This window comes from Ochotona princeps, chromosome 1, assembly GCF_030435755.1.
Source record: "Ochotona princeps isolate mOchPri1 chromosome 1, mOchPri1.hap1, whole genome shotgun sequence".
NCBI lineage: Eukaryota > Metazoa > Chordata > Mammalia > Lagomorpha > Ochotonidae > Ochotona > Ochotona princeps.
In genome coordinates this window covers 171,112,512-171,184,600 of record NC_080832.1, presented here as the reverse complement: position 1 = coordinate 171,184,600, position 72,089 = coordinate 171,112,512, and the positions used below count along the sequence as shown (strand labels likewise).

At 41.6% G+C, this 72,089-nt stretch overlaps 1 protein-coding gene across 1 annotated transcript; it reads right to left on the bottom strand.

The window, feature by feature from the left end:
• Window positions 1-42,774: 42,774 nt before the first annotated feature.
• On the bottom strand, window positions 42,775-60,644 carry LOC105942622 (zinc finger protein 33B-like). Its single transcript, XM_058668840.1, has 5 exons — window positions 60,512-60,644; window positions 57,466-57,520; window positions 49,576-49,702; window positions 49,237-49,329; window positions 42,775-45,814 (listed from the first exon to the last, which is right to left on the bottom strand). Exons 2-5 carry the CDS (start codon window positions 57,478-57,480, stop codon window positions 43,995-43,997), a joined length of 2,055 nt encoding a protein of 684 aa, XP_058524823.1. The 5' UTR covers window positions 57,481-57,520; window positions 60,512-60,644; the 3' UTR covers window positions 42,775-43,994.
• Window positions 60,645-72,089: the final 11,445 nt, after the last annotated feature.

Sequence of the window (72,089 nt, the reverse complement as noted above, 5' to 3'; positions counted from 1 at the left end):
TGTGGGTATGGACGAGCCATGGCTGGGCTGAAACATCCAACAACAAGAACCAGAATGGGGTGAAAGCCAGCCAGGAAAAGCCACTGTTCCTGGTAGGACAGGAGGTGAACTGAGTTGGGTTGGCTCAAGGACCCCCTGGCATGCGCAAAATCTGGCATTGGGAGGGGTTCTGATGGAGGAGCCTGGGCAACTCCTCTGGCAGGACACAGTCCCTGCAGGTAAGCACAAGAAGCACGACAGGAAACAGTCCAGAATAGGCCATGGAAAGTTTCCCACTGGCACACATTCAGCATGGGTCAGGAGCAGACCAGGCTGAATCAGTTCATGTCACCCACTGGCAAATCCGATCACCAGATCAGAGTGTGGGATGAGCCGGGTTTGGTCGCGACAAAACCAGTACACATTATGGAATGCCAGGGCGTGGTTGCCTGTACTGGATATGAATGCAGCACCCAACCAGCACACGTGAGATCCAGGATGGAAGGGAGGGGCAGAACTGGCGGGGGGATTAAGGGGCTGGTTCCCTTGCCGGACAGCTACTCCCAATGGAGAACGTGGGCTGGGATAGAGACAGACTAGACTATGCAAGGCTGCAACACCTGTGCGCTGCATGTGGACTAGATCAGGGAAAAGCCAGGCTGGGCTGATTATTGCTGCTGGTGCAAGCATAAATTAGAGTGGGTGAGGGATGTTTGGGCATAGCAGCAGCATCAGCTGGCACTGGGGACTAATTCTGTCACGTCAAACCACAGAACCACCTAAAGAGTGCATAGACCGGGACAGAGAGACCTGGGAGGGAAAAAGTGGGTTCCCCCTTCTTGGGTCACTATTCCCGTGGGAGGGCATGAAAACTAGGACGGGGGCTGGGATGGCTAGATAGAGAGGCACTCAACAACACCCGTGAGGGCTGGATGGTTGAGTTGGTTAGATAGAACTAAGCTTTAATACCCATTGACAAGTGCCAGAGCCAAATGGGCTGGGGGACAGACTGGTCTACTGCTACACATACTGGCAAACCAGGGTAGGGGGCGGGCCTGGTGGGGGTTATTGTGGGTCGCCCCAGCTAGGCTGCAGCTCCCACTGGTTTGTGTGAGGGCCGAGTACGTGCTGGGCAGAACCAGACTGGACTGCAACACCCATTGGTTCCAGTGCAACTCAGGACCGAAAACAGAACCAACCCAGCAATTGAAACCACCAGCTGATCGGGGTGATGGACTGTGCTGGGCCCTGTGCTTGCTAGAACATACAAGAAACTAGTCTGGGAATACTTCAAAGTTTCTTTGGAGATCTCCCCAATCGAACTGCTGGACTCAGAACTCTAATCAAGAAAAGAGAGAAGACAGAGCAGATCAATCATTCATCTCAGCTATATGTTGGCGGCGAAATATGGGGCAAATGGAGACTTTATAATGGACCATATCAATCAGTGGACGACCTCATCGAGCGAAACTGGCAGCGATTCATAACTGGAGAACTATTAACACCACTTGAGCACATATCTCAGAGCATGCCCCACATCCGGGACTCGGGGTGGGCGGGAAACCGGGTGGGGCTTCTCCCTCAATATCCCCCTTTACCTCAGATACATGATGGAAACAATATGGACATAATAGTATTACCCACTTCCCTATCCCCCTGAACCTTTTTTTTTCTTTTTCTTTCTTTAACTGTAATTAACTATGTAAAGATTGTCAACAACAACACAATAAAATAGATTAAAAAAAATAAAAAAAAATAAAATCTGGAATGTCAAAAAAAAAAGAGACAATCAACACAATGGGAGAAAATCTTTGCACACATAACAGATATGTGACTAATATTCAGGATTTACAAAGATCGCAGAAACACATTGACAAAACCAATAAACCAGTTAAGAAACGGACAAAGGAAATGAGCATTTTTCAAAGAAACAAATTCATATACTAACAGATATTAAAAAAAAAATTCAGGCTCCCTAGCAATAAGGGAAATATAAATTAAAAACTACATTGAGGTTTGTCTTAATTCTAGCAAGAACTGCCTACATACAGAAATCTTCTGATAATGCCTCCTGTCAAGGATGTGGGAAAAAGGGGACTCCACTTCTGCTGGGATTGTAGACTTGAGCAGCCACTATGTAAGTCAAAATGGAAAGTGCTCAGAAAACTGAAAATTATTTTACCACATGACTCAGCAATTCCATTCCTGGAAATAAATACAAAAGAAGTGACACCGCATATGTGAAAGCAGCCTGCATCCCTTCATTCATGCCAGCATAATCCACAATAGCAAACATATGGAAAGAACCTAGATATCCATCAAAAGAGGATTAGAAAAGAAAAAAATGGTATATCTACTCCATGGAGTATTACTGAACCATTAAAAAGAATGAAATTCCACTATTTGCAACAAAGTGGTCACAACTAGAGATCATCATGCTCAGTGAACTAAGTCAATCTCAAAACAACAAATGTCATATGTTCTCTCTGATGTACGACAATGTTTGTCCAAAATACAAAATGAAAATTTATATAGGTAAACAATTGTACACGTATAATCTCATGAATGAATGGCTTAATGGATACTGAAATATCAGGAAATTAAGAACTACAGTATGCATCTCTACTGCCAAGACTCCCCTAAAACAATTAGATATTTTTGACAGCAAGATACTATACTCTACCAATACTTATACCTACAATGTAATGACACACGTAGACTACATCTGAAGGATTATATTATTATAAAATACAGGAAATGATGGAGAGGGGAGAAGAAGGAGGCAGGAAAGGTAAGGGAAGGGGGAAAGCCCTATACCTACAAAAGTGTATAGATAAAAGTAAGAATTAAAAAATGGGTAGTAAACTTAAGAGTGAATTTGGGGCATGTGGTTGTCACACTGGTTAAGATGCCAGAAGACAGCTGAATCACATAGGCCTGCCTGAACTCTCAGGTTGAGTGAAGGCTCCAGATTTGATGCTGGTCTAACCCAGTTGTTGCTATCATTCGGGGAATGAAACAGCCAATGAATGATCTCTCTCCTTCTGTATCTATGACTTTCAAATAAAATGGAAAGGAATAAATGAAATAAATTTAAAATATGTTAAAACCCAGTACAAAATTCTTTCTCCATGTTCTTTCAGTTCTAGGGTTTTTCTGGCAAAGACTTACTTATACATTATTTAAAAGCCAGTTTTAATCTCCAAATTTAAGAATAATTCGCACCTATATTGCTATTGTAATTGAGTTAAGAAAATAATTGTAGTGTCTGGTGCAGTAGCCTAGTGGCTAAAGTCCTCATCTTACATGCGTGGGGATCCCATATGGGCATCATTCTAATCCTCTTAGCCCCACTTTCTATCCAGCTGTCTACCTGTGGCCTGGGAAAGCAGTGGAGGATGGCCCAAAGCCTTGGGACCCTGCACCTGCCTGGGAGATCCAGAAGAGGCTCCTGGCTTGGCTTCAGATTGGCACAGCTCCGGTTGTTGTGGCCACTTTGGGAGTGAATCAACAGGTGGAAGATCTCCTCCGTCTCTCCTCCTCTCTGTACATCTGCCTTTCCAATAAAAATAAAATAAATCTTTAAAAAAGGAAAATAATTGTAACAGAATCAGCCTCCTGAATAGTCTAGCCAAGTAAATATAACACCTGTTTGTCTTAAATAGAAATATGAGAGAGAACAAGAAAGAGAATATCTATTCGCTGGCTCACCTTTTTAATATCCTTAATGACTGAGGCCAGGCAAAGCTGCAATCCAGTCATGGTCTCCCACACAGGATACAGTAACCCAAGTACTTGTACCATCTCCTGCCATAGTAGGATAACTAGATTTGAGAGAGGTGTTGAACCTTGAATCCAGGTACTCTAAAGTGAAATGAAAGCATTCCAACCAGTGTCTAAAGCACACAATCTTAATATACATTTTATGTGAACTTTTCTAAAGATTCCTTGTGTATATGAGTCTCAAAACAGAGTTTTACCTCACAGCTGGCAGTTTTGTGCATCCAGGAATTCCAGGAGACCCTTGGGTATAATAATACAGATATCATAGGGTGTGAAGCTACACAGTAATTTATCAGAGCGCAATTTGAGGGTTTAATGTTGTAGAAGAGAGGCTGGCCAAGAAGATGAAGTGACTTAATTTCCTTAGTGATAGATTCTAAAAGAATTGGTAACTCTGGTGACCAGGCATGTACACTCAAGAGATACCTTACCCAGCTCAATTAGCCAATAGCAGAAAATAAGCTGTTCGTGCTGAGCCTCTTCCAGAAGAGATGGTCACAGGAGACCATCTGGTGATATCTTTCTGCAATACTTAATTCTTGGTTTAGGCTTCAATCCCATTTCCCTAGGTCATTTTCCAGAGGGCAACAAAAGAGTGGCCCATGACAGGTCTGTTAACAACATTCCACCACTGTGGACATACCTGGGCAGCCCACTGCCTTTTTCTGATTGTGAGGTGCTTGAGGATATGAGGAGAGGGCCCACTGCAAAAATGAAAAGACTGATGGGTGCTTGTAAACTCATGATCCTGTTGTGTTCACAACCAATGTCATGGTTGGCAGGGTAGAAAAGAACTTCTGAGGCACTTCCTATCTGCAAAGACGTTAATACAAGCCATTTTGTCAATACAAGACACTTAGGCTGTAACGAGCTTTCCATCAGAGCAGCTGGTGGTGACACAAGGGTTCAAGTACAGTGTTGGAATAGAAGGTCACTGAGACATGAACAACCCAAATACTGGCCAGGAAAGAAACGATGATTCCTGTCAGCTGTTTTACCATGTAAAAACCGTGTATCAAATGGCCTGGTAGTCCGTCTACATCTTTTCACATACTTTCATGCATAGTAAAACTTCATTTACTGAAAAAGAATCGGAGCATTAATTTTATACCCAGTTCTCTGAATCTTGCCATTTTTGGAACATATCACAGAGCCACCAATGGGAATGGAAACAAGGCAACACTGGGTTTCATAATGTTCCAGGAAATAGTTACCACAGTGACTTACTCTTTCTCTGCTTTAAAAGCTCCATTATACTAAGAAGCACTGCAAGACATATCCCAGGTGTTCTAATGCAGATCTTTCCCTCTCCTTCATGGACTCTAATTTTCTCCTGTAGAATGGAATGAATCTTAGTGGGACAGGAACAATCATTATAACACAGGGTGGTACCATTATTACTCATCTGACAAACTGATCTTAAGATGTTAGTATTGTTTAATATTTCCTTCTGAGGTCTACTTTGAACACTGAGCATTTTTTAATGGGAAAACGTCATGTACCGTGGAGGCTTTCACTAACAAGATATGTCAGGACCGACGTTGTAACATATTTAAGTAAAACAACTCTCTAACATGCCAACATCTCCAGTGGGTACTGGTGTGTTCCAGTCACACTATTTCCAACCAAGCTCCCTGCTAATGCTCAGGGAAAGCAGTACAAGACTGTCCAGATGTTTGGGACCTTGTTCTCCGTGTGGGAGACCTAGATGAAACTCCTGGCTCCTAGCTTTTGCCTGGTCTGGTGCTGGCTGTTATGGTCTCATTTCCTAAAGCCAATGAGCCTTGAGTTTTCCAGAGAGCACTTCCTATGGAGATGCCATTCTGCAGGGCCTGGAACCTGCTCTGAGGATGATCGCCTGGTAAGGGGTTTGCACAGATGTGCCTCACTTACATCCTCCTGATGACCTGCTCCCCTGCAGTTGGGAATGCACTGGCCTTAAGGCCATGGCTTGAGACAACACTGAACCAGGCAGTGCAACCCTTTAGGTTGACTTGCTAGATGACAGTAGATCAAGTTATTGTGGCCATCAGTGACAGCTGGATGCCTCAAGTGTCACCAGTAGGACAGGAGTACTTCCACAGTCGTCTTCATTTGGCAACTAAATAAATGCACTATGATCTGTCAAAACATACTTGAGTTTTGAAATTGAAAGACATTTTGTGATGTTTAATTATAAAATTAAAATGAGTAAACGATTTTATCCTAAAGACGTACATTAGCCAACATGGGTTTATCTGTGCAGGGAAGCACGGTTCAAGAATAGTTTTGCTTAACATTTTAAATGGCCTTAGATGCTAAATTATCGTTCTCACAAATGCATTCAACAATGCTCTGTAATTTACCCAAATGATCTTTGAATGTATTTTAAAATTTTAAAATACTCGATCATGATTCAATGTTTTTTTTTTTTTAAGGTTTATTTGTTACAAAAGAACAGTAATAATTTACAAATGCCCTCAACATTCAGGGTTGAACAGCTCAGTCTTCCACATGGATGGCCAGGACCCAGTACTTTAGCTGTTGTGTGCTGCTTTCCCAAGTACATTAGCTGATCTAAAGTGGAGCAGCTGGGACTCAGCCGGCACTCTAGCATGAAATGTTAGCAATGACAGGCTGCGATTTAATCACATGCGCCACAGTGCCAATCCCTTATCTTAAAGAAACATGTATAAAATAATTTATGTCCATGACGATGTTCGCAATAATTTCAGATTCTGAATCAAGAAGCAAAGATGAAGAGTCATGTAGTAACATCAGATATTTTGTGGCTACCAGCGACAAAGCTCTCAGTGTGATTCCCAACACAACTGTCACATACAATGTAAGAACTTGATAAAAATAAGACACGCATGTTTCCACCACGCTGGCTCCTCACAGCGCCCAGGCTTCAGAGCCGACTCATCGTGGCCCAGTGGCATGCGAACTGCAGGATGCCCACAGACCTCCTCAGTATGTCTCCTGGACTTAGCAGGAGCTGACCGCTTTCTGCCCCGCCCCCCCCAGCCCCTCCCAGCTTGCCCCCTTTCCTTCCCCATCCCGACTGTGGCCTGGCGCAACCTGCTATGACAGAACTCTGAGCAAGCTGGGCAGAGAGAAGGTGGCCAGCCACCTGGACCTGCAGAAGATGGCGCCGCCGCGCATCTCGCGGCGGCCCCCGGGGCAGAGCTTGTCCTGGCCCCACCTGGCCCCACTGTAGTTTCACTGCAGCCTCCCAAGGGTGCCTCTGGAGAAACCCTTGGCGGACCGCAGCGCAGGGAGTCGAATTCTTCCAGAAAATCCCGGAATGACTCCCGGAGTGACAGACAGCAGCAGCGAGGTGTGTGAGGTGGCTGTCAGTTTCCCAGCACCACCCTGACGATTGACCTGGAAAACAGTCACAGCTGGCAAGCAAGAACCTGCTTCAGTTGTAGCTGAACAAACCGTGGGGCACTGAAATACTGTGTGAGTATTCTGACATTAATTGTTGGTTTATAGATTATATCGCGTTATCTTATTGCATTGGATACAGGTTGTTAGAGATTGCACTAATATTACAATATACAGGTACTATCTCCCATGTTGTCATCTTTTCATCTCAGATTAAGGCAAACATGTGGTATTTAACCTTTTGGGATTGGTTCATTTCTCTTAGCATTATGGATTCCAGTCAGGCCCATTTGTCCACAAAGAACTGCATTTCGTTTTTTTTTAATAGCTGAGTAGTATTCCATAGAGTAGATGAACCATAGCTTTCTTATCCAGTCTTCTATTGATGGGCATTTTGGCTGCTTCCAGGTTTTTGTGATTGTAGATTGTGCTGCTATGAGCATAGACATGCATGTTGGTTTCTTGTGTAGGAGATGTTTTGGATATATCCCTAGGAGTGCTATTGCTGGGTCATATGGTATGTTGATTTTCAGTTGTTTGAGTATTCGCCAAACTGATTCCCATAGAGGCTGTACAAGTCTGCAATCCCACCAACAGTGGAGAACAGTTCCCTTTTCCCCACATCCTCGCCAGCAAGTGTTGGTGGTATTATGTATGTGTGCCATCCTTACTGGAGTTAGGTGGTACCTCATTGTTGTCTTCATTTGGATTTCCCTTATTGCCAGGGAACTTGAGCATTTTTTCATATGCTTGTTTGCCATTTTGGTTTGTTCTTTTGTGAAATGTCTGCCCATTTCCAGTGCCCATTTCTTGAGCAGTTTGTTTTGGTGTTTTGGTTTCTCCGGAGATCTTTGTATATTCTGGAGATCAGCCCTCTATCTCCTATGTAGTGTGCAAAGATCTTCTCCCATTCTGTAGGTTGTTTTTTACTTTGTTGATTGTTTCTCTAGCTGTACAGAAGCTTCTTAGTTTGATGAGGTCCCAATTGTTTATTTTGGTCTCGATTTCTACTGCTTTTGGAGTCTTTTTTAGGAAGTGAGGGCCTACCCCTAAGTGTTGCAGTTTGTTTCAACATTTTCTTCCAAAAGTTCGAAGGTTTCTGGATGTAGGTTTAGGTGTTTTATCCATTTAGATTCGATCTTGGTGTATGGTGAGAGATGTGGATCTATCTTTTTGTTTCTGCAGGCTATCAACCAGTTGTCCCAACAGCATTTATTGAACAGACCTTTCCATTTGCTTGGGTTGTTGTCTGTCTTTTTGTCAAAGACTAATTGACTGTATCTGTGTGGGTTTCCATCTGTTGTTTCTATTCTGTTCCACTAATTTTCCTCTCTATCTTTGTGCCAGTACCAGGCTGTTTTGATGACCACTGCCCTATAGTATGTCCATAGATCCGGTACTGTGATTCCCCCTGTTAAGTTCCTGTTCTTCAGAGTGGTTCTGGCTATTCGTGGTTTTTTGTGTTTCCAGATGAATCTGTGTATCATTTTTTCCAGTTCAATGAAGAATGCTGTGGGTAATTTGATTGGGATTGCATTGAATGTATATATTGCTTTTGGTAGTATAGACATTTTGATGATATTAATTTTGCCTATCCAGGAGCATGGGATGTTGTTCCATCTTTCGAGGTCTTGTTCTATTTATTTTTTGAGTGTTTTGTAATTTTCTTCATAAAGGTCTTCTACGCTTTTGGTTAAATTTATTCCCAGATATTTCATGCTTTTCTCTGTTATTTTGAATGGTAGCTTGTTGGTTAGATCGTCTTCCATCTTGCGGCCATTTGCATACACTATGGCTGTTGATTTTTGTTCATTTATCTTCTATCCTGCTACTCTGCCAAATTCTCGTATGAGTTCTAGGAGTCTTTGTATTGAGTTTTTTGGTTCTTCTATGTAAAGAATCATGTCGTCTGTGAATAGTGAAAGCTTGACTTCTTCATTTCCAATTTGGATTCCTTTGATTTCTTTGTCTTGTCTTATGGCTTCCGCAAGTACCTCTAGGACTATATTGAATAGCAGTGGTGATCTACATTGAAAAACTGTAAAACCTAGTATACCCTCAATACGCTATGTTAACCTGTAATGGGGAGGGAGTGCAGGGAAATCTTTCAGGACCATAAGAAGAGTGAGGAAAAAGTACAATATAGCTTATCAAGATCAAATCTGATAATTCATAGACAACAGACTCAAAGCGGCTCTAAACAACAATAAAACTACTATACCAATGCATGAGGGGGGAATCGGGTGCGATTCTGACAACCTCTTAACAGGAGGTCATGTGCGTGGAGCAGGGGGACACTCCAGAGTGGAGCAGGTGGTAAGGAGGAAGCTTGGATCCCAACCATGAAGACTCTCAGACCTTCATCACAAACTATTCATACGAGCAACAAGGACTATATCCCAACTGCCAAGGAGGCCATAGGGAATTGGATGCCCTCGGAGGCCGAGTACTCTGAGGTCACCCACCCCCAACCGGAGCTTCCCCAGTGGATGGAAGAAGTCCAAACACCACTGCGCAGAAACTAAAGTCATCAGAAAGAAAACCAGAAGCCCTGAGTGGTCCGCAGAAACAGAAGAACAATAAATGTCCTTCGGGACCAGGGAGGAGAGCTTTCTCTGGTCCGAGCCTGGCTCCACCTTGGGACCCCCGCCCTCCCTCGCAATGACCATCGGGATTGCTTCAAAAACCCCTCATAGCTAACAAACAATCATACAAACTAAAAAAAAAACCTAAAATAAATAGACAAACAACAAAGAGTAGAGTTTGGAATCTGACAGGAAAGAGCTGGCGTGGATTGGCTCATGCCTCGCTGGGTGGGACACAAAGATTAGTTACTCCTCACCATGGTGTTGAGGATTTTCCTGCACACCCCCCCAAAAAAAACAAACAAAAAAAATGTGTTCTGCACCTTAAATGTCAACAAATATCTTGTTAGAGTTACAAACCAGTCTAGATTATCCCAAAATCTGCCAAGATCAGCAAAATTATACTTCAACACAACAAATGGCTAAATACTAAAATGAAATAGACACGAGACAGCTGAATGGTACCCTATAGCCATTTTAAGGTATATAGCAGCCGGTCCGGTCCTGCATATAAACTAAAATTGAAATGTCAATGAGCTAATCAGAGGTTGTGGTTAGGACTTGCTTTTTTTTTTTTAACATACTGGTTACTCAAAACCATGTCAATTCCATACTATTGCAAATTGCTGTTGATGTTATATTGGGACTCTTAATTGACTGGGATGATATTCTACCAGCTCTAACTTCGGACCAGAAATGGTCTCCCCAAGAAACTGTTCAACCCATCTGGACAATAAGTAGCTGGACTCTATGCTTGGTCTTTGTTTGCAAGGAAAGAATCTTGATTGAATTTGAACTGTAATACTGCACCAAGGTGGAGGAATCCACCAGGGAGGAGCGGCGTGGGGAGGGGTGGGGAGATTCCCAGAGCCTATGAAACTGTCACATAATGCAAAATAATTAATAATAATAAAAAAATACTGTGTGAGGACCCACGCTCCAGAATGCCCCATGCAAATAACCCTGTGATTCATTTTGTAATACAGTCAAATATGTTAATGAATTTCATAGTATGGCTTATCAGATATAATTCTAACCCTTTGCTTTTAAAAATTATTATTTAATAGTTTACAGTTATTCAAATATCTGTCCAACAATCATAAATCTAGGTTTCCGATTTCTGTTTTCGTGAAAACTTTATCGTATATTCAGATCAAAAGTACACATGCCTAATCAAAATGAGCAAGATGATCCTAATCAAAATGATCCTGGTTTTATGGATATCTTATAAAATAAAAGTCCTAAGGGTTTTAATGTCAAAAGGATCTATAATAATAGGAGCTATTTCTTCTCTACCTAGTTGCTGTAGGCATTTTTCACTGAAGTCAATTTTGGTAAACTGCTTTGTAGTAAGCAATCCATATATTGAATTTTTAAGCATCTTTGTAGAAGATTGGTTAAGTAGTTTTTTATAAGCAGCTTTTTTCTTTCTTTCTATGTAAACATGTACCTTACAATTTCTAATATTAAGTATTAGCAACTTCTCTTTCTTCCTAAAAGTTAGATTGGCTGGGCTTTTTAAAAAATTCATTTTAGATTCACTTAGGATTCTTACATTTTCCTGATATTTACTAAAATTTTCATTTGTCAATTGCTTCTCTGTATTTTCTAGTATTTAATTTTATTGTTTTTTGTTACATTTAAGAATTATATCTCCTTAATAAAAGCATGCTCAGGATTGTGTATCTAAAAATGGTTAAATTTTTAAAATTAAGCTTATTCAAAATTAACCACTTCTTTGACTCAATATTATTAACATATTTATTATCATTATAACATTACTGATGATTTTTCTAGCTTATAAGTATCATAGTTGAAAGACATGCTTTATTTTGTTTTTTTAAAAAGACTTATAGGGCCCGGCAGCGTGGCCTAGCAGCTAAAGTCCTTGCCTTCAAAGCCCCGGGATCCCATATGGGCACCGGTTCTAATCCCGGCAGCTCCACTTCCCATCCAGCTCCCTGCTTGTGGCCTGGGAAAGCAGTCGAGGACGGCCCAATGCTTTGGGACACTGCACCCGCGTGGGAGACCCGGAAGAGGTTCCAGGTTCCCAGGATCAGATCGGCGCTGCATCGGCCCGTTGCGGCTCACTTGGGGAGTGAATCATCGGACGGAAGATCTTCCTCTCTGTCTCTCCTCCTCTGTGTATATCTGGCTGTAATAAAAAATGAATAAATCTTTTAAAAAAATAAAAATAAAATAAAAAGACTTATATTTATTGAAAGGCAAATATATAGAGAGAAGAAGAGACAGAGAAAGATCCTTTGATTGATTCACTCCCCAACTAGCCACAACAGCTGGAAATGGATGAGGGACAATGCCATAGGGAGTGTGTTGGCACTCTGTACAGTGCAAAGAAGAGTGGAGTGGACGGGAACAGACATAAACTGGCACCCACATGGGATCTCCGCACATGCAAGGCAAGGTGAGGGATTTAGCCACTAGACCACCAAGCAAGGCCCAAGATACACTCTAACATTTTTAGGCCTGGCACAATGGCCTAGTGGCTAAATTCTGGCCTTGTACACCCGGATCCCATATGCTACTCCACTTCTCATCCAGCTCCCTGTTTGTGGCCTGGAAAAGCAATAAGGCATGGCCCAAAGCTTTGGGACCCTGCACCCGCATGGGAGACCCATAGGAAGCTCCTGGTTCCTGGTTTTGGATCAGCTCAGCTCTGGCCATTGAGGCCACTTGGGGAGTAAATCAGTAGGTGGAAGATTTTCCTATCTTTCCTCTCTGTAAATCTACCTTTCCAACAAAAATAAATGTTTTTTATTACAAAAAAAACAGCTTTAAACTGGTATTGACTGGCAGGATAGGCTCCAAAGAGTGATTGGGGGAGGTCAATTTAGGTTTGAATAACTCCTGAGGATTATATACGGGAGACTTACCTCTTGTGACAAGTTTGATACTGAAACTTCTCTTGGAGTTCTTGCTATTGTTATGGATATACATAGTTCCAAATTCTAAGTGGATTTTGCAGTATATTACTTTTAAACTTGCAATTAGGTACTCCGTTACAGGCCAGGTCAAAATCAGGAGCTAGGGGCTCATCTGCATATGCCACATGGTGGAATGGGCCAAAGACTTGGGCTATCTTCACTGCTGTAACGGAGCAGCTGCAACTCAACTGGGAGGTGGCTTAAGATGCTGTGCCATACTTTGACAGAGCAGGGGACGGCATACCTAGAGACATATGGATGATATGTCAGATCATTGGAGCCTACAGAAGACACCTAGTACCATAGCAGAGGAAAGAGGGCAGAACAAATTGATCAACTACCCCAGTGAAACATGACAGCAAATACCTGAGCAAATGAAGACTCAGAGCTGGACTGTGTCAACCAATGGTCCTTGGAAAGACAGCCTTATCCTTGCAACTGCAAGATCAACAGCATTTCTGAACTATTGAAACCACTTGAGCAGAACCATTGGAATTTGCTCCACATCAGGGACCTTGGGATGACATCAGGTTGTCATTCCTCATCCCCAGCTGCTGAGGCAGTTGAGAGGCTGGGTGTGGCTTTTCTCCTTATTTGTCCCTTTCTCCCAAATACAGAAAAAAAGAAAAGAAAATATGGGCATATGGACATGAAGGTCTCACCCATTTTCTCTGGCTCCTGGACCATTCCTACCCTAATTAACTATGTAAACATCATCAAAAATAAAAATTTAAAAAAAAAGGAGCTGTGCCACAGCTTTGGCTCTCTCTGTTAATCTCTACCCTCACTGGAATTACTGGGGAGGAAGAAAATGATCATTGCCCTGGGAGCCTCTTTGGGATGAACTGGTTTTGAAAGCACTAATTAATTTTATACTATTAACATAATATCAAAAATTCTTGGCATACTTATTCACTATTTATTTCAATCTATATTGATTTCTTATTACATTGGGAAGCATATTGTAACGCTGTTACTATTTCCTTTATCTGACAGTAGACTAACAAAAAAAATTGATCTTGAATAAATATAATCACTGTATTTTTCAGACTGTCAAACTCTTATGACACTTTTTTGGATTATCAGGTGTTTTCATGTCTGATAGTTCTGTAAAGCAAATATACTTGTCAAGACACAGCAAAGCGTAGGCTACCATTAAAGAATAAAGCATTAGAATTATTTGTACATTGTGATTAAAATATGTTAATTTATAATGCTGTAGGTTTTATGAGGAGAAGTCACTGTGAGACAATTTGGAAGGCCCTGGGAAAGCAGGCAGGAGTCAAGGTTTAGATTCTCTGAATCAAGTTTAGGAACTTTGGAATGTTATAAGACAGTGAGTGAATTAAAAGGTAGGGCAGGGCAGACTAGGAAGAACTTTAATGTTAGCAGTCATTGATTCTTTCATCATATTACTAAAAAGAACTAGCAAATGTTTTAACTTAAGGAAATGCATACTGCCCTTCCCCTCCTACACAGAATGTTCCTGAGTCTTTACTTTTCTCTTCCCTATCTTTTTTATTATTATTTATTATTATTATTTATTATTGTATTATGTGACACAGTTTCATAAGTACTTAGGTTCTCCCCACCCCTCCCCAAACCCTCCCACCATGGTGGATTCCTCCACCTTGTTGCATAACCACAGCTCAAGTTCAGTTGAGATTCCCCCATTGCAAGCGTATACCAAACATAAGAGTCCAGCATCAGGTTTTCTCACTTGGATTTTCCTACCTGTTCTCTAGGCTCAGAGGTTGCTGGTCTGTTTCTTCCCATCCTAAGTGTCAAAGATGTTTCCAAAATGTTATTGAAGTATTTCATGATTGCAAACATTTTCTATTTCTATTTCTTGTAAAGTTCACATGTAAAATGTTGTTTATTAAATTGTTCCATTGTTTACAAGTGCTTTCTTTGTCTCCGGAGTCTTTGAGAAGTTGTGCTGATATTGTCTGCCTCTGCCCATTACTCTCCTCAGACAGGGTTTCAACTAATCCTGTTTCCCACTGTTTCACATAAATGCCCTTTCCCAGACTCCTCTTCCAATTTTCATGTCCTAAGCCTCACAGTATATTGGTTATTTTTATGGATTTTATGTCATTATTTTATTAAAATCAATTTGTAAATGAAGTACAAATACTTGGCAGGGTATTTGTACAAAACTGCCCACCACTCGAACATTCCTTTCCTAATTTTATACCCAGCTTCTTCCACACTCAATTTTGTATCTGATGAAACTATTTACAACTGTTTGTGCACCATTCTTATTGATTTCTTTTTAAAAATTAGCTTTCATTTTAGTTTATTTTAAGGACAAAGCATCTCTGACAGAGATTGTATATTTCAAAAACAAAACATCTTATATTTCTAGTTCACATCATAATAACTTAAAAGAATTAACTCAATGTTAGGCCAAAGTCAGAAGCTAAGAATTTAATCCGGCTTTTCCATGTTAGTGCAAAGATCCGACTAAACCCGCACCTGATATGTCTTATGGAGTGTAACAACAGAAACTTCAATGAGCAGTGAAACTAGAACTCAGACCTAGGCACTCTGGTATGTGATTCAGAGATTCCAGTCTTTCTTTTTTTTAAGATTTATTTTATTTTCATTACAAAATCAGATATACAAGAGGAGGAGAGACAGAGAAGAAGATCTTCCCAAGTGAGCGCAACAGCCAACGCTGTGCCGATCCGAAGCCAGGAGCCAGGAACTTCCTCCAGGTCTCCCATGCGGATGCAGGGTCCCAAAGCTTTGAGCCATCCTCGACTGCTTTCCCAGGCCACAGGCAGACAGCTGGATAGGAAGTGGAACCGCCGTGATTAGAACCGGCTCCCATATGGGATCCCAGCACGTTCAAGGCGAGGATTTTAACTGGTACACTATCACGCCTGGCCCTAGTTTGACACATTCTTAAACACTTCTTCTGCAACTTACTCAAATAAATTATTGGAGAAACTGACCAAGAACATATACCTAGCTACCTACTTACTCTCATTAAAGGATCACTTACTGAGGGATCAATAGCACCAAAAGGACAAATCCTATCATCTCTGCCAGGAGCTCCCTGGAGGTCTTTCTGTGAGCTTGGACCAGAGAGATCACTATTATGAGGTAAGGCTAGAGAGTTTGAGTAATTTAATATATTTATATTCCAGTGCTGGTGCCATGGCTCAACAGGATAATCCTCTATAATGTGGCACCAAGCATTCCATATTGATGCAGGTTTCTGTCCAGGCTGCTTCACTTCCAAAACAGTTCTTTGCTTATAGCTTGGGAAAGCAGTGGAGGATAGCCCAAGTTCTTGGGACCCTGCACCCACATTAGAGATCTGGTGGAAACCCCTTGCTCCTGGCTTCAGATCAGCTTACCTCTGGCCATTACAACCATTTGAGGAGATCTCCCTGTCTCTACTTCTGTCTAAAAATCTGCCTTTCAAATAAAAATGAATAAACAATAATACATATATATATATGTATGTATGTATTTGTTTCTCCAATAGAAAATCTATAGCTAAACTCTACCCAGAAACAACAATATTCCCTGCTTCTCCAGGTTGTTCAGGGTCATGCCAGAGACTAAGTTGAAACTACCCTAAAATTCAATCAGTTTGGTGAAATCAGAGCTATTCAAAATGAGAAGCAAGCACTACACTCTGTACTCTGGGGCCTGGGAGACTAATGCTGCCTGGATGCTCTTTGATTCCTGCGGAGACTCTGATTTCTGGGGAGATCTGAGTGCCATTATCTCTTGGAGCATCTTTGTAGAATTCACAAGAGTCATTGCATTGCACATGAATTCTAACATCACTCCACCCAAGTTCTCTCACTTACTTTTACTAATTATAATAAAAGTTATGAAAATGCTATATTCTCCTATATGTTACATTTAAATATTGCAGTTTTTTATTGCAGTTTTTTTTAAAGATTTATTTATTTTTATTACAAAGTCAGATATACAGAGAGGAGGAGAGACAGAGAGGAAGATCTTCCATCCGATGTTTCGCTCCCCAAGTGAGCCGCAAGGGGTCGGTACGCGCCAGGCCACAAGCAGGGAGCTGGATGGGAAGTGGAGCTGCCGGGATTAGAACCGGCGCCCATATGGGATCCCAGGGCTTTCAAGGCGAGGACTTTAGCCGCTAGGCCACGCCGCCGGGCCCAAATATTGCAGTTTTTAAGAAAAAATGAAAATATTTTGAATATTTAGAGCAGATGTTTTATTTTATTTTATTTTGACATACTAGCAGGAAAATTCTTCATTTACTCACTTTTGTACCAAAAATTGTTCAATACTCCTATTTCACAAAACAGTATAAGAGCAGAGCTCTGAATATACAGAATGTCACAACTCATACACACTATTTTTGGTACATGCAAACTTGGAAGGCTATTAAGATAGTAAAATAATAATAGACAAATTTCATCAGTATTGAAAAACATTGTTTTCCCACTTGAGCAAGATCCTTAGAGCATGCCCCACATCAGCGACCTGGGGTGCGTGGGAAACTGGGTGGGGCTTCTCCCTTAATATCCCCCTTTACCCAAGAGACATGAAGGAAACAATATGGAAATAATAGTCTTACCCACTTTCCTGTAGCCCTTGAACCTTTTTGCCCTAATTAACTATGTAAAGATTGTCAAAAATAAAATAAAAATGAGAAAAAGGAGAAACATTGTTTTCATTGATATCATTGAATCATTTCAATGTCAAAATCAGGTGATGATCTATAGAAATGTGAGATGACCATTGTCCCTTTCCAGCCTGTTTTATTACACTCTAGTCATGGTCACCATTTATTGTCTTGAAAATTACCAAGGTTTCTTTCTGTCAACTTGGTTCTGTATTTGACTTTTTTCTGAGTTGTCTTGCATCCTCATCTTCAAATCTCAACTAGAATTTAGTCCTCTCAGAAGGCCCCTTGTAATATAACAGTATACTACATAATAATCTAACAATTTGCCATGTGTAGAGAGCAAATGTTGCTGTGGTGCAGCAGGCAAACTACTGTCTGTAATACCAGCAGCCCATATGTCTGGCAGTTCCCTTACCAATCCACCTGTTAGCTTCCTGGGGAGAGTAGCAGAAGGTGTTCCAAGCGTTTGAAGTTTTCTCATCAACATGCGAGATTTAGAAATAGCTCCTAGCTCCTGGCTTTGGCCTGATCCAGGCTGGCCACTGAAGCCATCTGAAAGGTGGAACGATCTCTCTCTCATTCTCTCTCTCTCTCTCTCTCTGTATGTGTGTGTAACTCTTGCAAATAAATCTTTTTTAAAAAATAAAAGAATTCATGGAGAATGATGATGCAGCTGTCTCTTTTTCTTTCTTTCTTTCTTTCTTTCTTTCTTTCTTTCTTTCTTTCTTTCTTTCTTTCTTTCTTTCTTTCTTTCTTTCTTTCTTTCTTTCTTTTTTGAAACCAAGCAGGACCATTAAAAGCACTTGAGAATATTTCTGTTAACTGCTTCTGGCTTCCTTACTATAACAAAACTTACTCTTGAATTGTCCTTAAACTGTCAGAGTGCATTGGCTTATTCAAATTTACCATACTTTCATTGGGTCTACTGCCAACATGGGAGACCTGGATGAAACTCCTGACTCCAGATTTCAGCATTGTTCAGCCTTTTGGCATAATGGCTATCTGGAAAATGAACCATTAATAGAAGATCTCTCTGTCTCTCCCTCTTTCTCTCTCTGTAAATCAAACTTTGATACAAATGAATTTCTTTAAAATGGCAAAGAAGGAACTCAATGACACAATGGCTCAATTGGCTAATCCTCCACTTTCAAGCATGGCAGCTTACTTTAACACCAGTTAATGTCCTGGCTGCTCCACTTCCAATCAAGCTCCCTTCTTGTGGCCTGGGAAAGCACTGGAGAATGTCCCAAGGTCTTGGAACCCTGTACCCATGTTGAAAACCCAGAGGGGGTTCCTGGCTCCTGGGTTGGGATCAGTTCAGCTCCAGCTATTGTGGCTATACAGAGAGTGAACCAGTTGATAGAAGACCTTTCTCTCTGCAAATTTGCATTTCCAACAAAGTGAATATTCTTTTTTAATTTTAACAATTAAAAAGAAAATATCAGAAGGTGAATCACAAAGAGTAAATCTGGTACCTAAGAAGAAATAGTTGTTTCAAGATGCCAAGAATAGTATTATACACAGCTGAGTCTACAAGACAGAAAGTAATTATGGTAGCTTGCTGTGAAATTTCATACTGTAATAATATTTCAAATAATGACTTTGATGTTCAGGGTTTGTTACATTTTGTAGCACTTGCACTTTCTTATAACATTCAAGTTACGTGGGAATTCTAATCACCATGGTGTGAAAAAATCAGTGAGCTTCTAGTTCTTCTTTCCTAACAAGAGATTAGAAATCCTGAAACAACATTGTGATTAAAATAAATAGATTTTTTTAAAAAGCAAGCATAAAGTAGGTCAGTCAGTGGGCTATGTACCATGTAGATGGAGGAAATTTGTGGCACTTTTTTCCCACAGGCAGCCTGAGAAACAGAAAAGTTGCAGTAGTAAGTGTTGCCTTGTCATTAAATACAGTGATGAAAGACAGGTCCATTAAACAAGACCTAAGAAAGTTTAGCTGCTATTCAAATTGGGAAAATTAATTGATAAACAAATAGAAATTAGGAAGATAAATAAAACAGCATTGTTTATCTTAACTCTGTCATACACTAACCTAGTTTGTCCACAGAAAAGCCATCTATCAGCAGCAGGTCAGAATGTCTTCATTTTGCTGTTTGTTACTAGTATCTCATCTTTCCAGAGGAAATAGGTGTGTGGTAGGGTGACATCTGTGACACATTTCTGCCGAGACCTCTCTGTAGTCTTGAACTGTGTGGGGACAGATTCTGCTTTCGGAAGCATTGTCAAAAGCAGAATGAAGCACGCACTTGAGGTTTTCTCCAGGGAAATCACACCACTAGAGTTGTATGCAGGAGTTGAGTCTCCTGTTGGCACAGAGCAAGGGTCTCTCCCTGGAAATACCTTGCTCGCTTGCATTTACGGGTCTGTTCCCGTGAGCATGTGGATTCATCGCCAAAACAGGAAGTGGGCAGATGCAGTTTCATTGTTTAAAAAAATAATGTTTATTTTGAAAGAGCCACGGACAACAGAGAAATAAAGTTCTTCCTTCCACTGGTTCAATCTCCAGATGGCCACAAAGAAAGCAGAAACTTCATCGAAGTCTCCCACATGTGTGGCAGGGGCCCAAACACTTGGGCCATGCCAGGCTTCTTTTCTCAGGCTATTGGCAAACAGCCAAATCCAAAGTGGAGCAGCTGGACAGACAAGGATGTTCATATGGAATGCCAGCTTTGCAGGCAGTGGCTTAACTCACAACACCACAATACTGGCCTCAAAATTTTAAAGCAATTCTCTGAGGAAATTAGGGATCCCAGACCTTTCTGATACTTCAGGATGTGGACAGGGTTGTGCTTGTTTAGGGATTGAAAGCACAAACGGCTGAGATTAAACTTAAGCCATACAGAGCTCTGTTGCCTTTTCCAGTCATCTTCTGTTCACCCACACTTTAAAGACCATCCTTCTCAGTGTTTCACAGCTCCATTTACTGAGCCTTTCCTTTGCTTGCCTACAGTCATGTTTCCCATGGCATGCACTTTGGATGTTTTTCATGCACTAGGTTACTCACTCTCCATTTCCCATTTAACGGTATTTCCTCTTCTGGGTTGCTGGAGATGTGACACTTCTTGAACACTAGCTTTTTGCTGCCTCACCTTCCTTAAGATGGAGTCCTATTTGGCCTCTGTAAATCTGACATACTCGGCCCTGTGCTAGTCCACCAGGGCAAGCCTCTCTTTCTTGGGGCCTCAGAAGGCTCGCCACATGGCATGGATGTTTGGAACAAGCCCTGCAAGATTTTGTTCCAATCCTCCAAACTGTTTGGCAGCCTGACAGTTGTGCAGATCTCTGCGTGTTCCACCCCCTCATTGTACCAGTTGTATGGTATGCTGGCGTTGTGCTTCCCAGCTATGTCACCAGCTAAGAGGCTGTACTCTGGGACACCCAGCCACACAGGAAAGGCTACTCCTTGCTGTATTTGAGGCACTCTGTGTGGTCCAGAGGCAGACAGAGGCCCAAACTGTCAAGGCACTGGGGATGAGGATACTGAGTGGTGGAATTCAGCAGGTTTGCCAAGACTGGATGCCTAGATGCCTCATTTTCTTTTTCTTTCTTTCTATTTTTTAAGATATATTTTTAGATGGCTCATTTTCCATATGCCTTCTGAGTAGATTCATGCTTCTGTGGGATCATCATTCAGGTTTCAGTCCTGACTCTCTTTCCTCTGGCCCAGAGTTAAATTGAGAGGGTAGATTGTGGATTCCATCTCATGGGCCAAGTTGTGGGTCAGCAGGCTTCATCATCAGAAGGGATTCTAGGACTGCAGCCCAAATGGGCACAACATTATACTTTCCCTCTCTCTAGTGTACATGAATGAATGTGGATTTTTATTAAATTTACTCTAACTTTGTGAAAGTCTATATTTTGCACACGTCATTAGCAGATTGATTTTTTTTGTTTTTTTTTTCAATTTTTTAAAAATTAATTACAGCAGATTGATTTTTAAAGTCATTTGGTTGAGGCTGGTACGGTGGCTCCTCACGCAGTGCTGGTATCCCTTATGGGTGCTGGTTCCTGTCCTGATGCTCCACTTCAGATCCAGCTGTCTGCTTATGGATTGGGAAATCAGCAGAGGATGTTGCAACTACAGCCATTTGGCCAAAATGGGGAGTGTTTTCAAGATCTCTCTCTCCTTTCCTTCCTCCTTCTCTCTCTAAATCTGCCTTTCAAACAAAAATATTTTTGAAAACAAATCATTTTGTCATATATGTGTGAATAACTAGAATTTTCAGCTATTATTTAAATTTGATTGTTAATGTTAGAACTAACAGTGACAACTTCTGCAGATAAATCTTGGAATTAGCTAGATGACAAGTAAAAATGAAAAAAGTTCATTAGACAAAATTATGATTCTAAAAGAAGAAATTATAACTCCTAGCACAGGAAAATAGATAAAAGAAATGGATAAATTCTTTTACACATGCAACCTTTAGACTTAAATCATGACAATACGAAAATCTGAACAGACATATAACAAGCAATGAGATTGAATAAGTAATCAAAATTCTCCCATCAAAGACAAATCTAGAAACTGTTGACTTTGTTACTAAATTCTACTGAACATGTTCAAAGGAACTAACTCAAGTATTTTTCAAACATTATAAAATATTTAACAGGATACAAGTCTGTCAAACACTTTTTACTAGCCCAGAATCACCATGATTCCAAAACCAAATGACACAACACAACACACAGACACACACACACACGAAAACAAACTACAGATCAATATCCTTGAAGAAGACAGATGTAATTCTCAACTAGCTACTCAAACACTGAATTTAATACTACATCATAAGGCTCAAATATCATAATTCCATGGGATTCATCCCATAGATGCAAGGGTTCAACATTCACAAATCAATGGATGTCACAAATCATATCATCAGAATGAAAAAAAAACTATAATTATCTCAATTGATCCAAAGGAACAATTTGACAAGGTCAACTCCCTTCATGATAAAGCCCTCCACATATCAAATGTATAAGGAATACATCTCAAATCTTATAAAGGCTATACAAAACACTAACAGGCAACATCATACTGACTGGAGAAAAACTGAAAGCTTTTTCTCAGATTTGTAAGACCAGGTTATTCACATCCACCACTCTTAATACAGTTTTATAAGAATTAGCAAGAACCATTAGATAGGAGAAACAAATAAAGGACATCAAATTATAAAGAAAGAGGTCAAAATATCCATGTTCACAGACAATGTGATGGAGTAGCTGAAAAAACCTAAACATTACACTAAAAAACCTAAAACTGATAATTAATTGAGTAAACTTGCTGATTACCAAATTATCATACAAAAAGAGGCTCTTTATACATAAGTAATGTTTCTTTTTTAAAAAGAAAATATTTATTCATTTATTTATTTATTTATTTATTTATTTATTTATTTATTTGAAAGGCAAAGTTACAGAGAGAAAGAGGAAAAAACAAAAGCTGATTTTATATTTACTGATTCACTACCCAGATGGCCACAATGGCTAGTGCTGGGCCGATGGAAGCAGGAGCTTCTTCTGAGTCTGCCATGTGAGTGCAGGTTCCAAAGACTTAGGCCTCCTCCACTGCTTCCTCAGATACATTTCAGGGAGCAAAATTAGAAGTGGAGCAACCCAGACTTGTCTAAAGCCTGTACAGGATGCCGGCACCACAGGCTGCTGCTTTATTTTATATCCACAGCGGCAGTCCCATGAACTTTCCAAAAGAGAAATCAAGAAAGAAATTTCATTCAGAGTAGTCCCAAAATACCAGATATTTAGATGAAGATTTATTAAGGAAGTGAAAGATTTCTCTAGTAAATCTTCATTTTCTCTAGTAAATCTTCATTTCTGGTTATGGAAGTCCTAGACTTCCATCAAGGTGAAATTTTCTCCTCTGAAGTCCACAAAATTGATATTTTTAAAACACTATTGTAAAGCGTTTTTGTAACACTTTTTTCTACTTATTAGGCAAGTAACAGTTAACATAATCTAGACTCATAATAAAAAACTAAGGCAACCCTACCCAGGCACTACAAAAAATTAAAGTTGTTAGTTTAGCTTGCAGAGTTTGTTTTTAACATATTCTGCCTTCAAGCCAGCTTCTGTGTACACAGCAGTATTATTTTGAGACTCCTTAAACAACTCAGATAGAACAAAGGAGGAGACTGACCAGATCCACTGTGTTTATAGGACTTCCTCAATGTAGAATTGGGCATTTCAGCTCTATCAATGAACCATAGAATAAAACCTTGACGTCTCTAAAATAACCAAGTGTCAGCTAAAATGTGCTGCAGGACTCACTCTCTAAGTTGATACTATAAAAAGGTTTGCATAAAATTTCATACCATCATTGTAGAAAAAGAAACCTCCTCCTTGCTATATGAACAAAACAGCAGAGAGTGTAAGACATGATCTGTTTGTGAAAATGCTATTTTTGGATAATGGCTAGGCTGCAGGTGGCCTAGCAGGAGGGAACAGGCAAGCTGAGTAGGCAGGCAGGAGGGAGGCACAGCTGCTGCTCACCCCGTCCCTGGAACTTGAGAGGTAAGTGCCTGCTGCCCTCACAGAGGCTCAGTGGTCTGAGCTCTCAGGCGCCTGCCAGGATGCGTTTCACCCCTGCAAGCTTGGCCTGAAGCCCAGGCTGGCCAGGTCCCACCTTCCCTCCCCTCAAGCCTGTTAAGAGCCAAGCTAAAGTAGCACAGCACACCAAAATGAATCCCAGCTCTGGCACTGCAGCTCATTGGACAGCCTCTGGGCAAGTAGTCCTGCTAGTCCTTCTGGTTACAGACTGGTGCCAGAAATCTACCACTGTATCTACAGCCTGGAGGAGATGTGGCTGCACCCCAACCTACACACCAGCCAAAAGCAAGCCCGTATTAAAGCTGCTGAATCTGAGCAAGCTGAGGCTAAGCAACAAGGAGATCTGGGGTTGCTGCCTAAAATCACTAACTTCAAAGGGCTGGCACAACTGAACATGTTTTAGAACGACATCCCTGAAATTCCTGATGTAAAGACTCTGAAAATAGCAGTAACTCCATGTCCAGGTTTCCTGATAGCTTCACACAGCTGTGCAGCCTTGTTTACCTGGTTATGTACAGTGTTTCCCTGTAGGTGCTATCCAGAGAAGTGGCCTGGCTGGAGGAGCAATCCATGGTACTGGGCAAGCTGGTGCTGCTGATGTAGCTTCCACCCTCCCAGAACTTGCTGCACAATCTGTTTGACAGCACTGCTCAGCAAAGCAGCTGCCTATGTAGAAAGTGTACCAGAACCAGCCCAGCCAGGTTACCAGGGCCACTATGAACACCCACCTGAGTTGATTCTTATGGAGAAAATTTGGGTAGTCCTGTCCTGCTCTTCTGGAAAGTTGGCCAACTTAAGATAATCAGAGTCAATTGCAGACCTTAGCATTTGAGAGTGGGGACTACATGACCCCTGACAAGTGCTTGTTCACTGTGCTGCTGCAGCTGACTCACATCGGGAAAATGCACCTATTCAATATGCATAAGTACCAGCTGCAGAGTTGACCTCAACCCCAAAGTGCCATGGCAAGCTGAGAACCAGGCAAAACTTATTCTGCACCTCCAGACTGAGGACAAAGCCCAGACTGGCAAGAAGGTACTCACCTGTCACTTGATGCTCCAGCAGTCCCCAGGCCTGGGCAGAAGAGTAACTTCAGAGATCTGGAATGTCATCCACCTCCAGGATACTGCTGCGAATAATAAGATTGCCTACATAGGATGCTGCTACAAGAAGATTGTTTATAGCATCAGGTTGCTCTTAGTGAGATGAAGGTAATGAAAAGATGCATCCAGAAATTCCAAAGTCTCTTTATAGGTCAGACTCCAACCACCATCACCCCAAATGGGGGGAAGACTAATTGCCACTTCCAAACTGAATGTTGATTATGGCCCAGCCTTCAGCACAACCTTCATGGCTGAATTTGAAGATACAGTGATTGGGCACAGGAACAGCTCCACTGGCATGATGCAGAAAAGAATGAGGAGGACCTCAGTACATGACACAACTACTATCCAGGGAAGGCTTCCATGTCCCTTCCATCAACAGCATCAACAGCCTGGCCATGACTAAGGCAAGGTACTACTAGGCCATCTCACAGCACTGACTGCCATCTTCCCCACCATTGCTTGCTGTTAGAGCCACAGTCCTCCCAGCTCCCAAGTGCTGCCACTGCTGAGATGATTGCTACCCATAGGGTATGTCAATCCCAAACTCCTGGCTGCTTTCCTTTGGCAAGCATAACTCAGAGGTGGACATCTGTGTGCTGGAAACTGGCCCCCTAGAACTCAACATTACAGAGGGCTCTGGCCATTACAACTATCTGTTTGGTGTCCAGGAGTCTGCGTCCTTATATCCTAGGGGCTTCTGAGATCCTGGCTATTCACAAGAGTCCACAGATCATAAACCACATCTTGGCAATGAACAGCAAAAATGTGTAAAAACCCACACAGCAACAGGAATTTAGTACTCTGTTCTGGCCCTGGCTGGAGTTGCTCTTGCTAATACAGAAAGAACTATCACTCCTGGGCATGAAGAACTATGTATCCAGAAGTACTCCAAATAGAAGTTTGTGTCCGCATTCATGGGGATGCCTTAGGTCGTGTGACTCCATGTAGCTCGATGGAGCTTCATATCCAAGATTACTTCAATAAAGACAGCCAATGAGTGGCAGAGTGTACAAGAGATGCTGTTAAGCCTAACACTTTGTTAGCAGCCTGAATAACACCCCCACTGTGACTTATTTATCTGCCACAGCTTCAACACCAAACTCAGTGAAGAGATAGACTCAGGTGTTATTGCCAACTCTTTGCAGCAGGCATCAGATGCCAGAACAGACTTAGAAAGCATCTCATCTATTGGCTTTGAGCCAGGAGAGCAAAGAAAAAGAGCTGCCCAGACACCACAGTGGGACTCAGAAGTCACAGAGGCCACAGGACCATCTGGACTAATTGGGTCAGAGATGATTAAGGCCTCTGCTTTCCAAGTCGCCAGCATCATGCATCCCAGGATAAGCAGCTAACAATGTGAAGGCTTTCCTGCTATACTCTGCATCTGTCCAATTATAGCCCAGCCCAGCAGCCCAGCACTCCACATGTGGGTCCTTGTCCTCTCTGAAACACCTATGTTTCTGCTAGCTGCAGAAATTCTTTGAGCTAGAGATGTGAGTGTTTCAAGCCAAGGTTCCCATAAGTGAGTATTCATGGTGGGTGCTGATAACCTGCAGAGGATACAAAAGAGGAAGTACACAAGCTGTAGCAGAAGAAAAGCCAGAGGTTGTTGACAGATGCTGCAGCCCCATAGGTAACTGTGGGATGTGTCAAGGAATGAGAATCCCTGGACAAGAGGGAGCCACAGGAGAAACTTTGCCCTGGGCCTGGCCAAGCACCACCTGAGAGTCCAGTCCAAGTCCCACACCAGTGCTGGGAAAGGGTGACCCAACATGAAATGCTGACATGCACTATCAGGAGCGACTGTGCATGTAGATTTCTAGATTGTCCATTCCGCCTAGATGCCAAGAAGCAGACACTGTAGGAGGTGGTAAGGATGGAGTTCCTTGAGCAGGACCCTTCTACATTTAGATAGTCTGCATAAGTCCCAGGAGGCCAGAGCCAGCAGGGGAACCTGACATGGCTGACAGATGCTCTTTTGCCCATACCCCTCTTTTGATAAACCCTCTTTCAAGACGTAATTCCCTAGATCAGTACCAAGCCTGTCACTCAGCTCTGCAGAGAACCTGAGGCTCTTGGAGCTGTTCCTCAGGCCTGGTCTGCAAGATGTAGATGGCCCTTGATCTACTAAGCAGAGCTAGCCAATGTCACAGCCCCTGAGGATGTTATACTGCACAGTGCACTCTCCAGAGAGGCTCCCCAGACTTGGGGTGGAGGCCCTGCCAGCTCCAAAACTCTCTCTCACTCTTTTCATTTGGGTGACCCAAACAGGCAGAGGCCTCCTGGTGAGATGGTGATGCCTGATGTTTGTAGGAAGATTGTTTTATGATTTAAAGAGAACAAAATTGACTGCATTTTTGAAAAGGGAAATGCATTTCCCTTGGCCTTCAGGAAAGCATTTATTCAAGAAAAAAATGTAAAAAATGTGACCTACAAATCACTGATGAACTTGCTGACTGTGGGCAACACAGAGTCAAAGCTGTGTCTCTCATAAAAATTTCCCTGGTAGAAATTAAAAGAATATCAAAACAATGAAGCAGCAAGTAGAACAATGTGTTCAAGGTAATCTAATAAGTACTTTGTTTTAACTGGACATAGTAAATAAGAGACTGACAAGATGAGTTTTAAATTGGAAATTTCATCCATGTATAATTTATCCTCATCAAATAAGTGGAACACACTTATATTGAAAATATATACTTTGTTTTCCTGAAACGCAGACTTAATTGATTTCTGCATGCCATATCACATCTATATGTGGATCTAATCTGGAATAATATGGAAAAAATGATAAACCTTTGAAAGTCAACCTATATTGATAAGACATTAAAGTCCCTAACACACTTAAGTGAGATCATCAGGGTCTTCTAAAATCTTGGCCGCATCTTCAAGTGGGTGGCACAACAATTGGCTAGCCATTTCCCAAATGAATGAGAGACCAACAATAGGGAATATCTTTCCCACAGGTTCCCCCCAGACAACCAGGGATCAGGGAACGTTTACAATCCCAAGATCCTTCTTTCAGGAGGCACCCAATCTCCTGGCTCTCTCCTGAGAAGTGCTTTCCTCTTCTCTCTTCTTTCTGTGTTCACCTGGTCACTTCACAAATAAAACTTCTCTGTCTGCACCTGATTCCCAGGTTTTTATTTTCATACTAAGCTGAGAATCAGTTGATTCTGAAGAAAGAACCCACCAAGGTTTTGGGGGGTAACATTAATTGACATACAAACAATTAGACATGAGACTTTATTCTTCATATAGCAAGTCACAGATGATGGCAGAATCTTACAGGAAAGCAAGATTTGGGGCAAAAACAACGATTCAGGCATTCTCTGGTGGGGGTGGGAAGGCAAATACAGGATACAGTTTGTTAAAGAAACACTTGAGGAAACTAAGGAACTGTCCATAGCCAATAAACAGAACTATCAAACCTGTTACATAAGCCTGTACCAGAGCAACAACCTGGTGCAGTGTGGACTGCTGTGTACCAGGTGATTGCTAACTAATTTCAACTGCTGGCCACAGAAAGGATTAGATCCCTTTCTGCTAACTGGGAGTGTTCTTTCCTTACTTCCCTACTGAGAGCTCAGTTAAGGAGTGGCAGGTAAAAAGCAGAATGATTACGCACAGTTTGATAGTGGTACATAGAAATAGCAGGACCAGGGTCAGTGGTATTATGACTTCTGTCACTGTTAGTTTGTGCTATGTCACATTCAGGTCCAGGTCCGGAAAGAGTAGGTCTCTGAAAATCATCACTGAGATATCTGGGTTGAGACACTTAGGAATATGAAAATCTCAGACCTCCTGAAGTCCCTGGACCTCTGGAAATAGTCCGTTCTCCCATTTGCATAAGCAACTTATACAAATTTTCTTTTCAAAGAGGATACAGAATCCTCTACTTTATCAGATAACTAAGGCTCTCTTTCTGGCTACTAGACCAACAATTACCATCAAATCAAAACTACCTGGGCCCAACCCGTTGGCTCAGTGGCTAAATCTTTGCTGTCCATGCACAGGGTTTCACATGGGTAATGCTTCATGTCTTGGTTCCATTTCCCATCCAACTCTCTGTATCTTGGGAAAGCAGTAGAGGATGATCTAAAACCTTGGGACTCTGCACTCACATGAGAGACCCAGAAGAAGCTCCTGGCTCCTAGTTTTTGATTGGCTCAGCTCTGGCCATTGTGTCTGCTTGGAGAGTGAATCAGTGTATGGAAAATTGTTCTCTCTCCTCTCTATAAATCCACCTTTCCAATAAAAAGAAGTAAATGTTTTTTTAAAGATTTACTTATTTTTATTACAAAGTCAGATATACAGAGAGGAGGAGAGACAGACAGGAAGATCTTCCATTTGATGATTCACTCCCCAAGTGAGCCGCAACGGCCGGTGCTGCGCCAATCCGAAGCTGGGAATCAGGAACCTCCTCCAGGTCTCCCACACGGGTGCAGGATCCCAAATCTTTGGGCCATCCTTGACTGCTTTCCCAGGGCACAAGCAGGGAGCTGGATGGGAAGTGGAGCTGCCGGGATTAGAACCGGCGCCCACATGGGATCCCGAGGTGTTCAAGACAAGGACTTTAACCACTAGGCCACGCTGCCGGGCCAAAAAAAGAAGTAAATATTTAATAAAGAAAGAAAATAAACAAACTAAACTGAGCTGAACCTGGTTCTGTGGTATAATTAGAAAGCTGCTGCTGCTTGTGGTTTTGGCATCCCATAGGGCCACCTATTCTAGCCCTAGCTGCTCCACTCCCAATATAGCTCCCTGCTAATGTACCTGAGAAGGTAGCTGAGAATGGCCCAAGCGCTTGGACCCCTATACCCACGTGAAAGGTCTAGAGGGGGCTTTGGGGCTCCTGGAACACACTGGCTATTGTGGGCATTTGGAAAGTAAATCAGAATATCTCTATCTCTGTAGCTTTACTTTTCAAATAAATAAATGAATAAATAAATAAATCTTAGAAATAAAAATCTGGTCTGAGGAAATACTAATTCTGATGAAAGGGGAACGAAACCATATATCAAAGGATCTCTAGGGCCTAGGTACCAAGTAGAGAAAGGATCCAGAAGAGGAGTCTGGGACCAGATCCGAGGCTGTTGCATCAATAATGGATTGGCATGTAAAGTTTAACATGTAATGATGTAGCAGCATTGCCATGATACACAATTTCACACCCTAGTAAAGACCCTGAGAAATGGTGTGAACATGATTATTGATTTCTGGAAACATGAAAAAGCACACGATATGTTACATAGAATGGCCAGAATGGCTTTGGGGCAAATGATAGGGAAAAAAAGGCACAGAAAACTAAATGTAACTGGATATACTGTATAATGTTGAATAAACCAGCAGTTGATTATATGTGAAATATTCTCTATATTCTGTTTACAAGTGTAATTGAGATGGTCTAGTGGAAATGTTTCATGACTTTAAAAAAAAGACCCTGAATTAGGTGTTCCTGAAAACTCTGATGTGGTTGGCCTGTGTGGCCTATGGCTAACATTAGAGGAGGCTGTAAACCTAGGATCCCTAATAGTAACAGAAGATGTAGATTCTCAAAGATCAGATGGCGCTTTTAATTGCCATAAGGAAAGCAGGTGCATAGTAATGAATGATAAGTTTGAAATACTAGTTAATTTCATCTGCTCTCCAGAGAGCTGAAAGGATTTATTAGAATATAATCTCCTTAAAGTACATGAGCAGCAAAGTACATAAGTTGTAAAATTAAACCAAAGACAGGATCAGGTGCCTGAGATCTCTTAATGCATACACTCATACTACTCAATATTTAGATTTGCGAATATGAAACAGATGATCAGAAGAATGCTTGACATGCAATAGTTACTTGATAATTGTTTCCCAACATTTTATTATTAGTATACCAAAGTCCATGTTTGCCTATGGTCTATATTTCATGTCGCTGTATTTTTACTACGTTAATTTTCAATATATATTAATTTCATAGCTTTTATAATAAAATCAAGTAATAACTACACTGTAGTTATGCCAAAAAATGTTAACTGAGTGACAGGGGCCCGACCTAGTGAATAAAATCTCGCCTTGTACACAACAGTATCCCATATGGACTCCGGTACACGTCCCAGCTCTCCACTTCCTGTCCAGCTCCCTGCTTACGACCTGGGAAAGCAGTAGAGGATGGCCCAAGGCATCCATGTGGGAGACTCAGAAGAAGCTCCAGGCTCCTTGCTCCTGGTTTCAGATCAGCTCAGCTCTGACCATTGAGACCATCTGGGAAGTGAACCAATACATGGAAGATCTTTCTCTCTGTCTCTCTTCTTTTTCAAATCTGATATGCCTTTTCAATAAAAATAAATCTTAATAAAAAAATCTAGAGTATTTAAGTAAAATGATGAAAATTACCACAACTAACCATAAAAATCAGCCACAAAAAGTAACATATTTCAAATATAATTGTATAAAGTAGACCAAATTATGTGATCTGATTAAATTCCTTGAAAAACTTAGAAATAAAAATTCTATAACCTACTTTTTCCACATGTCTCATGAATCTTCTCACTACAGTTATTCTATACTTCAATGATGTTTTGTCTCCTTCTCAAAATAAAAACAATTAAGGAAAAAACAGATTTAAAATGCAATAAATAACAGGATAAATTTTATTTACCAAAGTTTTTATTTATATTCCTCCTGCCTCCAAAATGATACGGTGAGGTTACACTGAGGTATCACACAATTACCTTATAAGCATTTGATTCTACTTCACCTGTAAGGCTCTCAATACCTTCCTGTCCTGAGAAGAAAATGAAAAGTTGATATCCATATCTTGCTTGTTTGGATTTTTTAATGATGAAAAAATTCAAAACAAGCACACTGAAAGTACCTTAGGAAAACTGATCTCAAGTAAGTTAGTGTTCAAAGTGTTATCAAATTCTAAAACATTCTGAGGGCAAAGAAAGCAATGGTTTTTCAACCTTGAAATAAAATTTGCAAATAAATAAATAATAAAAAATAACTTTTGCAACTTGCATTACTTCCATTAAAGCATTTGTGATTTTGTAGACATTTAACATATAGTTTCCAATATAACATTATAGAACAAACACATATTTATAGAATTTACTTAGTTAGAAAGTATGAATTAAATCCAGACAGGGTTGATATACAAAGCAGAGTCAGTCCTTTCCATTCATAATGTCTCCCTTATGGATCCAATAAATACAGAGGGAAAACATTCAAAAAAGTAAGATTCCATTGAGACTGACAGGTAGGCCTAAATGGTTTCACTTATACCGCATAAATATAGACGCATCTGTAACAAACACAAATTTTTAGCTTTCCATTATTGTCTTAAAAAGTACAGTGTGACAGATGTTTACATCACATTATACATTACACATACTATAGAGATTTAAAGGATATAGGAGGATATGCAGATTGGATGCAAATAACATGCCACTTTATATAAAGGACTTGTGTGTTCATGGATTTGAAATATTTCAGAATTCTGTAACTATCACTGCACACATGTCATTAAAAATGTGCATAACAACTTATCCAGGGCCCGGCATGGTGGCCTAGTAGCTCAAGTCCTCACCTTGAACGCCCCAGGATCCTATATGGGCACGGTTCTAATCCGGCAGCCTCACTTCCCATGCAGCTCCCTTCTTGTGGCCTGGGAAAGCAGTCAAGCATGGGCCAAAGCTTTGGGACCCTGCACCGGTTTGATCCAGAAGAGTTTCTTGCTCCTAGCTTCGGATCATCACAGCTCCAGCCGTTGTGGTCATTTGGTGAGTGAATCATTGGACTCAAGATCTTCCTCTCTGCCTCTCCTCCTCTATCTTTATATCTGACCTTGCAATAAAAATAAATAAATCTTAAAAACAAAAACAAAAGCAAAAAAAAAAAAAAAAACAACCACCCACAACTAGTCCAGTACTGGGGCCAAGCATGCAGAATGGAGCCTCTGTTTCATCGGCTGATATTGGCTGATGAGAAGAGGGTACAGCCCACCCAAAACTGCTTAAAAAGCAGCCAGCACCATGTTAACTTGGTGGGAGGCTTTGTCCACTGACTGCCCACTGATGAGCTCTGGGGACTTGGGGGTGCTGAATTATTGCCTAGGGACATCCATGGATAAGGACACCATACCTGTAAGTGAGGAATGAATTCTGAGAGACATCTAACAACAGGGCCACTGTACCTGCGGGCAAGTGAGGGGACTGAGACCTGGTGGTTTGGAGGGGAGACTGGAGAATCTGTATGGGTTAGACAGATACACCAGCCCACACGAGAGTCCTGAGATGGGTTTGTTAATGCAGAACATCGCTAAATGCCAAATGCCAGACCACATGAAAGCTATTGCTCAGGGCCTACTAGCATAGCTAGATCCCAGTACCTGATTGAGTGTTAGAACAGGCGATGGGTCACATTAGGCAGGGCCATGACACTCATCAGCACACAAGAGGACCAGGCCTGGGGGTAGATTCAGTGGGGGGATAAGTAGGCCCAACCGTATAGAAATACAAGTCCCACTGGTTAGCTGAAAATTTGAGGTGGTGACTGGCTGAACTAGGTGAGAACATGGGACCCGCCAACACTCACGGGTACTGGGACTGAGAATGGGCTGGGCAGGTATAAGCTGTAGCATCTACATATACATCCTAAAACAGGGTGTAGGGCGGGCTGTCCTGCAACATCCACCAGCTCATGCAAAGGCCAAGATGCAAGGGCATGCTATGCTGGGTAAGGACCTATCACCTGCTAGAGCATATGAGATCAGGGTCTGGGAGTGAGCTGAGTGGGGGAACCTGGGAAACTTCCCTACTGGGCCATATCTCCCAATGGCAAACACGTGTTCCAGTCCTAGGGGTAGGACAAACTGGGTAAGGCAGTCCCCTCCGTTGGCAAGTGTGTGGGTTAGTTCTGGAAGGGGGCAGACCAGACAGGGCCGAGCAGACGTTAGCTCACTGGTGAGTGCAGAAACTAGGCTGGAGTGCAGGTCATGCTGGGCCAATATGGGATCCTGGTTACGTTCAAGGCAAAAAATTAGCCACTGAGCTATCACATCAGACCCAGTAATTACTTTCTTAACTGTGTCTTTTACAAAGCTGCAGGTCAGAGAGTTTTCACATTGAATGCTCTCCTTCTTTTTTAACACAGTATCTTGTACATAGCACTAACTAAAAATAAATTGTTTAAAAGAATGAAATGAAATTCCAATAAATGATATAAAAAAATCTCAAACTCCCATACTTACAAATACTGCAGTCAATGAAAGTTAAAGACATCTAACAAATGCAGCAGTAAAGAATTTGAAGGTAATGTTCCCCATATCTTACTCAGTAAATCACAGAATATGAGTTATATGATGAATTAAATTCAGTGACCCTTCAGGTCTGGAAAACCCAGAGCCCCAGAAAAGCCTTAAACTTCCTGGTAAAAAATAGATAAGGTATTTTAGAGTCATTGTGTAGGGATTGCTTAATAGGCATATTTTAGCAGAAAGTATCAAGTACAGAGTTTTTACCAACATGCTAAATGACAAAAAAAAAAACTCTGCCAAATTATATCTGAATGATCACAATTAACAAAATAAACATGCTGTTAGAGATGGAATATGATTTAATGTAGACAGTGACCATTGCAAGATACTGATTTCAAAAATTTAAGACATGACTATGTTATTTTCCAATTTTCTCCATTGCCTACATAGCAGCCCAAAGAAGGTTTAGTAAAGCAATATGAGTCACAACAGATGATGAGTACAGAGTATGTTCAGGATGGCCCAGGTCTTTAATTTTAATGGGCAGTTGCCAGAGACCTAGTCCTACAGTGAGCCAACAGGAAAGAAAACTAGATTACGAAGTCTTCCATGTACTGTGCCATCAGACTTTGGGGGATCCAGAATATTTGTCAGGATTTTCAATCAATAAGTAGGATTTGTAGAGCAGCCAAATAGATTTCCTATCCATTATCTGTTATCCTAGAATGTTTCAATCATTCAGGAGAATATAGAATAAAAACATTTAAAAGATCTTTTTAAAATAAACATAACTAAGTTGTGAGTTTGTAAACAGGTTAGATGGGTGACTTTTTTTGAAAATAAATCTGTTTTTTTTTAATTTAATATTCAATTTGGACAGTATTCAAGTTAGGTTATAATTTTTTTTTTTTTTTTTTGGCATTAAGAGCAGTAGTTACATGGTACCAGTGCAAGACTGGTAAACAGAATTAGCTCTTACACTGACAAAATGTCTTCTAATGTTCCTTTTTAGCAGAAGGGAAAGTTGCTTGGTTGTATTAAATCAAATGTTGAATATACACCCATACAATGAATTTAGTTAATCTGTAGGGGGTTTTTAGGGGGGGAGCTTGTCTTTATGTTTTATAAAACAAATACAAATGTACATGAGATCTCACAAATCCCTCTGTGCCAATACTTTTGTCTCTACTAGATTCATCCTCTATGAAAAGAGAAAAAAAAAAAAAAAAGCAAAGCAAGGAGTGGGAAGATGAAGAAAGAAAGAGCAAAACATTTTTCTGTGAGAGTAGATGACAAATTCCGGATAACCAGCCTTCTTCAGGCAACTTACATCCAATATTCTAAATAATATTTAAACAAACATGTTCTATTTATGATAACAATCCATACCACAAATCAGTCTTCAGGATTTCATTAATGTATATAGAAGAAAAGATAAATTATTTAATCTCTTTAGCTTCATTTTTTAAACATCAAAATTTACAGACAAATCTTTGCATGTAAGTATAAGTATATGCTATGAGATTCTGTAGGACCACATGGCATTCAGTTAAGGCATTGCTTCTGAAAATACTATTTACTGGTTTTTTTTTTTTTACAATAATTACATCCTATCAAATATTTTAATATATTGTTATAACAATCTATCTAAATACCATGATCTACAAAATATTATATTTGGGCCCAGCAGGGTAGCCTAGTGGCTAAAGTTCTCACCTTGCACATGCTTAGATCCCACATGGGCGCTGGTTCATGTCCCAGCTACTCCACTTCCCACGCAGCTCCCTGCCTGTGGCCTGGAAAAGCAGTTAAGAACAGCCTAAAGCCTTGGGACCCTGTACCCATGTGGGAGATCTAGAAGAAGCTCCTGGCTCCTGGCTTCAGATCAGCTCGATTTTGGCCATGTAGCCATTTGGGCTGTGAATCAGTGGATGAAGATATTTCTGTTTCTCCTCTCTGTAAATCTAGCTTTGCAATAAAAATAACCTTTTTTTAAAAATCTAAAAAACAAATATATTATACATTATTTAGTTATCACATCATTAATGTTAAAATCTGAAATTGTCTTATCTTCAACTAAAAAACAATTTTGTAAATTACTTATTCTGTTTTGGGGAGCCATGAGGTACTGCGTCACTAACATTTTTGAATTCCGGATCTATCTTGGTCCTATATTGAACCTGAATGGGAAGAGAGCAAGTCAGTCAAGTGTCAAAATGGAGAATTATGTTCCAAAGGAGCCATCAAGGAAACTTTTCCAGTGCTGTGAGCCTTGACACTATAGGCAAAGACTTAAGAGACCATTTTGAGAAATGGACACACTCATTCCCATTGTGTGGGAATGAGAGATGCCAAAATAAAATCCTGCACAAGTTTTGCCTTAGTGGTTTGCAAATTATTGCTATTTCAAAGGGGTGGACACAACAATGTGTGCTCAACCAAACATGACTGATGGGCATGTTGTGAAACCACAAAGAGGTGTTGTTAGAGAGGACTGGAAAAGATTGATGTCATCTGACACTGATAAAAATGTGTGCTGGTAGTGATTAAGATGATACCAAAAAGCATGAGACACTAATTAGCATGGCAAGACTGAAACAATTAAAAATACGATAAGCAGAGTAGACTTTTGATGATGATGACATAGTTGATAACTTGTCAGAAATGCAAAACTACCGTTGGGCATAGTTGTTAAATTAAAAAAAGAAAAAAAAAACTTTCTAAAAATATTCAGTCTGTGACTGGTTAACAAAAAGACAATGGAGGTTGATCTGTCAACTTTCATAAATTACAGAGGAAATTTTGCAGGCGATGGAGGTAATTTTGGCCACAGCACAAAGTTTGATGAGAAAGGTAGTGCCACTTCAGGTAGCGGACATGGTGGCAGCAGAGGAAGTTATGAAGGAGGTGATGGTGGCAACCTGATTATAATAGCACAGAAAGCTATGGTATTACTGGACAGAAATCAATGTGGTAGAGGAAGAGGGTATGATGGTTACAATGAAACAAGAAATGTTACAGGTGCTAACTACAGTGATGAAAATCACAGTGATTTTGTAAATTATAGTGGATGAAAGAGCAATCAAATTATGGATCCATGAGATGAGCCATTTTAGCAGGAGCTTAGGGAATCCTTATGGCAGTATATATGAAGCTGGGGGATGAAAGTGGTGGATATGTTAGCAGAAGGTTGGTTTTTTTTTTCCCTAGGATTTATTATTTATTTTGATTGGGAAATCAGATTTATAGAGAAGAAGCAGAGAAAGAGAAAGATCTATCCGCCGCTTTCACTCCCCAAGTGGCCTCAATGGCCAGGGCTGAGCTGATCCAAAGCCAGGAGCCAGGAACTTCTTCCAGGTCTCCCATGTGGGTGCAGGGTCCCAAGGCTTTAGGCTATCCTCTACTGCTTTCCTAGGCCGCAGGCAGGGAGCTGGATGGGAAGTGGGGCTGCCAGGACACAAACTGGCAGGCACATAGGATCCAGGCATGTGCAAGGTGAGGATTTTAGCCACTAGGCTGATGCAGGGCCCAACAAAAGGTTCTTAAAACAGAAAAAAAAAAAAAATAATGCTGCAGTTCTTTTTTTTTTACTATTATTATTCATTGATTACATTATATCATGTGATACAGTTTCGTTGGAACTGGGAATCACCCCACCCCTCCCCCCGCCCTCCCCCCATGTGGAATGTTCCACCTTGTTGCATATCCACTAATGCTGCAGTTCTTAGCATGGGATTGAACAAAGAGTTGTCAGTAAAACCAAAGTTACTTTGAGACAGTCATCTGAAATGCATTGCAGGAGCTTTAACACTCTGCCACAGAGGGAACAATGATCCACAGTGAGAAAAATCATTGCAGCTTGAACAGAAATCCCTCTTGTTGAGGACTGTCATGGCCAACATTTGCAAAAAGTGCAGCTAAAAGTGCAATGTAGTTGTTCATTAGATGTATATTCTTCAGGTCTTGTGTGTTGTAGCTTTGACCTTTTCTTTTCCCCTATCACATCAGGTTTATTTCCCTGTAAATTGACATAGTGGTGCCACAAATAAAAACAAGAAATTTTAACTTTTGAATGTAAATTTTAGAGTCCAGCGCAGTGGCCTCGTGGCTAAAGTCCTTGTCTTGCAAATGCTGGGATCCTCTCAGCAGCCCTGCTTCCCATCTAGCTTCCTGCTTGTGGCCTAGGAAAGCAGTGGAGGACATCCCAAAGCTTTTGGACCCTGCACCCACATGGGAGACCTGGAAGAAGCTCCTGGCTTCAGATCAGCTCAGTTCTGACCACTGCGGTTACTTGGGGAGTGAAATAGCAGATGGAAGATATTTCTCTCTGTATATCTGAGTTTCTGACTTTTCAATAGAAAAAAATAAGCAAGTCTTCAAAAATGTAAATTCCATTTAATTAAGACCTAATAATGGTGTGTCAGCATCAGAATTTCTTTTTTTTTCTTTAAGAACATTTCAATAGTCTGCCAGCAAACACAGTCTGTATTATGACTGCAGTTCTAGACTATCATTGATATATACTAATGGGAAATCCAGAAAACACAAGAGACATTACTCAATGGCACACTGTCAGAGTTAAGTGCCAGGACATACACAAGAGAGACATTGTTCAAGAATACATTATCAAAATTAAGAACCTTCACAGGTGTTTATAAACTCCCAGTTTAGAATGAACTTAGAGAAAGCTAAAAGGGTAGGAATTCCTAATGCTCTTTTTTATACTTTAGCTCCTTCTTAAATTTCAAAGCAGAATGAGGAAAAGCAGCTTCTATCTTCAACACATTATCGAGAAGGTAACTCAGCATCTCATGCATTAATTGTACCGAAATAACAAAATGGAAAATTTTTTTTCTACCTGCTAATGATACAGTACAAAATTATTGAGTTGACACGTTAGTCACTTAGTAGCATGTTATTTAACTTCATGGTGTTGTTAATTTCTTTTTTCTTCCTGATGTTGATTTTGTTTTGTGGCTCTTCATTTAAGGAGATGTATAGTAGCTGTGTAAAGGAGACTGTCATATCTAGTAACATGTTATTTAACTTCATGGCATTGTAAATTTCTACTTTTCTTTCTATTGTTGATTTTGTATTATGACTTTTCATTTAAGGGGATGTACAGTAGCTGTGAAATGGAGACTAACATCCAGATGTGAGGATACAACGCAGTATGCATTTCTACTTCCAGACAAAGATGGACTTACAGTGAAACTGTTTACTATATCTTGACAATAGGATTCTGGACTCTACCATTGTCCATGCCTGCAATGATGGACATATGACTGTGTATGAAGAACTATATATTAGTAATGACATAGTGTTATGGAGTGCAGCCAGTGATAGCCAGCACCCATTGACAGTGGGCAAATGAAATTTGGCTGTGTTCTCTACCCTCTGTCCTGAAGGTGAGTCCTAACAGCAATGTAATGTTAATTCCATCCTCAACCACTTCCCCTACATCCTAAATTAGCCAGGATATTGAAAGTCCAATTAGTCTAGGTGTTTTAGCTACAAGCCCAGTTCCTGTTCCTGCCATCCCAACGAGCACTAATCAACTCCTTAGCCCACAACACTTAGGTATTCGCTCTTGCCCACCTGTGACTCACCTATCAACTGAGAGGGGATGGTATTGCATTGCCGTGTAACCACTCCCCTCACAAGCCCCTTTAAAAGGCCTATGAAGCAGGGGCTCTCACTCTCTTTCTGGCCAGGTGCTTCCATTACGCTAGCACCTCGACTCTTGGCTGACCCAGGACAGGTAATCCCCTGAGCATGGTCCCTGTGTACTGCTTAGAAGAGGTAATGGCTATAATAATGTTGTTTCTACTTTGTGAACTATCTGGAGTTCCAAGGAGGGTGAGGCCAAGCAGTAGTAGAATGTGGGCAGAGAAGCCAGGGAAAGGTGAATGTCTGCAGGTTTGTAAGTGTGTCCAGGTTATTTGTTGCATGTCTCTTAGAATAACTTATATCGCTGGGGAAGCTGGGACATAGGTCCTCAGCTTAATGGATGGGCTTAAGGATGCTGACCATTTATTTGTTTTGGGATTATGATTGGTTGGATTAAGATTGGGTGGATTGCTGTATGGACTTGTGATTTGCTACTGTAATCTATTATCACCAAGCTTGGTTAATAAAGACTCCTTAGTAAGCCTTACACATGTCTGGTGTGATCTCGCTCGATCCCTGCAACAATAGAGGAACTAGGCAGGGGGAACAAGGAATTGGGGCTGGGATAAGGGAAATACCAGGAGCCTATGGAACTGTATCATAAAATAATAATGATAAAATGTTTAAAAAAAAGAAAAAAATGCTTTGTTACTGTTTTAAATATTATGCTGTACTCCTTTTGTGCACATAGGAAGAAACAATTTCCATTGCCTAAATATCTCTACTATCTGATATGCTATATGCCAAGTCTTTAGATCTAAATTCTCTGCTGTTGAAAAGAACATGCTATTTAAGCATAGTCCACAGCAAAGTCCCAAAATTGGACTATCATTTTTGCTACCTTATGGTTGACCAAGAAAAATAAATTATAATTCTGGATCCACATAAAACTGGGCTTACATGCTTCCTTAATATTTACCATTGCTGCAAATGCAGCAGGTTCACTAGGAGGGTCAGCAAGTACTCAACTGCCCTAAAGTTTAGAGCCAATTGTATATTCAAACCAAAGGAAACCAGAATACTTAACTGTATATTCTCTGCAATTTCTTGTCTGGTTGTATTGATTACAGGCTGTGATATCTTCCAGCTATTTATTTGACTTGGTCCAAATTATTTGATCAACTCCACTTCTTTGTAAAATTGGGTCACTTCCATAATCAGAATGTAGCAATTGCTGGTATTAGATATACCTAATATTATCAATCCCATCTGCTCCCTCATCCAATTTACTATAAAATCTGGCTGGGAAGCTCTCCTCTTCTGACAGATGTGCATTCTGAACATGCAGTTTTATCAGCATATGCAACTGTGATTGCCTGCTTCTGTGTTCTGGGATATCTGAGCTTTTCACCCCCAAGGAATTTCACTGGAACCTTTCTAGCCAAATGTCTACTAGAAATATTCTAAGACAAACTGGAGCAAAATGGAGAAAAGAAATGAAAGTGTTGTGCTTCCTTCCTACTGGTATGAGATCTGGAGGTGAGTAACAAAGGCAACATCTACCCTTCAAGACTCATTTCATTCCCTTTGGCATGTCTCCTGAACTTCATCAGATTCTGGTCACTCGTCCCCTCTTACTGGACTCAGTAATCTCAGGATAGTGACAGATTAGGCCAACACTGAAGAACCCATGGAAGTCACACCAACCTTTATCATGTTGGCCTTCATTGGTCACATGGTAATCTGCTTCCTCCTAGACTTGTTGTGTTTTGGTCAGAAACTGTGTACAATGTACACTATACTCTTCTCCTATGTATACACTGAGCCTGTTCAGACTAAGGACAACTGAGCCCTTGGTCAGAGGCAAAGGATGGTATTCACTGTCAAGTATGCAAATTCAGTATCCGCACATTCAACTACAATTGTCCAGAAACTCAAGAAAACCAGTTTTGGATAGAAGCTGCATGTGTTCTGGACAAGGTGAGGTTGCAAGGAACCAGGGATATCAGCTCAGTAATGAGCAGCTGCAAGTAACTTAAGTAACAAGTGAGCCCCCATATAACCACACTGGCGCACACACTGAGCTGCCCATGTGACTGAAATTTTTCTGCAGTAGGCTAAAACAAAGGATCAGGATCTGTACACAATGTGCAAGACCTGAGTTATGTGTTCTCCACATTTTGGGCTACCTGTATAGTGGGTTGTATTATCCCCACAGTTTCCTCCATTCTCCTGATGTTCCTTGCATTTGTAGACACAGTGGAGTTCTAGAAGGAGTTGTGATCTGGCATCCTTCCCTGTGAACTTGGCCTGGGCCACAGACTTAAATCCTATTTCTGCTCTCCAATGGGACTTGAGTCTTCTGCTTGCAGGAGTTGCTGGGAGTGGTTAAGGATTTATCAAAGACCTGGCGGGCTTCTTGCTGGAGGTGGTTCTGAGGGAGTCACACTGTGGATGAGTCTTTCAGTTTTGCTTCTGAGACTCACACTCAGGGCACTGGAGGTCTTACGTGTTGTTAAAGTTCTGAAATTACGTTTTGCACTGCAGGTGCTTACTAAACTCTTGGATGATGTTTTTCTACTTTAGTGAAAAATATGAATGAAAGTACTATTTGATGCATTCTACTTCTAATGCAAAGCTAATAATGAAAGTTTTCCTGTGTATTACTTCTGCCTCTTTTCTTCATGCTTTCTACGCTATGTGCCTCTCAAACCAAACAGAAAGATGAGTCTCCTACTAAGACAATATATTTCTCTTGGTTAAATCTTTAGATATGCCAAGTTACATTTGTGAGAGCAGACATTCAGAATTGGTCCTAACCTTAATAATTCAGTATTTTATGATCAGATTCTATTTTTTGCCATAACTATCTGAAGTAAGCATAATTATTTTGGCTAATTTTTCTACGAGACACACATAATCATTTATTTCTCAACTCTGTAATTTTCTTACCATTCCAGGTAGGGTATTTGCAATCAGTATGTGAAAGAAGCCCAAGGAACATGACCATGACCAATGGGGTTGCATCCAGTTGGTAGCAGTAGAGGTGGCAGGGTGGTTTATAGAAATGTTTTCACGATGGAATAGGACAGGGCCAGCTGGTTGCAGCCAGTCACAGTATATATCTTTGCCAAAATACAGAGCAATGATTACATCATTTGCAATGAACACTCATTCTGAGTATATCTTTGGAGATCTAAGTTGACCACAAGCCCAAACTGAATCCACAAAGAGCTTTGTGGGCATGGAGTAAAAGTTCACAGATTTTAAGGAACAGAGTGAGAAAATTAAAGGAGAAATATATTAAGAGACACAGAGCCATTATAACATGTGACATTATTGTGTTTATATGCAAATACCTGCCAATAGTTCAGTGAAATTAAAAAAAAAGCAAGGTCATATAGGTTAGACAAATGCAGTCAGGTCAGTACTCAGCTAACGAAGACCGTAAGAAATTCTTCCAGAATGTAAGAAACAAAGGAAAAAAAATAAATGCTGACACAAAAATCAATCACATGAAAACTGTTTGCACTCCAGGCCATAACACTTAGCTCATAGCTTCTCTCTGCCTTTTAGACTCCAATAGTGCAAGCAGCTCCAGGCTCATCTACAATTAAGTCTGTGATTACTTGGACCACAAAGGCCACTAGAGATTCACTCCCTAAACAAAACATTTATCATGCAGGGTTGGAGCCATGTGCCACATTTGAGCTCACACAGCTGACGTACACAAATGAAACAGGAGAAATGACATGCAGCCATAAGTCAGCATCTCCAAAACATAACTTCGCAAAGAATGAAAATGGCATTTCAAGTGCATGTTAGTATGGTTATTGTTATTATTATCCCCCAAATTAATCTGTGTCAGCAGAGATCATTTACATAGTTTCAATCATAATAAGGGAAGGCTGAAAATGCAGGATATATGTCCAAGAGAGGAGACACTGAGGAATATATAGCCAGTTTCCATGATATAAGGCCACTCTTTTGACTCCTCTTCCATTTCTTCTAATTAAAAAAAAAAAATTTGTCCACGTTCATATCACTCAGCATGCCTCTGTGCACAGCTGACATCTGCTGAGTCTTCCGAGAAAAGACTTGGCAACAGTCAATGTATTCCTAGTTTGTCTTCTACATTTTGATTTTTCAAAAAGGTTTATTTGAAAGGCAGGGAGACAGAAAGAGGGAGAGACAGAGAAAGAGAGAGATCTTCCATTGGCTGGTTTACTCCCCAAATGCCTGCAACAGCCAGGGCTGGATCTGGTTGCATCCAAGAACCTGGAACTCCATCTGGGTCTTCCACATGGGGGGCAGGAACCCAACTAATTGGACCATCATCTGTCGTGTTCTCATGTGTATTAGTAGCAAGCGGAATTAGAAGTGGACTATCTGAGACTTTAACTAGTTCACTGATATGGGAAGTAGGAACTCCACCTGGCATCTTAACCTCCTGCGCCACAATGCCTGCTCCATTCTTGTGAATATTCTGATGCTTGTTGAGATGTGACTTCCTGCAAAAGGCTTTTCCACATTCTTTACATTCATATATTTTCTCACCTGTGTGAATTCTTTGATGTATCCTGAGATTTGACTTCTGGCAAAAGGTTTTAGAACATTCATTACACTCGTAAGATTTCCCACCAGTTTGAATTTTCTCATGCCTGACAAGATCTGACTTCCGGGAAAAGGCTTTACCACATTCACTACACCCATAAGGTTTTTCTCCTGTGTGACTTCTCTGATGTATAATCAGATACGACTTTTGATAAAAAGCTTTTCCACATTCATTACATGGATAAGCTTTTCCTTCTGTGTGATTTCTGCGATGTATTAGTAGGTTTGATTTCAGATAAAAGGATTTTCCACAGTCACTACATTCAAAGGGTTTCTCCCCTGTATGAGTTTGCTGATGTCTGCTGAGGCTTGTTTTCCGGAAGAATGTTTTCCCACATTCATTGCATTCATAGGGTTTCTCTCCAGTGTGAGTCTGTTGATGCATCATGAGGTTTGCTTTCCTGCAGAAAGTTTTTCCGCATTCATTACACTTATAGGGTTTGCCCCCTGTGTGAGTCTGCTGATGCTTACAGTACAGAGACCAGTGGTAGAATGATTTCCCACACTTCTTACATTCGTACAGAGTTCTCTGATGCTGTGACAGAGATGACTTGTAGAAGAAAGTCTTCCCACATTCTTCGCATTCATATAATTTCTCACCTGTGTGCAGTCTCTGGTGTGTCCTGAGGCTGGACTTACGGCAGAAAGTTTTTCCACATTCACCGCATTCATAGGGCTTTTCCCCTGTGTGAATTCTCTGATGTATGATAAGGTCTGATTTCTGGTAAAAGCTTTTTTCACAAATATTGCATTCATTGGTTTTTTCCCCTGTGTGAGTTCTCTGATGTCGATGGAGGTTTGATTTTCGACAAAAGCTTTTTCCACATTCATTACACCAATAGGACTTCCCTCCTGGGTGAATGCTGTGACGGATGGTGAAGTTTGGTTTACAAGTGAAAGATTTTTCACAATCAGTATATGCATAAGGATTTTCACCTGTGTGTGTCATTTGATGGACTGATAGGTCTGACTTGTGTGTAAGGAACATTGTCTCGCTATCAAAAGCATTCTTCTGTCCATCCTGCTCAAAAGTCTGTGGCAAAGAGTGAACATTGTGATGCCGATTATACTCGTAGAGTTGAAAAGGCTTCCGAGGCTCGTCATGTTTCTCTTCAGCCCACATATCATCAGGCTCACCAAAAAGACTGTCCTGATAGGCACTGTACTCTTCAGGACCCATTTCTGCATAATTTCCATCCTTCATGATCAGTTTTGACATATGGTTGTGTTTTACATTAAATGTATCTCCTAAATCTGCATTCTCCTTGGTAGACATGCTGCGATTTGTCATTACAACTTCCCAGTAAATCACATCTTGAGTTTCCCGACGAGTCTCAATCAGGTCATCCATTTTCCGGATAACTGAAATGAGAAAAAAAAATTACATTCATCAACTGCATCTAAATGTTTCTCTTGGAATGTTCATATAAAGACAAAACAATGTTTTCCTATCACAATAACAACATTTTTGAATAGCAATAAATGATATTCATTTGTGACAATACATACTTTTTGTCCCCGGTGAATCAACATAGTAAATTATGTTAACAGATTTTCCAGTGTGAAATCAGGATTTTTTTTGCTGATTGCTTTATTTCCCTTTTAACAGGGAAATATTTAGCCAAAATAATGATCTATTGCCTAGCACTAGTATTAAGCAAACAGCTTTTTATCAGTCACTTTTCCCATTCTCTTTTTTCTATTTTTTCTTCTAATTATGTTTTGTACTTCTTTTTGTTCTTCTTTCAGCTTGGAAGGCTACAAGGTTTCTACAATCACTGATGTGTAGATGAAGGCAACACCCATGTGTCTGTAACCTAACTAGAAACATGGTTTAAGAACATGCTATGCACCTGTGTTTATCTAAGCTGCACTATTTCCCCAGGGAATGACTGTAGCCATTTGTGGGATTTTTTCAAATGCAACATCTCTTCTTCTTCGCACGACATTAAGACTACACATAAAGAAAGCTGACATCTGTTTCTCAGCATCATAAGAGAAACAGAAAAGTAACAGCCTAATACTCAGAATACATCCTCTGTGCTGGTCTAAAGGAGTCAGTCCTACAACCCATGTTGAGACCACTATCTTTGAAAACTGTCTTTCTGAATCCATTTGAGATAATAGTTTTGACATTCTCCACTCATTTCCTTGTGCATGCTCCTACCTGAAAATCCCCTGCTTTGAACGTTCATTTTCTATGTTTGTATTTCTGTTGTTACCTATTGCACAGACAACTTCAAAATTTACTCCCAAACTCCAGTCCTTCGACACTAATTTGTTGGCTCACTTGCTCCTTGAACTCAGAATACCCTGGTCTACCTCCCAAGGCTAGGATGACATTTTGTAAGCTCTTATGCTGGGTCCTATTTGGCACCAAAATTTCTAATGCTCTGGTATATAAGGTTCATTTCTGAATCTCTATTCTCATGTTACTTAATAAAGGTTTATTTATTTGAAAGGCAGAGAGACAGATGGAGATCATCCATCTGCAGGTTAACTCCCCAAAAGATAGCTGGAGGGGCTAGAGTTGGTTTAGCAGTGGCAGAATCCCATAGGGGCACCAGTTCAAGTCCCAGCTACTCCACTTCTAATCCTGCTCTCTCTTTACAGCCTGGAAAAGCAGTGAGGGCGGCTTAAGTCCTTGGGCCCCTGCACCCACATGGAAAAGCTGGAAGAAGCTTCTGGCTTCTAGTTTCAGATTGGCTTTGATCTGGCCATTACAGCCATTTGATGATTGAAACAGCAAACATAAGATTTCTCTCGCTGTCTCTCCTTCTCTCTCTTTAAATCTGCCTCTCAAATAGAAAACAAATAAATCTTAAATAAATAAACAAATAATATGAAAAGTCTGAGACAGGTCAAAGCCAGGAGCCAGAAATTCCACCCAAAGTTTCCCACATGGGTGATAGCACCTGGGCCATCTGCTGCTTTCTCAGACCCATTTGCTGATAACTGGATCAGAAGCAGGGCAGTGAGGACTTGAACTGATATGGGAGATGGCACAAAACGCTGTACTGGAATGCTAATCCCTTTTCTCATGTCCTTTTCAACCTCTATAAAATCCCAAATTAGGAAGCAAACAATTTCCACAGAGGTTTTGTAACTGCGTGTGATATTCAGATCCAATTATAGAATGTCTGGTTTCAGTCCTGGATCCTGTCTCGAATTTGGCTTCCTGCTAATGCATACTCTGGAAGTCATAAAATAATGGCTTAAGAGTTTATATCCCGGGCTTGGTGCAATGGTCTAGCAGCTAAAGTCCTCGCTTTGGACGCACCAGGATCCATATGGGAGCCGGTTCGAATCCCGGCTGCTCCACTTTCCATCCAGCTCCCTGCTTGTGGCCTGGGAAAGCAGTTGAGGACGGCCCAAAGCCTTGGGACCCTGCACCCGCATGGGAGATCTGGAAGAAGTTCCTCGCTCCAGGCTTCAGACTGGCGTAGCTACGGCCATTGAGGCCACTTGGGGAGTGAATCTTTGAACACAAGATCTTCCTCTGTCTCTCCTCCTTTCTACATATTTGACTTTCCAATAAAAATAAAAAATCTTTTTTTAAAAAAAAAAAGTTTATATTCCTGCTGACCATATGTTAGACCTAAAGAGTTCTGGGGTCCTGGCATCAACCTGGCTTAGCTATAAATGTTGCCATCATTTGGATGCAGGGCCAGGCCCCTCAAGGTTAACCTCACCAGGTATGCCTGCTGCACTAATCTTGCTTTTTCTCATACTGGTTGTGCTTGAGAAAGCTTGAGAAACTGTGGACCGATCAACAGGGCACGATGTTCCCCTGCATGACTGATGGGTTCATGTTGACCTAACTGCAAACTCCCTGATACACGTGAGACATACAATGGCCAAAGAGCTGGGAAAAACTCCCCAAGAGGAACTAGGCAGGCAGGGTTTCCAATTAAGACAGCCTGGGTTTCCAATAAACGGCATTCTTACACGAATGCCCCAGTATGTGTGTGTGATTTTTTTTTTTTTTTTTAACTCTAGTCCTTCCGCTCGGATCGGAGTACATGGCGACACGGGAGCTGCCGGCATTTGGAGAGTGAACCAGCTCCTTTGTTTGATTTGCTGTTTCTCTGTCTTTGAAATAAATATTTTTTTTAAAAAAAAAATAAAAGACAGGATACTGTCTTTTTTTGGATTTTATATTCCCCAACATATAGTGCTTCAGAATTAGAAAACTTTTCATTTCAGTATTGAGGTAAGCAATTCATGTCTCTAACATTACCTTCTTTTAGGACCCCATATATAAGAACACATGGCACTTTTTCATTCTCTCATTCTGATAAAACTTTCTGTATGTCTAACCTAACCACCAAATCCATTTGTTATTTCTTTTCCTCTCTCCACAGAATGTAAGCTCTTTAAATGAAGATACACCTGTTTCCTTTCACTGTTCTCCCTACAACTGCAAAAAGCTAACTGCCTATAATCTTCCCAATTGACAAGCATTTAAAGAATAAACGTGAATAAAGGCTTGAAGGATAATAAGAGTATAAGATAGAGGAAAAAACTGAAAATTTAGAGGCCAACCAAATCTAATCAACATAAAGGAAAGGTGAGAAGGGATTGAAAATATCCAATAACAACAAAGCAGAAAAATACATTTGTAAGAATCTTAAGCAGAGACTATAGAATGCCAGTGTCTGATGCCCATAATCTCAGCTGTCAGCAGGACTGAGACTTGGGAAAATCTGCTGATAGCACCCCAACACAAACAACATCTGGTGAGCTCTTATCCCAATCTCCCAGCCCCGTATGTACAGACTGACCTTGGAGGCTCTGGGTTATAGGTTCTTCTATAACCCATGGCTCTAATCCTTGCTCCAACTTGAAAATGATTTCTGGTTTGGAAATGCAGCAACCTATTAATGGGAAACAACACAGAGCAATATGCAAAACTGTTCAGTCAGATCCCCAGAAGAATGGCAGGGGTTCATCTTCAGAAGCTGTGTAATCAAAGGGCTGGTATGATTCCCCCACTACGGAATGTTGATGTTGACATTCTCTGTGCACTGTAATCTTAACACCTATGTAATATCAAGGGTTCATTTATTTTTCAATTGGGAAGAAGGCATTTTACTTGGATGGCACTGAGGCCTTCCACTCACCCAAGCACATCAAGTTGCTATAGGTCTCCAGCATCACTTCCCTGTACAGAGTCCTCTGAACACTGTTCAGCTCCTGCCACTCCTCCCAGGTGAAGAACACAGCCACATCCTCAAATGACACAAACACCTGTAATATGAAATTTTTGTTGAGCATCTTAGGCTGAAACATTAAATAATTATGGAAGTGCATTCTTTTGTGTGTATCTTACACACATCTTATATAAGATGCAACTTACATTGCACCCTATATGTGCAACCCTATATGTGCAACGTATGAGGAAAAGTCACAATGTAAATATTTTGCCTGCCAATTAACTTCATAATTCCAAGACCACAGTTTCTCTTAATAACACATATTTTTCCTACAAAGAACAGGATGAAAAATACTTGACCCCAAAAGGAACTCACCATTTGTAAAACATAAACAGTTGAAATAACATAGTTACTTCAGAGATACAGAGTAGATCAGGGTAACAAAGATGTAGACAGATTATTTTTAAAAATAAATACTTAGGAAATGGCACTACAGTGTATAGACAGCTGAGCCACTATCTGCAGCACCAGCATCCCAATATGGGTGCAGGTTCCAATTCTGGCTGTTCCACTTCTGATCCAGCTCCCTGTGCCTGTGAAAGCAGCAGGGGATGATTCTAGTGCTTGGATCCCTACAGCCACATCTCTCACAATCTGTAACTCTGACTTTTAAATAAATAAAAAATAAATCATTTTTAAAATGATACAATGTGAAAGATATGGTAACAGGGAGACTGAAGGAGAAACAGAGATCTTCACCCACTACTTCATATCCCAAATGATTCTGACACCAAAAAAAGGTAGAGATTTATTTATTTATTTGAAAGGCAGAACTACAGGGAGAATGAGGTAAAGACAGAGACTTTCCACTTGTTGCTTCATTCCCCATATTGGCCACACAGGCTGGAGCTGAGGAAATCTGAAGCCAGGAGCCAGGAGTTTCTTCCAGGTCTATCATGTGGGAGTATGGGAGTAGGGGCCCAAGCACTTAGATTACGTCAATTGCTTTCCCAGTACATTAATAGGGAGCTAGATCAGAACTGGAGCAACCTGGACTCAAATCAGCGCCCATACCTGCTACACCACATCACTAGCCCTGGTACCTTTAATCCATGCAAGTTGGATTAAAAAACTCTCCCTGTCTCTCCATTCTCCCTGTCTCCATATCACCATCAATTAGTGGTATACACGATAGAGTATCATTCAGCCACAAGAAAATAATAAAATTGGGTCAGGCACAACAATCCTCACAATTGCTGGCTTCCCTATAGGGGCTGATTCATATTCTAGCTTCTCCACTTCCCATCAAGCACCCTGCCTATGGCCTGGAAAGCAGTGGAAAACAGGCAAAGCTACTGCATGCTATATCGACATGGGAGACCTGGGGAGGCTCCTGGCTTCAGATGAACTCAACTCTACCTGTTGTGCCCATTCAGGGGCTGTGGCTGAAAGACCTTTCTGTCTTTCCCTTTCTCTGTGTATCTGTCTTTCTAGTGAAAAACAAAACAAAACAAAAAATAAATAAATAAATCTTAAAAGGTGGGGGAGGGACAACACAATGGCTCAGTAGCTAAATTCTCACCTCACAAGTGCGTGCCAATTTATATCTTGGCTGTTCCATTTCCTATCCAACACACTGGGAAAGCAGTAGAGGATGGTCCAAAGCCTTCAGACTCTGAACCGATGTGGGAGACCCAGAAGTCACTGGCTCCTGGTTTGACATCAGCTCAGCTCCGGCCTTGTGGCCAGTTTGGGGGTGAAGCAGTAGATTGAAGGTCTTTCTCTTGGTCTCGCCTTCTCTGTAAATTTGATCTGACTTTCCACTCACCAGCATACCTGCTGGGACTTGGGGCAGACGAGGCTGGGCAGGGCTACAACACCTGTTAGCCTGCATGCAAACTGGGTTAGAGGGGAGAGACAGACTGGGCTAAGTGACCATACCTGCTGGCGGAACATGCGTGAGCCAGGGTAAGTTTAAGCTAGTTGGGCTTAGCCACAGCATCAGTTGGCAAGTAAAACCTGGAAAGTACAAGATCTGGGGCTGGAAGTGGGCCTAGTAGGCAAATTGCGGGCACCTCTCTGATGGGCTGCAGCTGTGAGCATGACAACCAGGGCTGGGAGTAGGCCTGACTGGATAGGAGGTAGCACCCAGTGGCATAAGCATGGTCTGGACAGTGGGATCAGTTGGGCTAAGATTGGCTCCAACACCTGTTTCTGTGTATCAGAGCCAAATGGGAAAAAGACAGACTGGGCCTGTCTGTTGCACATACTGCCGCTGAGTAGGAACTAGAGCTGGAGGCAGGCCTGGTGGAGGTTACTAGGGATTGTTCAGACTAGGGTGCAGTTCCTGCTTGTGTGAGGGTTGAGTGTGTGGTGGGCAGGGTTGAGATGGACCACAGTATCCATTGGTTTGCATATGTAAGGAGGCTGGGGACATAACTGACTAGGTGATGGAATCTACCACTGTGTGTATAGACTGATGTGGGTGTCATAATGAGCTGGACAACCTACTCAATGGCACACACAGGAGTCACATCTGAGGTCACCTCAGGCAGGGTTGTTTGGAGACCCTCCCAACTGGACCCCTGAACTCAAAATTCTTACCTCAGGGAAAATCACAGGATCTGTGGTCTAACCATGGAAAACATGTGTCAGAACTGGGCCTCCCCAATTGCTGACGCCTGGGCAGTGAACACCATGCCCAGATGTACATGGGAACATAATAGCTCACTGGGGCCTGCAGAAGACATCTAGTACCATGACAGAGGATAGAGGGCAGAACAAACTGGACAACTCTCCCAGGCAAGCCTTGACAGCATGTATGTGGGTGAGTGGAGACTTTGAGACAGACTATGTCAGCCAATGGACATTGAAAGAATTTCTTTAATCTTGGAGCAACAAAAGCACAGCATCTCAGAATTATTGAAGCCAATTAAGCAGTACCCTCAGAACATGCTCCACATTGGGTACCCTAGGATAACATCCAGTGGTTATCCCAAATCCTCTGGTTCTGATCTGGTTAGGCTGCTGGGAACAGCCTTGTCCCCTCTCCCCTTTCCCCCAGATGCAGGAAAAAAACTGGAAGCCAGTGTCTCATCCACTTTCCCCCATATCCTGACCCCACCCTGACCAGTGGTCCACATGGGCATACATCCTTCTCAGCTATGTAAACATCATCAAAAATAAAATAAATGATTCTTAAAAAGGTTTGTATAGTCTAAATTATAACCACTCTAACAATTGAAAAAAATGTATTACATGATACTGAAAAAATTAAGATGTATTTATTTGAAAGGCAAAATTACAAGAAACGATGGAGGGAAAGAAAAAAAAAAGAGAAGGAAAAGAGAAAGGAGGGGAGAGGGAAAGAAAGAAAGGCGGGGAGAGAATGAGAAAGAGATACGTTCCATCCACTTTCCAAATTGCCACAATGGCCAGGACTGGGCCAAGCCAAAGCTAGAAGCCTGAAACTTCATCCAGATCTCACACATGGGTGCAGGACTTAAGGACTTTGGCCATTTTGCACTACTCTTCTCAGGTAGCAAGATTGGAGATGGATCACTTCTCAGCCTTTTGGCTAAATCAAGTATAGTGTGTTATCAGTTTAAGATAAGAGGTAGAACAACTAGGGCCTGAACCAGCACTCATGAGATGCCCTTATTCCAAGCAGCAACTTAACCCACAGCACCACAAAGCCAATCCCAATACAATTTTTGAAAGCAAATGTACCCTATCAAGAACATGGTTTTAATTGTCTAAATTTTCTTATTACTTTACGTGTCTATTTTTTGCCCATAATCACAACTACTGAAAATCTAATACCAAGATTATTACTGTTTGACTTGCAAAATTAAACAATTATTTTGCAAGAGTTACTAGAATTACTAAACTGGAGCTGACTGTGGCACAGTGGGTGAAGTCACTGCATACTACATTAGCATCCCATATGGGTGCCGGTTTGTGTCCCACCTTCTCCACTTCCAATCCAGCTCCTCGTTACTGGTCTAGAAAAGCAGTATAAGACAGCACAACTATAAGGGCCATAGCATCCATTTGCAAGATCTGGGGGAAGCCCTCGGCCCCTGACCTCAACCTGGCCCATCCCCAACTGTTGTAGCCACCCAGGAAGTGAAAAAGCAGAAGGAAGATCTCTAATCCTCTCTCTATCTGTAATTCAGACTTCCAAAATAAAGGAAGCTTCTTAAAAAAAAAAAAAAAAGAATTACCGAGCATACGATAGAGCTTTCTGTGAGAGAGAACAATCAGAAAGTTGTGAGAATAAACAGTGTTAGTTCCTTCTAAAGGAATGCCATTTTGTCGGTCTGGCCTTTCTGCCTGCAGGATGGCACAACACTGCTGAACAACTAACACAAAGAACCACTGTCTGGCCATGGCTGGAAACCATGGCAATCTTGTAGCAACCTGGACATTCTCATGGATAAAATAAGAATTTGGACTTTGAACGAGCTGCCTGCTTTTGCATGTTTCTCCTTTTCCTCCTGCAAGGATATATGCAGCAAACCTCAACTCAAAGGCATGCTGGGTGTCTGGAAGCACAGAGCTTTAGGTTCATTTTCCATGTATATTTTTTGTCTAGAAATGCATCAGCTAAGTTCAGCACACATTTTATTCCTAGTTTTTAATTTTATGTGAGTATTCGCTGAGAAAATATGTTCCAATAAATCAGTGAATGAGAAAAATCACATAATGAATCCACAGTGTTTTTTCTTATATTGTATATGAATATTTTGAAGATCTCTTCATATATGCTTAAATGATTATAGCTTTCAATAACAGTAACTGTAATATAAACACTAAGTCTAGTACCTTACAGACTTCATATAAGATGTATTTTATATTAATATAAAATTAAATTACCTTACAGACTTTACAAAAACAGACTGGAAAATGACTGACAGTAGTATATCTCAATGCTCATCGTGCCTGGAACTACTACTAGAAAATGCTGCGCTCTTGAAAAAAGCCACTGTGCAGGCATAAAAGAAAATGGGCAGATACAGGTTATGGAGATTCAGAAAACTCTCAAAGCATTTCAGAACCACAGTATTTGCCTCCATATTTTCAAGGCAGCCAGGTTGTCCTGACGCAACACATTTGGTGGCCTCCTCATGCCCTCGTTTTTCTGCTGTTCACAAAGGAATGCTTGTGATTCTCTTATGCATGCTCTATCCTTATACAATAGGTTTGGGGGAATCCAATTACTTGTCTTTTTAGGTCCATCAGAAGCCACAGCAGTACATGATCAGGTTCCTGTCTTCATGGAGTTTCCACAGGATGAAAATAAAGTGTCTAGGTATCATATGAAGATACATGTGAGAGGAGAGGAATTCCAGCAAGTGTGACCTCAATTCCCTCATTTTCAGTACTGTCTTTTCTGAGAAGACCATATACTTCCACTCCTATCCAAACACTCAGGCAAGATCACAATGTTGGTCAAGGAAAAGACAAAGTGATTTGCGTCACTATGAGATCACACTTGCCCTCTGGTTCCCATAACCACACAGACCAACAATATTTCTCTTTCTCTCTTTTTAAGATTTTATTTTTGTTGAAAAGTTAGACATACAGAGAAGAGGAGAGACAAAGAGGAAAATCTTCCATCCAATGAGTCACTCCCCAATTGACCGCAGTTGAGCTGATCCGAAGCCAGGAGCCAGGAGTCCGGAGCTTCCTCTAGGTCTTCTGCATGGGTGCAGGGTCCCAAGGCTTTGGCCATCCTTAACTGCTTTCCCAGGCCACAAGCAGGGAGCTGGATGAGAAGTGGGGCTGCCATGATTAGAACCAGTGCCCATATGGGATCCCGGTGCTTGCAAGCTAAGAACTTTAGCTGCTAGGCCACTGCGTCAGGCCCAGACCAACAATTTTTCAATAAATATCATTTCACTGATCTCAGATGAAAAAGACATTTGGTGCACACATTAAAAGTATAAGCCTGGGGCAGGCATGATGGCACAGTAGTCTTATGGCAGTAGTACCTATGGCACCAGCATCCTATATGGGTGCCAATTTGCATCCTAGGTGCTCCATTTCTGATTTTGCTCCCTGTTTTTGGCCAGGAAGACAGAGGATGGTCCAAGTTCTTGGGTTCCTACAGCCACATGGGAAACAAATGGGAAGCTACTGGCTCCTGGCTTTGGGTCGGCTCAGCGCCAGACTTTGTAGCCATGTGCGAAGTGAACTAATAGATGGAAGACCTTTCTCTCTCCTTCCCTCTATAACTCTGCCTTTCAAATTAAAAAATAAAATATTGTTTTTTAAAAAATGGAAGCTCCACAGAGGCTGGAATTATTAGCTACCAAAACATAATCTGGTCTACTGCCCCGGTATATTGAGACACCCACAAAATGCAAGATAATGAAGGATTATCCTCATAGATAGTACCACAGTCTGTGTGATGGACTCACAGACTGCTTTTTAAAAAAATGTTGCTTAGTAAGTCTATGAAAAATATGGGAAGAATCCGCACTCCTAACGCAAAAAGGATTAAAAGATTACAGTTCATTCTTCACTCTCCAATAATCCAAAGTCATAAGAAAAACAGTTAAATTATGTCAAAAAAATGAAAAATAAAAATTATATAAAGCCTTGCTTTGTGAACAAATAAGTAAACAATCACCCCAGTGGTAATTTCATAGGAATGTAAAATAAGTAATTTCCTAAGTTATAGCTAGTAAAATTTTGGGTCACCCAAATACAGAAGTAGATTAAATGCAGTATGTAGGTCATAATTTTCCTGATTCGACTTTGTGTATTATTTCTGTGTAATAATTCAGCCAAAACTCTAAAGCAGAAAATGAGATTTAGGCAATAAAATAAAAATGAATTTTGAAGCCTGCGGTGCCTCCAGACCAGGCTGCTGTACCTGCCAAATCTCTTGAGCACCAGGGCTGGAGGAAGCCAAGGCAGGGGTCCTGGAGCTCAAGCCACTACAGCTGCTGTTGAGGAGGCCTCCACAATGGCTTTTGGCATCAGTCTCTGACCTTAGGAACCAGAACCCATGAATATGTGATCCTGCCTCAGTGCATACATTGCATGACTAGACGACCTACATCACTGATTCCTGTGCAAAGAAGCCAACAGGATCTCAGAATATCCTGTGGGGGATACAGCCATTGGCAATGAACGGAAATTCTCCAGCTCATGAGAGGAATAGATTAGATGAGACACAGTTCCAGAACCAGGATAGACAAGCCCATGTCCCTAATCAGCAAGAAGCAACTACAGAATAGGATACAATAAATCTAAATCCTTCAGCAACCCTTAAAATAAGAGTCAAATCCCTTAGTGGATATAAAATGGGATAGCTAGGTAACTGATCTAGGGTCACAAGCTAGTAGCCACACTCTCACTGCTATTGGTAAATCCCATCTGCCTACCAGTCAGTGACTTCACATCAGTATGTACTTTCCCTCACTGGGGACCTGGGCAGTATCATGAAACCATACCCCTTTCCAAGACATTATGGCAATGTGGCAAGGTGAACTTTTATCCTATGGACATACAATGGAAGGCAAAAACACTTCCCCCTCTCCCTCTGTTCCCCTCCCCTCCTCCTTACTCCTGAACATGCCCCTTTGTGGACTTATGATCTCCTCACCTTTTAAATACACTTAAAAAAATCTTTTCAAAAACTTACATACCTTGTTATGGTATTAGAAAAGACCAGAAACCAATCTGCACTCAACTTAAATGGCTTTAAGAGTTATGACCATGAAAAATTTCTTATATACACATTCTCTGATACCTATATTTTGCTTTTCCATTTTAATTATATGACTCTAATAATGTCCCTAAAGTACAAGGTAAAACAAATTGAAGAAGAAATACACAACTTACTGGAGACATGTTCATCTTTGACTTTGGAAACAGGCAGCAGACTCTAGAATCAAACCTAGAAGAGAAAATAGGTGGAGAAAACTATGATAAAAATAGCCTAGTTTATTCCAACGTTCTACTGTGCAAAACAAGATCAAGACATAAATTAATAGAGGATAATGCACACATTAGCTAGTAAAACAACACTCAAAAAGCCACCTGGGGGAAAACAGTATCATACACCCAGGGAAGAGGCAGGAAAGATTTCACCGAAAGAACTCAGAATTTTATTAGCTGGTAGAGGTCAGACACAAGATATCATTAGATTAATAAAAAATAAAATTCTACTGAGTTTGGGAAATTAACATTACCAAGAAATAACTTGACAATTTAAAGATAGTTGTTGAAATAAATTACACTACAAGAAAGAAACATTACATTGCCACTGAAATTTACATTATAGAGTGCTGTAGGGCAGTATTAACTATTTTCATATTATTACAGATATATCACAAAAGACCCAAACTTAGTGGTTCCATTAGAACATGTTATTGCTTTCATAAAACTAAAATCTCATATAAAGTACCCATATTAAAATTCAACATTGTCTGCCCAAAAATTACAAAGGAAAAATGGACACAGTGTATACTGTAACACACTTTTCCAGCAATTGCTTCAAATGACACACTTTCTGGTTCATACACCTTTGCTAAGATCCTCCCCAGTTTGGCTTTGTGACTGCACCTGGAGGACATTAGTAAAGGTGACACAGTTTCGATAGTATTTGTCTATTTGAGATACTGTTATTTCGTGATAAAGCCTTAGGCTTGCCTGTTGGAGAAACAGAGCCTACCCAAACGCCAGCACAAACCACCAGACTTGTAAGTGAAGCCGTCTTCAAGGAACCAGCCTCAATGAGAGCACCAGATGACTAAGCCCTCATTGTGATCTCAGGCACCACCTACACAGGAGAGCTCACTCTAAAACACTGAATCAGAATTACAAACACAATGGTTGTTTAACTCAGTAAAACTTTTTGCTGATCTGTTGTATATCAAATGCTGATACACATTGGTAAGAAGGGGGGGAGGAGTTTGATTGACTTACATGCCAAATACAGTGAACAGAATTTCAAACTCGCACCTAGAAGTTTCACATTTACCAGATGAATGTTTGCCAAAGTTGCTGGCACTAACAAATGCCATTTGAATCAAACAAAGAAACAACTGGGAGATCACAAGACTGTACTTAAAAATTTTACTTACATGTCATTACTGTATTGTTTGTCACTGATATTTTAATAAGTGAATTTACCACAAAGGTGTGATTCACTCCAATTTGCCCACAGAAAATACAGGAAGATTAGCTCATTAATTTTCTGTAACAGTTGTGACTTTCAGTAACAGCAAATCATACAAGTGGGAATGATTTTCCCAGACAATAAGTGAGGGGAAAAAAATGTATTATAAACCTTTTGTTATACAATTCCACACTAAGTTCTGCCAGGAAGGGCGGGGGAGGCAGGGTGAGAATGCTAGGCAAACATAAACTGACTGCTTTTCCTGAAGATTACCTCACAAGTAAACGTGCATTTTTAATTAATTTTGAGAAAACTGTAAATGGCAGTCAGAAAGTCAAAGAAAGGGCTGGTGAGACAGAGCTAGTTAGGTGTCCCTGCAAAGCAGACATCACAGAAGGGCCCGGATGCAATCCCAGATGCTCCACTTCTGAGCCAACTCCCTGTTATCGTGCCCAGGAAAAGCAGCAGAAGACAGCTCAAGTACTTGGGCCCTTGCCACCTCTGCAGGATACCCGGATGGAGTGCCTGGCTCCTAGCTTCGACTTGGCCCAGCCCCAGCAATTGCAGCCATTTGGTGAGGGAATCAGCAGCCAGAAGATCTTTCTTTCTGCCTCTCCCTCCCTATAAATCTTGTACCACTGAAAAATCTACTTTTCTCACACCAAAAACAATTTGCAAAAACAGTAGAAAAATCCTGGCAAAGTCATTCTGAACTACCAAAAATTGTCAGAACTGAGGGAACATCACCACATCGCTGACTAGCAAATGTGGTGACACCTGAGACAGGTCTAAAAGCTAGATTAGAATGAAGTAATCAGAGAAAGGAAGCCATGCAGACAGAATCCCAGATATGACAGGCTATTTCTCAATCCAGGTCACACTGTCCTGGCTCCTCCAGTAGCTCGCCAGACTCCTGTTAAGCAGTTAACACACTACCATCTTCCCTCTCAAAGTTCAGACGAAGATTCCAATATCACCCAGTATTTGCCAGTTCACACATGATGTAGCACCTCTCAAAGGATCTTCAAAGTCAGGATCTTCATTTTTCCAGAAGTGTGTGTGTGTATGAGAGACAGACAGACAGACAGAGAGACCGACCGAGTCCTGCGGGGAGGGCTCAGGACAAAGGACTATTCTTTTCAGTGGATTCCTATCCAAGAAGTCCCACTCTTCAAACACCCTAAGAACTACTTGATTCTAAAGGAAAGATAAGCACAGCTGACCTCGCCAACTGCAGACACGCAAGCCGCTGTCGCTGGAAAAACAGAAGGGGATACAGAACCCCACGACCGAGCCCCACACAAGCAACTTGCACACCCTGCAAAATTACTTCTCGGGCAGTCTCCAGGTGTTCCTCAGGGCCGTCCACGCGGCCACCTCACTCAGGACCACCCCGATGATGTAATGACAACGACAGAAACTGCGTGCCCCAAGCAGGACCGAGGCAGGACTAGGGCTCACTCCACCCCCGCGCCGCCGCCGCTCGCTCACCGCACACAGACGCGGGCGCGAGCTTCTGGAATCGGCTTCCACCAACACAGGCAGTCCGGCTTTCTCCCGCACAAGCAGACGCGCACAGCAGTCTGAGACCGGGGATCGCTGGCTCTCCTAACACCTGCAAAGACTCATCCCGGGTTTGCCACTCGGCGCTGCCAAGTCGGACTCCGCCCGCCAGAGAACTGCCCGGCGCTTCTGCTGGCACGTTAGGCGACAGCCACCCCGCTCCCCACCGGCCCCCAAGGCCTTCTGACACCATTTCATCCTCACCAGCGTTCGAGAACGCAGAGTCCAACTCCGGAGCCTGCAGAACAGCGTGGGCACAGCACAGCATCTGGAATTTCCCGGAGGAAGATGGCGCGAGGGGGCGGGACAGCACATGCGCAGTCGGAAGCTGGACGAGTTCCCACGGCCCTGCACGGGTGAAGTCATGGGCGCGGGCAACTACAGCTCCCACAAGCCTGAGCGCCCCTTTGTTAGGGACCAAGAGCACGATTCCTGGGTGTCTTGAGTGGTCAGCCCTGCCGCCTGGAAACCAGACACGTTGCATCTCAGCCGGTGTCTAACCGTGTGACTGCTCTGGGAATCCTGATTCTGTAATAATTCACAGTGGGGCAAATCTTGCTGTGAATGGAGAAATTCAAGTGTGGGCGGGGCTTTGGATAATTATCCCCTGCTTTATTTTCTTGTAGAGTTATGATAATTATACTGCAATCATAGAGCTCACATCCAAGCTTATTACACAAGCATTAAACAATCACAGCGACTCTATTTAATCTTGAAGCAGTTAAACAAGAAAGTAATATTGCTTTGATAACTTCAAAACCTTTTAAAAAAATGCTTTAGCTCATCACTGAAAATAATTTGTAGTCCATCATGGAAAAACTATTCTAATACACATACTGAGTTAAAATAATGGATCGTTGAACAAATAAATTCTAGCATCATTGCGCAATTGAAAAATACTTCTGACTGGTACTTAACTAGAGTCCTGGCATTTATCTGTACACCTGACCATCTGTATAGATTCAAATGTCTATTACTAGTTAGAGCAGAAGTAGAACTTTTTCACCTGTTTCATGATGTCTGCCACAAAATAAACAAGGAGGTTAGCACAAGTGTTTCACAGAGTTCCTGCTGTCCTAACTGCTGTCCTAACTGCTCCTGTGACCAGGAGGGGAAGCAATTCAGTTACTGATGCAGAGTTGACAACATACCCCTGCATTTTTATTTTTTAATACTTACTGTAGTGCTTATTCAAATCCCTATATATTCTGATATCTTTCTACTTGTCCTCAGTGGACTTATTCTGTAAATCAGGAAACCTCCATCTTGAGCTTCCCAAGTGCTTGTGTCCCTGATACTCACATGAGAGACCTGGCTGGAGTTCCAGGGTCCTGCCTTTAAAATGGCTCTTATATCAACAGTTTGGAGAGTGAACCAGCAGGTGAAAAATCTCTTTGTCTCTCCCTCTTGTTCTATAGCTCGATTTTCAAATAAACATATAGATCTTTTAAAAACTAAAGTGGAAGACCATGCTCATTTATTGTTAGTTGCCCTTAAATAACACTTCTCTGGATTCAAGTCACAATTTATATGCAATGATTATACTATATAATTTTGAGGCTCTAGTCAGTGAAAGAAGTTGTAACATTTAATTTTACTGAATAGCACCAGGAAGGGGTCTGATGGAAGAATCTGAACAGTTCCTCTGACAGGACACTGACCCTACAAATAAACGCAGGAAGCATGGAGGTAAACAACCCAGAAGAGGCTTTGGAAAGTGACCCACTGGCATACATTTGGCTCGGGATGGGGGCAGACCAGGCTGAGTCAGTTCACGTCATCCACTGGCAAATCCGAGCGCTGGAACTGTGTGGGGGCCGGGCCAGGTTTGGTTGCGATAAAAACAGTACAAAACACAAAATCCCAAGGTGAAATGGCCTGTGCCAGTAGGGAATGCAGCACCCAACCAGCACACCTCCCACTGGTTTAGGTGAGGGACTAGTGTGCGATGGGCAGAGCCGGGAAGAGCTGCACTACTCATTGGTTCCAATGGAGGTTGGGGCTGAGAATAGAACCAACCCAGTGGTTACAACCACCAGCTGATCGGAGTGATGGACTGTGGCGGGTACTGTGCTTACTAGTAGTGCATGTAGGAGCCTGGACTGGGAACACCTCAAAGTTTCTTTGGGGATTTCCCTGAACAAAATGGAGGAATCAAAACATTAACCAAGAAAAGATAGAAGATGAAGTAGATCAATCAACCATCTCAGCTATATGTTTGCAGCGAAAAACTGGACAAGGGGAAACTCTAAGATGGACTATGTCAATCAGTGGACTCTGCACCAGTCTCATCGTACCTGGACTGTTGCTGATGATATGTTGGAGCTTCTAATTGATCGAGGTGACGCTGTGCTGGCTCTGATTTCAAACCTGAGAGGGCCTCCCTAAGAGGCCGTTGAACTTGACTGGACAAGTGGGATGCTGGACATTGTATGGTGTGAGCTTGTAATTAGGGAATCCCAACGGAACTTGAGCTGTGGTTATGCATCAAGGTGAAGGAATTCACCATGGGGGAAGGGTTTGGTGTGAAGGGGGAGAATCCCAGTACCTATGAAATTGTGTCATGTAATAAAATGTAATTAATGAATAAATGAATTGAAAAAAATTTTACTGAATAGAAAGAATGAATAAAAGTTCATATAGTAAATATAAATTCATAAGGACTGAGACCTGAGGTTGGTAATCTTAGCACAAACGGCAATAAAGCACAAATAGAAGTAACTGAGTAAGTCTGTGATTTATTATATAAAAGCTACTAAAGATCATTAAAAATTTCTTATTTTCTTTTTAACATTATTTACATAGTTCAGAGGGATGCATGCACATGTGGGTCTAAAATTAGGGTGTGACGATCAAATACACAGCAAGGTGGGTGAGACATACATTTTAGATATTTTTTTCTCCTGTGTCAGCAAGTGAGGACGGAGTGGAGGGACCCCTACAGTAACACCAAAGAATGGGGGGGAATGATCACTTAATGATGCCTTTCAGAGCATGATATGGGGAATAACATATTGAGGGTATGATTTGGAGGTTATGCTAATTCTCAGAAGTTGTTGAAGTGGTTGCTCCAGGAATGAGAAAACCTTTCAAAGGTCTGTTACCTTACTGCATCCACAGACCCAGAAACACCCTGCAAAGCTTAGCCAGGAGAATCGTACAATATGTTCTACTTTCCATTCCTTGATGAGGCAGTTGACATCCCCTACAGGACTAGATGAGTTGGCCAAAATGTCCCTCATGTGCATCTGGACATGCTGTCCACCACACTGTCATCAGGAGCTGAGGGGACCCAGTGCCCATGCATACACTCTAAGATCAGACACACATCCTATGTTTTTCCCTGTCGCCAGGGTCTGAGTGTAGTGGTCTAATAAGAGATTCCCCCCAAAAAGCTTTCCTGGGATAATCTCAGACTTGACTCTTGTATGCACCAGGCACTGCAGGGTCAGGTTTGGGCGGTGACCTGCACTAGCCAACACACATACAAGTAGAATCAGTTCAGTCAGTTCTGCCTCAGCTCCATATGTCAAGTGTATCAATGGGTGCTGCAGCCCAGTTCAGCCAGCCTGCCAGCGATAGTCCTCACACCTATCAAAGGATGCTTTGGCTTAGTTTGGGGCAACCCCTAGTAATCCCCACAAGGCCTAATTCCAGTCTTGCTTTTTGTATGTGCCAGCCTCTGCTACAGCCTACCTGGCCCAGCCTTATTCCATCCAGCTCCCATGCACACCCATGGGAATTTTGGCTTCGCTCAGCCTGATCCACACCCAGACCCAGCCTTTATATATGCTGACAAGTGCCACCATCTTGTCGAGCCAGACCTGCCCCCCTGGCCTGGTTATTATGCTCACCAGTGATAGGTATAGCCCAGCAGGGAAGTATCCACAGTTCCCCAGGTATGTCCTTAGTGTAGATCTTGTGGCTGCCAGGGAGTACTGAGGTCCTGACTGACATGCAAGCTAGTGCTGCAACCTAGCAAAGCTAACCTGAACCCAGACTGCCTCACCCCTAGTCCCAGCTCTCACACTCACAAATGGAAGCAGCAACCAAGCAAAGGACTCTGGATTTGTTCTACCCGGCCTGCAAACAGCTCTGGGTCTTGCAGGACCAGCAGGTGCTTTGGCCAAACCTGATATGCCTTTCTCTTTCCCCAGCCTTCTCTCCACGCCAAGCAGAATCTTAGCATTTGCAGCAAGTACTACAATCTAGCCTAGCTCACCATGCCCCTCAGTCTGAGCTCTTATCATGGGGTGCAGCAGCCTAGCACAGTCTGGCCCACCCTCATGTGAACTGGTCGATGTTGCAGTCCAACCTGGCCTGCTCTGAACCAAGTCCTGGCTCTCACTTGTGTGTGCAATTGCCTAGCTCCAGTAGCCCGCTCCCATTCCAGCTCTCACTCAAGGGTGCTACACAGCCTAGTCTGGCCTGGCCCACCACTAGCCCTGGCTCTCATGTCACCCAGGAGATGGCATGGCTTACCTTGGCCTGTCCCACAGACATTCTGGCTCTTGTGATTGCCACCATGTATTCCAGCCCAATCCAGGATGGCCTGCCCCAGACCCAGCTCACAGCCATGATAACAATGCTGTAGCCTTGCCAACTTGGCCAGCCCACAGCCCTGACTCTCACACCTACCAGTGGTAGCTACAGCCCAGCAGGGCAGTTCCCAGAGTTCCCTACTGGGTCATTCCCAATCCCAGATCTTGCACACACTGATGGGTGTTTCCACACAGGTTGGCATGGCCAACCTGCAGTCTTAACTCTCACTGGCAGGTGTTGTACCCCAGTCCGTCCCAGCCAGGGATAACCCACACCCTGTCCTGACTTTCTTGCATGCCAATAGGTACGTGTCCTGGCCAGGTCTGCTCCTCAGCCCTGGCTCTTGGGCTCCCCTCAGCAGCTACAGCCTGTTAGGGGCATTTTCCCTAGATTCCCCACTGGGTCTGCTCCCATCTTTGAATCTCAAGTATGCCATTGGGGCAGCTACCCTGCTTTGCATCATCTTCTGGCCTTTGAATGTACTGGCAAGTCCTGCCGTTGTATGTACCCCAGTACTGCCCACCTCTTCCTAGTCCCAGCTACTAAAAGTATCAAATAAGTCATGTCAGGTGAGTTCTGTTTTCCACCCTGGCTTGGGAAATCATTGCCCCACCTCTCTGTGTAAACAGGTGGGTGTTGCAGTCCCACAGGGGTGAGCCCACAATTCCCCTACAGAAATCTGCCCCCAGATCTATTTCTCTCATGTTTTGGAGGGTGTTATTGCCCAGCCTGACATGGCCCACTTTTTGTTCAGGCACTCTTGAGTGGTTACTGTGGCCTAGCTCAGCCAATCATGCTTCCTAGGCCAGCTTTTGTCTGAATCAGCCGGCAGCAGGCAATGCTGTTAAGCCCAGTACAGGTCTCCCACATGGGCAGGTACGTTGGACTGACTCATATAGGTCCTCCAATTACCTCCCTGTAAACCACTTTGTCTCAGCTCCATTACCTACTGGCAAGTACAATAACCTGGTCCATAGAAGACCCCAGAAGTCATTCCTTCCCTGTCAAATATGCCACCAGCTTTCCCACTCCAACATCCCCACAACCCAGGCCCCCAGTCAATCTTTAGCTCCCATTCCTGATCCTAGGGGATGGGGTGGTATCTCCCAGGCCAACTTCCTCACCTTCCCCACTCACCTTAAAAAAAAAAAAAAGAAAAAAGAAATTATGGTGGCATACTGATACAGTTAACACAAATTTGACATTGACCAGGTCCAGAAGGCTACTTTTCTTCTGGCAATGTAAAACTTGCCTAGGTATAAGGCAACCTAGGCAGTTGCCAATAGCTGAGGTAAAGATTTTAAGAATCCCCAAAGTGTCACAAAGCAGTTGACTTAGTAGATAACACTGAGAATACACTAATATATTTCAAGCAAAATTTTTCTTGTAATAATAAAACATTTATGCTTTCTGAGAATGTACATTATTAGCACTACATCACTACATAAAGCATACATTCTGAATGACATAATTTAAAATTTTGGAAGATCTTCAGGAAAGCCCTCTTCAGGTTGACTGCTAAGTGTTGCTTTATGATGGAATTTATATTTCATTTTATTTCTCATATTTTAGTATTCATCCTTTAAGTAAACTGAGCATCATACAAACTTTTTTGTAACTGTCGATTTCGTTTCACAACACTACTTTGAAAGCTACAAATATTTTCTTGTGCTTCCTCTCATTTGTAAAATCTCCTAATATGCCATCTTATGTTTGACAGTAATTGGTTTTATCTGAACACAATCATCCTTCATTTCCACTCTGGATTGTGAAGTGTATGAGCATATTTGTGTGTGCACATGCGAATGTCAGACAGGCATAGTACTGATAATAATATCATGAGTAATTCTCATTCTCCTTTCATGAAATTTTCTTTATAGATGGCTACCCATGAGTAAGACCAGAAAGTCTCTGTTCATGATAATGGGCTGCATTATGCCTTCATAGTTCTCATTGTGACTATTTAAGGAGATAATTAGGGTCAAATGATACCAAAATGTGAGGCCCTCATCCAAACTGGTTTCCTTGGAGGGTGGAGAAATATTGGGGATGCTGACAGACAGAGAAAATATCACATGAGGTCACAGAAAGTCTAGAAGATGACTGGAAGCCAGGGGCAGGGAGCCTTAGAAGAAACCAAGCCTGCTCATAGCTTCCAACTTACAGAACCAGGAGAAATAAACATGATTTCAGCCATATTATACATGGTGACCCTCTCAAATGAACACACATGCATTCCTGCCTATTTTTCTTATGGCCACCTGGAAGGTATGCAATGAAATTGTCAGATAACTACAGAAACTAAAAAATGTGACTTCAGGTGACTTAAAAGACTAAAATAAAAAGAGATAAAAATTTTAAAAAATAAAAACAAAAAACAAACTTTCCTCAAAAACCAAAATATCAGGAGAATTTAAAAAAATACACATTTTAAAGATTTATTTATTTTTACTGCAAAGTCAGATATATGTAGAGAGAAGGAGACAGAGAGAAAGGTCTTCCATCTGATGATTCACTCCCCAAGTGGCTGCAACGGCCGGAGCTATGGCAACCCAAAGCCAGGAACCCAGAACCTCTTCCAGGTCTCCCACACAGGTGCAGGGTCCCAAGGCTTTGGGCTGTCCTCGACTGCTTTCCCAGGCCACAGCAGGGAGATGGATGGGAAGCAGGGCCGCTGGGATTAGCACCGGCACCCATACGGAATCCTGGTGTGTTCAAAGCAAGGACTTTAGCTGCTAGGCTAGTGTGCTGGACCCATAAAATACATTTCTAAAAAGCACATGACTACATAAAATACATTAAATAATATATATTATTTTAATATATAACTAAATAACTATATTATATTTATCTATAACACATAAAACTAAATAAAATATATTAAACATAATTATGCATGCATATATTTTAAGTTCCTAATTTAAATTCTAAAATTTACATCAAAAATGTATAATAAAAATATGGAAATTCACATAGGACCTAAAGTAATGTCGATATATTCTGAAATGAACCTTATTTAAAAATTTTAATTTGGAATCTGGCACAGTAGCCTAGCGACAAGTCCTCACCTTGCATGTGTCAGGATCCCATATGGGTCCTGTTCGTATTCCAGCTGCTCCATTTCCCATCCAGCTCCCTGCCTGTGGCCTGAGAAAGCAGTAGAGAATGGCCCAAAGACTAGGGACCTTGCACTCATGTGGGAGACCCGAAATAGGCTCCTGGCCCTTAGCTTCAGGTCAGCTCAACTTTGCCCATTGAGGCTACTTGAGGGAGTGAACCAGTAGATGGAAGATCTTTCTGTCTCTCCTCTCAGTAAATCTGACTTCCCAATAAAAATAAATAAATCTTTAAAAAATTACAGGACAATATCATAGTGTAGTGAGTTAAACCTTCATTTTATATCTGAGTGCTGGTTTTAGTCCCAGTCTATCTACTTCCAATCTTGCTCTCTGCTAATCAGCCTCAAAAAGCAGCTAATGATGGTTCAAACCCTTGTTCTTCTGTCACCCATGTGACAGATTTGTTGGATTTCTTGAATCTTGCCCTGGCCCGGCCCAGCACTGGATCTTGCTGCCATTTGGGAACCAGCAGATGGAAGATTTTTCATCTCCTCTTTAAAAATTATTGTCCTTTTGCCTATGTTGTTGTGTACTGAGTCAAGCAAGCAGTTGCTGCACTGACATCCCACTTGGGCACTGGTCCAAGTTCTTGCTGCTCCACTTACGATCCAACTAATGTGGCTGGGAAAGCATCAGAGGATGACCTGAGAACCTGTACCCCTGCACCCACATGAGAAACCTGAAAGAAGTTTCTGGCCCCTAACTTTGGACAGACCTAGTGCTAGCCATTGAGGTCATCTGACGAATGAACCAGTAGATGGAAAGTCTGTCTGTTTCTGTCTTGCCCTCTTTATCACTGTTAACTCTGCCTTTTAAATAGATAAATAAATCTTTTTTTTTTTTTAATAGTGTTCATTGGATTCTTTCTTCTCTCTGCTAGATTTCTTCAAGCACTTTGCCACATACAGAATAGGGACAATGGTAACACAAATTTAAACAAAAACAAATCTAGAGAGGTCTGAATTATCTGCTATTTGTAATGAGAAAAAATAGTTTTTCTCTTCTTTCCTTTTGGCTTTCAAGGCATTTGTCTGAAGCTTTGTCTGAATTTCTTAGTTCTTAATCTTCCCCCGGATCTGGTTTTTAGTAGCAAACACATTTTTTTAATGTGTCAAAGAAGAAAGGGATCTTAGATTCCATTATGATGTATTTCTAACTCCCCCATGTCTACATTTAAATGAATAGAAATTAGATTCTATAGGGTAACATTGATAGGATTATAGTTAGCTTTTAGATGAATTTGAATAACTGTCCACTTCTCTTGTAAATGCATGGTTGCTAGATTTGTATACTTCAAAACCGTGAAGTACTCCTTAAGTGTGACTAGACAGGAGTGTATTTCAAAGTTTATTGAGATAAGCCTCTTTTGATTTTGGGGCACATGGATTAAACCATTCAAAAATAGCTTCCATCACTTTTTAATACATTGGTCATTGTCCTAACCATTTTTCCATGCTTCATTTATTTTTCATAGCAGAACTATAAAGAAGGTACTGCTCTTTCCCACAGTTCATAGGCAAGCAAATTGAACCAGAAGTTGGTAAAGTACCTTACTCACACAAGCCACACAGCTAGAAATATCCAGAAGAAGGACCCTATCAGACATGATGAACCCAAACCTTATAATTTTCTATACTAAGCTTCTTTATCAGTACACTGCATCTCATTGTGTCTCAGGCATCGGAAGTTTCACTAACACAGTTGGTCTTTTACAATGAGGTATAATCCTCAGTTAAAATACTAATATTCTGGTGAGCCATCATGTCAATCTACTTCATCATCAATAACACTAAGTATGAGTTAATGCATTAATCTTTCTACTGTGATGTAACTTTTTAAAAAGATATGCTTATTTCTAATGAAAATACAGATTTACAGAAAGGAGATGTGGAAAGATCTTCCATCTGCTGCTTCATTCCCCAAATGGTTGCAACAGCTAGTGCTGAACAGATCTAAAGTCAGAAGCCAAGAGCCTCCTTCTGGATCTCCCAAGTGGGAACTCCCAAGGCTTTGGACCGTCCCCTACACTGCTTTCCCAGGCTAGAAGCAGGAAGTTGAATGAGAAATGGAGCAGCTGGGACACAGCTTAACACCATATGGGACACCAGCATTTACATGTGAAAATTAACCAGTTGAGCCATCAAGCCAGCTCCTGTGATAAGTTGCAAAACAGGGCTCTTACATTTTATATCAGCTGCCATTTACATAACAGCATTTCATCAGTAACCGCTTTAAATTTATTTTTTTAAGATTTATTTATTTGAAAGAGTAACAGAGAGCAAGCAAGAGACAGAGAGATCTAAACTGGAGTCATCCCAATGGTCACAACTGGAGCCAGATGTCAGGTCTCCCACATGTGCGGCAGTGGCCCAAACACTTGGGCCAACTATGCTGCCTTTCCTAGGCCATCAACAGGGAGCTGAATCAGAAGCGGAGCAATCAGGGCAAGTACCAGCACCCTTACAGGATATGGTGACTCTACATGTCGGCTCCATCAATAGCCTTTCAGAACATTTTGAATTAAATACTTTGCAATGTATGGGATCAGCAAAAGAGCCTTAATACAAAATCTAACCACTAGCTTTGTTGGAAGCAAAGCAAAACTTGCTTTACTTTTAACTCAGGCCTCCTGAATGTGGTTTTTAAAATATAGCTTGTTGCGTAAATTAGAGTGGGTGAGGGTTGTTGGGGATTAGCCACAGCATCAGCTGGCACTGGGGACTAATTCTGTCAAGTCAAACCACAGAACCACCTAAAGAGTGCATAAACCGGGAGTGAGAGAGACCTGGGAGGGAAAAAGTGGGTTCCCCCTTCTTGGGTCACTACTCCCGCGGGAGGGCATGAAAACTAGGACGGGGGCTGGGGTGGCTAGACAGAGAGGCACTCAACAACACCCGTGAGGGCTGGATGGTTGAGTTGGTTAGATGGAACTAAGCTTTAATACCCAGTGACAAGTACAAGAGCCAAATGGGCTGGGGGACAGACTGGTCTTCTGCTACACATACTGGCAAACCAGGGTAGGGGGCGGGCCTGGTGGGGGTGATTGTGGGTCGCCCTGACTAGGCTGTAGCTCCCACTTGTTGATGTAAGAGCCGAGAACGTGCTGGGCAGAACCAGACTGGACTGCAACACCCATTGGTTCCAGTGCAACTTGGGACTGAAAACAGAACCAACCCAGCAATTGAAACCACCAGCTGATCAGGGCGAGATGGACTGTGCCGGGCCCTGTGCTTTCTAGAACATACAAGAATCTAGTCTGGGAATACCTCAAAGTTTCTTTGGAGATCTCCCCAATCGAACTGCTGGACTCAGAACTCTAACCAAGAAAAGACAGAAGACAGAACAGGTCATTCATTCAGCTGTATATTGTTGACAGTGAAATATGGGGCGAACGGAGACTTCATGATGGACCATATCAATCGGTGGACGACCTCATTGAGCAAAACTGGCAGCAATTCATAACTGGAAAACTATTAAATCCACTTGAGCAAATATCTCAGAGCATGCCCCACATCCGGGACTTGGGGTGGGCAGGAAACTGGGTGAGGCTTCTCCCTCAATATCCCCCTTTACCTCAGAAACATGATGGAAACAAAATGGACATAATAGTATTACCCACTTCCCTATAGCCCCGAACCTTTTTTCTTTTAACCGTAATTAACTATGTAACCATTGTCAACAACAATACAATAAAAAAAATAAAAAAAAAATAAAATAAATAAAATATAGCTTGTTGCAAGAACTGATCATGCTGTGGGCTCATGTTCATAATTCCCAATATATATCACCATATGACTCATGGTTCTTAGTTATTCTCTTTGAGGGTAAAGCTTCAGTTATATTTGAGTACCTTTCTCTACACAACTCACTTATGAAGTTTTTGAAAATCTAATAGATTTTTTACATATTGCTCAAAAATGATGTTTTAATTCATTCACTGATGATTTTGCTCGGAGGTGCCACACCTCCTTTAACCAGTTGGAGAAAGGTTGATCTTTTATTAGCTCTCAGCTATTTTTAAATAAATCTAATCATAGTGGGAAAAGTATTGCATGTTAATTCACACTTATGTTACAAATGGCTATGTTAGCTTAACATACACACCAAATGAAGGATGGAAA

Bases quoted from the DNA above. Each gene is read 5' to 3' on its own strand.
- LOC105942622 (XM_058668840.1), bottom strand. The intron at 49,330-49,575 runs GTGAGTGGAAGG...TCCCATTAATAG, and splicing joins TAGCAACTTGATGTGCTTGG to GTTGCTGCATTTCCAAACCA. The intron at 45,815-49,236 runs GTCAGTCTGTAC...TTCTCATTTCAG, and splicing joins TATAACCCAGAGCCTCCAAG to TTATCCGGAAAATGGATGAC.